Source organism: Arvicanthis niloticus, chromosome 5, assembly GCF_011762505.2.
Source record: "Arvicanthis niloticus isolate mArvNil1 chromosome 5, mArvNil1.pat.X, whole genome shotgun sequence".
NCBI lineage: Eukaryota > Metazoa > Chordata > Mammalia > Rodentia > Muridae > Arvicanthis > Arvicanthis niloticus.
Window position 1 is genome coordinate 18,848,894 of NC_047662.1, and position 60,948 is coordinate 18,909,841.

A 60,948-nucleotide genomic window follows, 5' to 3' on the forward strand; every position below is an offset into this window, starting at 1 on the left:
TCTTCAGACCCTGAGTCCTCTGACTATGGCCATGTTCAATCCCCTCCCCCTTCAAGTCCTCATCAAATATATACAGACCTCTCCAGGTCCCCAGAGGAGGATCAGGAACCCATCGTCTCACAGCAGAAGCCTGGAAAAGTTCACAGTAACACCTTTCAGGACAGACTAGGGGTTAGTCACCTGGGTGAACACCAAGGGAAAGGGGCTGTTAGCCAAAACAAGCAGCACAAGTCTTCCCACAAGGAGAAACGCCCTGTGGATGCCAGAGGGGATGAGAAGAGCTCTGCCGTGGGCAGAGAGAAGTCACACAAAGCCTCTTCCAAAGAGGAAAGCCGAAGGCTACTCTCGGGGGACAGTGCCAAGGAGAAGCTGCCCTCTAGTGTTGTTAAGAAAGAGAAGGACAGAGAAGGCAACAGTCTCAAGAAGAAGTTTTCACCTGCCTTAGATGTTGCTTCAGACAACCACTTTAAAAAGCCCAAACACAAGGACTCCGAGAAAACCAAGTCTGACAAAAACAAGCAGAGTGTAGATGGTGTGGACTCAGGACGTGGGACAGGAGACCCATTGCCCAAAGCCAAGGAGAAAGTTCCCAACAACCTGAAGGCTCAGGAGGGGAAAGTAAGAACTAACTCAGATCGAAAGTCACCAGGCTCACTCCCTAAAGTAGAGGAGACAGAAATGGATGATGAGTTTGAACAGCCCACCATGTCGTTTGAGTCATACCTCAGCTATGACCAGCCCCGGAAGAAAAAGAAAAAGGTTGTGAAAACTTCTGGTACAGCGCTTGGAGAAAAAGAACTTAAAAAAAAGGACTCTAAAAGCACTAGTAAAAACTTGAACTCGGCTCAGAAATTACCCAAGGTGAATGAGAACAAGTCAGAGAAATCGCAGCCAGCTGGAGCCGAACCTACCAGGCCTCGAAAGGTAACTCTGCTGCCTCCTGCCTGTCAAGTAGGGAAAGCCCACCGACTAGGCTGTGTGTCCTGCTGCCCTGCAACCAGTTGAGTTCTGATTGTTATTAATATTCTCTGGGCCTTGCTAGCAGCTAAGGTACACAGTGCCCAGGATAAGAATTATTCTGAACTAGGGAGGAAGCTCAGTAGTACAGTGTTCACTGAGAATGTGTGAGACCCTACATTTACTTCTTAGCACCTCAAAAATTCTTCAGACATTTTTGCCCTATCAGCATTTATTTTTTTACCTGAATTACCATTCGTGACTTGTAGCTCCCTCTGTCCTCGATCTCCCTGCCTGCAGTATACTTGGTTAGCTGATGGCAGGGAAGAAAGCTGTGTTTACAGGGTGGGCTCTGTACTCTCTCTCTTGCAGGTCCCCACTGATGTGCTGCCAGCATTACCAGACATCCCCTTACCTGCCATACAGGGCAACTACCGCCCCCTTCCTTCGCTCGAGTTGATTTCCTCCTTTCAGCCAAAGCGAAAAGGTAATTTTGGACATCTTTTTATTTATTTATTTATTTATTTTTAAACAGGGTCTCTTTGTGTAGCCTTGGCTAGCCTGGAACTCACTTTGTAGACCAGGCTGGCTTTAAGTTCAGATCCACCTATCTTTGCCCCCCAAGTGCTAGGATTAAAGATTATGTTTTAATTTTGCCTATATTAGTGTTTTGCCGGCATCTATATCTATTCACCAAGTGTGTGTGGTGCCCAAGGAGGCTAGAGGAGGATGCTGGCGCCCTTGGGGCTGGAGTTACAGGAAGTGGGGAGCTGCCATGTGGGAGTTCTTCACCACGTGGTGTAGACCTTCTGTGACTTGCTGGTTGTCTTCTTTCTACAGCTTTCTCTTCACCCCAGGAAGAAGAAGAAGCTGGGTTCACAGGACGAAGAATGAATTCTAAGATGCAGGTGTATTCGGGTTCCAAGTGTGCCTATCTTCCCAAAATGATGACCTTGCACCAGCAGTGTATCCGAGTGCTTAAGAATAATATCGACTGTGAGTCACCAGCCTCACAAGCATGTTGCTATACTGGGATTTTGTCACTGGGAGCTTGGCTGCCATTCAGCACTCACTGTCTCACCTCTGGTTTCTCTGTAGCTATCTTTGAAGTGGGAGGAGTCCCCTATTCTGTTCTTGAACCTGTCTTGGAGAGGTGCACACCTGATCAGCTCTACCGAATAGAGGAATGCAATCATGTGAGTGTCCTAAGTGGGAACAGCACACCTTCCTAGCGCTGTTTCCAAAGGTAGCTTTGTCTCTGGATCTGCTGTGGCCAAAGGGCAGGTCAGAGGGCAAATCACTGTTCTGGGCATGTTTGGTTTGCTTGTCTGGGCCTTTAAACAAGCATATTTTTGTGCCTGCTCCTGGGATTTTGTGCCTGCTTCTTTTTTTGTTTGTTTTGTTTTTGTTTTTTTTTGTTGTTGTTTTGGTTTTTCAAGACAGAGCCTGGCTCTCTTGGAACTGTGTAGACCAGGCTAGCCTCAAACTCAGAGACCCACTTGCCTCTGCCTCCCGGGTGCTGGGGCTAAAGGCATGAGCAAGTACCACCTTGCTACCTGCAATCTTTTTATCTTTTTTTTTTTTTTTAAATTTAGTGATTTGCCTTCTTCCTAGTATCGTGGTACTGTAACTACTGCTGCTACATCCACCTCTCTCCCCATACTATTAGGCATTGGGTCATATGTAGCTAAAAGGGAGGTATGTAGGAGAGTGTGTATAGAAGTGGTATCTTGGTCCTGGTTTCAGGTATTAATTGAGGAAACAGATCAGTTGTGGAAAGTTCACTGTCATCGAGACTTTAAGGAAGAAAGACCAGAAGAGTATGAGTCCTGGAGGGAGATGTACCTGAGGCTTCAGGATGCCAGAGAGCAGCGACTGCTCCTGCTCACAAACAACATCCGGTCTGCGCATGCCAATAAGCCAAAAGGTAAAGGAAGGGTGGAGTTGGGCAGGGGCAGCCAGGTGGGTAGGAGAGTCTTCTGCCCCAGGCTGCTCCCGGAGGGTGGCTTCACGGTGCCTGGTGAGCCCTAGTTTGGAGCTTTGGAAAGCTCCAGACCAGTGAGCTATGTGTTGTGACTCCTTTGGGGGGTTCAAAAAACCTTTCACAGGGGTTGCCTAGAACCATTGGAAAATGCACACCAATTTACCATTCCTAACAGTAGTGAAATTACAGTTATGAAATATCAATAAAAATAATTTTATGGTCGGGGATCACCACAACATTAGAAACTGTATTACAAGGTCACAGCATTAGGAAAGTTGAGGACACTGCTCTAGACTCTCAAATTGGCAGCAGTACCTTTGATTATGAAGGTAAATATTGACGTTTGTATTTCTACTCAGGACGACAAGCAAAGATGGCCTTTGTCAACTCTGTGGCCAAGCCACCGAGAGATGTCCGACGGAGGCAGGAGAAGTTTGGAACTGGGGGAGCGGCTGTTCCTGAGAAAGTCAGGCAAGCTGCATGTTCATCACCCTGAAGAAGCAGGGGGTGGGGGTGGGGTGGGGGGGTGCTGGACAAGCAGTGAAGAGTGTGTTCTTGAATGGTTACTGGATCTGCACTTTTCCTCTTTGCCTTTGTGTCCTGGCTTACTGCTTAGGTGGATTATTTCTGTTTCTTGCATGTGTTCTTCTTTGTAGAGAACAAAACCTGACTCAAGGATGGGCCCCTTCTGCTTTGATTTTCCTCGCTAAAACCCCCAAACTTTCTAGGGTTGAAGATATAGCTCTGTTAATAAAATACCTGAGGACCTAGTTTGATCCTCAGCGTCCATGTGAACAGGCAGATGGGTTGGTATGCACTTGGGATCCTAGTGCTAGGGAGTGAGTCTGTGCACTGAGCTCTAGGTCTCAGTAAGAGGCTCTGTCTCATAACTAGGTGGCTCCTGAGAAGTGACACTCAAGGTTGACTTGGCCTCTACATGATCATATGCCCATGGTCTCCACATCTGCATACACATTCATACATATGCCTGTGGTACCCACATCTGCATACACATACATACACCCATGTTCCCCACATCTGCACACACATGCATACATATGCCCGTGGTACCCACATCTGCATACACATACATACGCCCATGTTCCCCACATCTACATACACATTCACACATATGCCCATGGTCCCCACACCTGCACACACATTCACACATATGCCCGTGGTCCCCACACCTGCACACACATTCACACAGATGCCCATGGTCCCCACACCTGTACATACATTCATACCAAAACAAAACAGACTCCCAGAGTGACTAGAGTTCTTAGGACACATGAGCATTTCCAAATTACAGACTGGCATTCTAGAAGGAAATACTTAGTGTGACTGTCACTCTCAATAAAGGGCTAACAGCTGTATCTGAATCTTCACCAGGATTCAGTGTACCAGGCCCACTACACAGAGCCACAGTGGAGTCACCCAGCAACAGCTCTGCTTAGATTGTGTGCTCCCAACTAATGTCAGCTTTGTTCTGTATTACAGGATTAAGCCAGCACCATATACAACAGGAAGCAGCCATGTTCCTGCCAGCAACAGCAGCAGCAACTTCCACTCCAGCCCTGAGGAGCTGGCCTACGATGGGCCCAGTACCAGCAGTGCCCACTTAGCTCCTGTGGCCAGCAGTTCTGTTCCATATGATCCCAGGAAGCCAGCTGTGAAGAGTAAGCAACGTTGGTGGGAACAGGGCTGTGGGCTGATGGGGGTCCTGACACAGACGTTAACTGGGCAAAGGTCACCAGCCGAGGACAGGCTGCCCCTCAGGTGTTTCGTGCTTATTAGCTCATGGTGAAACCTGTTGCTGCTCTGGGAGGCTGGATGGTCTGGGTACTATTGAATATGTGTGTTGGGAAGTTAAATTGTTGGCATTATGGCCCCAAGATCAATTTGCCTGTTAAGTCATCCATGAGCACAGCAGCCTGTCTTCGAAAGCTGTGCTGTCAGAGATGCTGGTCGTTCTGCACCTATAGGGTCTGTCAGGGTCTGCCTCACGATGGGGTTCTCTGGCAGCTCTTTCAGCCAGTTCCTGCTAGTTAGTCCATTTGTGTGTGAGGTAAGGTACACAGCCAGGGAAAGCAAACTCAGCCTGGCTTTGCTATACACCATGGTGGCATGTGTCTGTGCTGCCACCCATCTGAAGCGACTGGCTCTGTTTTCTTCACAGAAATTGCCCCGATGATGGCCAAGACCATTAAAGCATTCAAGAACAGATTCTCTCGACGGTAAACAGGACTTGCCTTGGAGGTTGAGTCTGGAAGCAGGAGTACAGGGACAGTGGGGACAGGAGAAGAGGATGTCCACAGAAGACCCAGATCTTTTGCTTTGGGGGACTTTTGACCTCGACTCCTGCACAGTTCCAGGTGTCCCCCTGTGTGCCTCAGCCCTGCACCCTGCTTGTTTGTAGCACACTTCAGATTTCTGAAGACAGTATGAGCCTCAGTCCTACTGAGGACTTTAAGATCAGTTAGACTTTTGTTGCTAATTAGCATCTTTGTAAACTATAAGACATAGTTTTAATGAATAAATATTGCCCCAGATGTATTTATAATACCCCCAGGGGTTTTTTCTTTCTTTTTTCTTTTTCTTTTCTTTTTTCTTTTCTCTTTTTGGTGTGCTATATTTAGCCTTTTACTTTCCAGGTCCTTTATTAAAGTTAGATGAGCCTAGCAAAAGCCATTCTTGTCCTAGGTCAGCTCTTCTGAGTAGACACTGGTCAAAAGGGCACCTCCAGAGCCAGATAGAGGGCCAGGAGGGAATGAGTGCCAGATTGCCTGTCCTCCAGGGAGCCTCCCTGTTAACCCTCAGAGGCCGTGGCGGTCACCTTGCTTTCTTCAGTAGTATTCCTTACGGAAGGTTGTCTGCAAAGGCTAGAGCCTTTGTGTGTCATTTTCAAATCACTCCTATTCCCTGCTTTCAGGCTCACTGGAGGACAGAGCCTTAAGAGATGAATTTATGTAGGACCTCAGCAGTTTTATAATTTCTAGTTTCTGGTTCAGTATTTTACATATACACATACACACGTAACCTTATTTTGTCTTTCCCTGCACTCTGGGAAAACAGACATGGTGGGGCTTTTGTAGCTCTGAATGATTTAGGGGGTTGAAAAGCCAGCACTTTATTCTCTGTTCTCTATGAATTCCTACCAGGAGGGAATGATTTCAAGCGTTGTTGTGCTGTGAAACTTGCTTTTGTTTGAAAGGAAAGGTGCTGATGTGCCTGGAGGGGCAGTAGTGTGCTGCGGCCAGCAGAGAACTCTGGGAAGCCTCTGCTTTCTGAGTGTTGGCCAGAGTTAGGGATGGTCACCCTCGTCCCAGCCAACCAGTTCTGGAGGAAGACTTGCTGTTACTAGATGACATAGGGGCAAGGTCAGAGCTAGGAGGACAGGCCAGCTTCTTTGCTGTCAGAAAACATGGAGGAGGCCTCACTTGGTTTTGAGCCAAGTGACAGACGCTATGAACTTGAGGGGACAGACGGCCTGCTAAACTGGGCACTACACCTATCTACTGTTTTAGCACCCTTTAGACCTCAGGCTAATGAAGACTCCAAGATAGCACAGGAAACCTGCACAGCTAAAGCTAGGCCCGCCTGCCTTACTGTGTGTTGCTATGTTGGGTCCCTGTTGCCATGGGACCCAGGTATTGCTAAGTAAAACATTGTTTCTCTTGGTTGCTTGTTTCACCATACCACCTCTCAGCCTGACCTCAAAAACTCTAACATCAGCTGAAGTCAAAGGGACATTTGTACTAGGAGCCAGGCCCCTGCTGTCTAGAACAGCCCCCTCTCTAGGTGTTGACCACCTCAGATTTATGCCTTAGCTGTGTTTTGAGACTTCCCTTTGCCGTTTTTCCAGTTGTAGATTTGGTTGTGTGTGATTTAATTCCCCTTAGGAGTTTGTAGGCCTAGGGGAAGAAAGGACACACATTTGCCCATCCCAGTGTCAGCATCCGGTTTGGCACATAAAGATTTCTGAAGCACCCAGTTTACTTAGAGCCAGATTTTCTACCCCTTCAAGAGTGTCTGCGTCAGGGATATGACTGGTAAGAACAGTGAGGGCCCAGGGAGCAGCTGTCTCTAGGGCCCTTCACCCCGTGCACAATGGCCATAAAGCAGACACGGTCATGTTCAACTTTTGGTCACATTGTGAAGACTCGTGCAATTTTAATTTTTTCTGTGCTACACTACATACAGATCACACGTGTGGACTAGCCCTTTGCGATCCTTGGTATTACAAGGGCTCTCGGCCTTGCTTTCTCTGTTTTAGAGGCAGGAGGGGCAGGAGTGAGCACCATCCTGCCCTGCATTTGTATTTTGGTCCCAAAATGTAAATACAATTTTCTATGTTACTTTTTTGTGGTAACTACAAGATGAATATTTTAATTAGATAAGTTATACAAAAAGGAAAATCCCATGTCTAAATAAAAAGCAAAAAAATTGTACCCGCTGATCCTTTCCTCATTTTGTAAGGGAAGAGAGCTCAAGTCACAGGATGCTTGCTTCTTTAATCTTGGGGGCTGTGTTCACACTGATGGAGCTGCCGAAACACCCTGAAAGCTCAGCATGTTTATGGTGTATGCTGAATGTGGAGGCGAGGTTCAGCTGATCTCTGTGGGAGCAGTCTTCAGGTAGCAGACACTCCCGGGGGGGATGAGGGGAGCTATGGTGGACATTTTCTGTGTATGGTCAACACTCACACTGGGACCAAAGGAAGATTGCCATCCCTCAGAGCCTCACCTGGGAAGGCTTTGCCACTCCCATGATGCTGATGAGTGGGCATCCTTGACATTGTCTTGCTCGTGTCAAATGATACACATTCACTCAGGACTTGACTTGCTTCTTATAGGCCTAGCCTTACAGAATGGGGTTTCTACCTAGAGCATAGCAGGACCAGAGAGGAGTTTCAGAGACAATAACCAGGAAAAAAAACCCAAAAAACAAAACAAAACAAAACAAAAAAAACGAGGGGAATCACAGGTAAGGAGCAATTGTTGAGGACCTGCCTTGTCTCATCTCTTGTGATTCTTGGAAGGCCTGAGGCTGAGTTAGTAACCATTGTCTGTTAGGAGCTCTGACTCTGAGGTGGGGTAGTATAGCCATGTTGGGTCGCTTCCAGGGGCGGAAAGGAAAGATTTGAAATGCAGGTTCCTGGACTACTAAGATTTGCGCCTCCCTGCCTCTTAGTCTCTCCTCACAGGTGTGAAAGGTAAGTCTCACTCTTCCCTTGGCATCCTGAGAACATAAAGAATTTGGTAAGAATCTGCCATGTTGGCCTGGACTGAGCTGTACAAGTTTCAGCATTTGCTCAGCTTCAACCCTACATATATCTGCGGGGTCAGACTCTGCCTAAAACAATTATCTCATAGCTACCCAGTTCTGTTAGCCCTCCTCTTCTAAACGAGGGGATTCTAGGCATGTGGTCTAGATTCCTCTTTCCTCCCCTCTTTGCTTTAATGGTTCTAGTTGGCAGTGTTAGAAACAATTACATCAAAGCCAATTATGGAGCCGTGTATCTGGTCAGTTACTGTACCTGGAATTTGTAAGGCAGGTCTTTGGCTCTTACTTGTTGCTGAGTCAGCACTTGTGTTATGTCTTGCCTGTTATGCACCTGTTCCACGTCAGGCAGCTCTTGGTCCTGATGCACTCTTGGTTCTCACACAGATCTTCGGGAGTCAGCTATATTTGTTGGAGGATCAGACAATACTAATAGCTCAGATTGGTGAGCTATATATATAGTGAGATATATATGCTCACTTAAGCTTATAGTGGTCCTCCTGCCTTATCCTCACGAAGGCTGTGATTACAACCATGAACCACAGTAGCTTGTCTTTTGCTACTATGTTGGTTCTATCTTCTACACTTCACCCTTTTTCTTCCACACTTTCAACCCCTAACACTAGATAAGAAAGAAAAGAGGAGAGAGAGAAAAGGAGAGAGATTCCTGAATAATGGCAGGGTTCAGAAATGGGTGACATGGGCTGGGGAGATGGCTCGGTGGTTAAGAGTACTGACTGCTCTTTCAGAGGTCCTGAGTTCAGTTCCCAGCAACCACATGGAGGCTCACAACCATTTGTAAAGGGATCTGATGCCCTCTTCTGGTATCTCTCAAGACAGTGACAGTGTGCTCAAATAAATAAATAAATATGGGTGACATTAGACTACTTCCTGCTAACAAAGGGCTATGAGTTCCTTGGAGCAAGTTTGATCTTCATCAAGATATCTAATTTCTTGTTGTTTGTACACAACTACTTAACAAACTACAACCAACAGCACCCAACAACTCACAACCAACCAACAACCCAAATATTTTTAAGGTCAATTGCAAAAACTATCTGAAGCTGGCAAATTCAGCCCCTACCCGCCTTCCCCAGAGCATGAGTCAAACTATAGTCAGCTACTGTGGAAAATATGAAGCAGCCTCCATCCTACTCCTGGAATTAAAACAAAAACCAAAAATTCCCAAATTCCCACTACATTTCCCCCTTTCTGTTTTTAAATCATTAGTTGTTCTGTAGTAGGAAATTAGAAACAGAGACATTTTAAATAAGCACATTTTGGATCAATGGCTAAGGTTTTCAGGAGACTTCTGTTCCTAATCTTTAACAGTTTTGATGATATCCACAGATTTCATTTCCTGTAGAAATACAAACAAATCCACATCCCCAACAAAAAACTTTTGTGGGCTTCCATTCTGATGTTAACATGATTGAATTCCACAGTTTTTTTTTTCTATAACCCAGTGTCTCTTGGCTGCTATTGTTCCTTTCTCATTAACATTCAGAAAACTTAAAAGTTTTTTTTTTGTTTGTTTGTTTGTTTTGTTTTGTTTTGTTTTTCGAGACAGGGTTTCTCTGTGTAGCCCTGGCTGTCCTGGAACTCACTCTGTAGACCAGGCCGGCCTCGAACTCAGAAACCTGCCTGCCTCTGCCTCCCAAGTGCTGGGATTAAAGGCATGCGCCACCACAGCCCGGCAGAAAACTTAAAAGTTAACAGAGCACTATTTAGTATATTCCTGGGAATCTTTATATTTCTCTTGTTTTTAAGCATTTCTTTTAAGGTATGATTAGATCTTTATACAACTGGTTGTCCTGTAGGACTGTGTGGTATAGCCATAATGTGCTTTTTATTATAATATGCAAAGAATTGCTTCATCTTACTAGAGACATATGCAGAAGTATTATCAGTCTTAATTTGTACAGGTATCCCCATAATAGCGACTAATTTCAGTAAATATATAATTGCAGAATTAGCCTTTTCAGAACTCAAAACAGTTGTTCATTGAAAACCTAAGTATGAAACAATGATACAGTGTACAAACTTTAGTTTTCCAATTTCTGCAAATGGAAATATCCATCTGCCAGATTTCATTTCTTTTGGTACCCTTACAGTTTCTTTCAGTGGATAATAGAGTTTGATTATACAAAGAACAAGTAGGACATTTTCTTATAAAATCCTTGGCTTGTGGCCAAATGATAAAAAACTTTTTTTTTAAACCTTTACTGTTTGGTTTTTCGAGACAGGGTTTCTCTGTAGCCTTGGCTATCCTGGAACTCACTCTGTAGACCAGGCTGGCCTCGAACTCAGAAATCTGCCTGCCTCTGCCTCCCAAGTGCTGGGATTAAAGGCGTGCGCCACCACTGCCTGGCTAAACCTTTACTGTTAACATGATGTTTTTTCATGAAATTTTGAGGCTTCTAATACATTTCCTATTAATAATTGGTCAGTTTCTTAATTTTCTTGTGCTAATAGACCTGGCAAGCTTATATATGACCAAATATGGGTGATATATAATGAATATTTTCTATTTCTGATTGCCTGTTACAGTTGCATAAATAACAAAGTTAATTCTTTTTTTAAATTAATTTACTTATTTTATGTATGTGAGTACACCATTGCTTTCTTCAAACACACCAGAAGAGAGCATCACACCCCATTACAGATGGTTGTGAGCCACCAAGTAGTTGCTGGGAATTGAACTCAGGACCTCTCTAGAAGAGCAGTCAGTGCTCTTAACCGCTGAGCCACCTCTCCAGCCCATAAAATTAATTCTTAATTATCATCGATAAATTAAACAACTCTGCATATTGAGATTCAGTAATTACATTAAGAAATTCAGGAAAATCTAATAATACAACTCTGATTTTTGAACTGAATTATATCGACTTTAAATTACTTTGCTTTTTTTTTTTTTTTTGGTCTGATTTAGAGCCTATCATTTTTAACTTATTTGCATCACTATAGAATATAGGTGCTTTAGGAATTGGCATCCCTTTTAGAATACATGGGAGAATCCAATTAGTTGTTTTTATAAACTGAAGACATTTTCTTTTAGAATATCTGTTGTTAATTTCTCTCAAATAGTTGCCAGAAGCTCTTTGTCAATCTTCATTGATTACTCATAATGACATGATCTCAGCATTAGTATAAGGTACTACAATTTTTTAAAATTTATTTTATGTATGTGAATACACTGTCTCTCTCTTCAGACACACCAGAAGAGGGCATCGGATCCCATTACAGATGGTTGTGAGCCACCATGTGGTTGCTGGGAGTTGAATTCAGGACCTCTGGAAGAGCAGTCAGTGAGTGCTCTCAACCACTGAACCAGCTCTCCAGCCCAGTACTACGATTTCTTCTGGATCTGTTCCCAACAGTTGATGTAGTTTTATTTTAACTTTGATGATTACATCAGAAATCTTTCTATGTAAGTCATTTTTTACTTTGTTTTGTGCTAAAAAAAAAAAAATCCATTCTATAATACTAACTTCCCTTTGCATAATGAGCCCAGTAGGAGAATGATTTGAAAGCAGAATAACCAGAGTACAAGTGAGCTTGGGATCTAGAAAAACCATATATGCATTGCAGTCTCTGTTCTCCCAGACTGAACTCTCTGTCTGCCTCAGGTGGACATGTTGGACCGTTGAAGTTCAAAACTCTTTGTAAAGTTTGAAATAAGTTATTTAACCCTTGAGTAGTTTATCCAATTGTAGGCCACAGCCAATTAATATCTCCTATTAATTTTTGAAAGTTTTGCAACTGGGGACTGGAGAGATGGCTCAGTGGTTAAGAGCACTGACTGCTCTTCCAGAGGTCCTGAGTTCAATTCTCAGCAACCACATGGTGGCTCACAACCATCTGTAATGGGATCTGATGCCCTCTTCTGGTGTGTCTGAAGACAGTGACAGTGTACTCATATAAATAAAATAGATCATCAGAATGAGTCAACAGAATATTGCCCATGTAATTATAATGGATTGAGTCAGTTGCCTGTGAATTATTTCTAGCAGTTGTTGCACAAAATGTTGACATAAAGGTGGACTATTTAACATTCCCTGTGGAAGAGCTTTCCACTGATACCTTTTTACAGGTTGAACATTATTAAAAGTAGGTGCTGTGAAAGCAAACCTTTTCCTAACTTTCTCTTGCAAGGAGATAGTTTTTTGTTTTTTGTTTTTTTTAAAAAACATTTTCTTAAATCAATTGCTATCATAGGCCATGCCTTAGATAATAAAGAAGGTAAAGGAATTTTAGGTTGTAAAGGACCCATTGGTTGAATTACTCTATTTACCATTGTGTTAGGGTTTTATTGCTGTGAAGAGACACCAGGACCAAGGCAACACTTATAAACACGAACATTTAATTGGAGCTGGCTTGCGGTTTCAGAGGTTCCGTCCATTATCATTATGGTGGGAAGCATGGCAGACTTGGTGTTATAGGAACCTAGAGTTCTATATCTTGGTTTAAAGGCAGCCAGGAAGAGACTATCTTCCAAACTGAGTGAAGCCCGAGTATAGGAGACCTGAAAGCCTCCTACACAGTGACACACTTCCTCCAACAAGTCAACACCTCCTAATAGTGCCACTTCCTATGGCCAAGCACTCAAACACATGAATCTATGAGGGCCAAACCTATTCAGACCTCCACAACACTCTTAAATCTGTCAACACCCTCTATCTTCCTGATTGCATTTTTATAACAAATACAGGGGAATTCTGTGAGTTGGTAGACTCTTCTATATGTTGAGCCCCAGCTGCTCTTGCACCAGATGCTCAAATGCCTGTAGTTTTTCTTTAGTTAAGGGCCATTGCTCCAACCACACAGACTTCTTAGCCATTTTAAGGGTAGGGCTGTTGGTGTTACAGCAGTAGCTAGCTTCTCACACATTTAAAGACTCAATCCCAGTGATGTACTGTGTTTGGACAATTGGCACAGCCTGAGGTTATTTTTAATGACATATATCAATACTTTACTCTGGAGCATCTACCATTTCACCCCTTATTTCGTCATTGTCTGTGTCTGGGGTTTCAGGAATATTAATCTGAGCACCCCACTGTTGTAAAAGATCCCTTCCACATACATTCATAGATATGTCAGCCACCTAAAGTATTAACTTTCCTATTTGAGCTTTTGGTCCCACACATTTAACCTACCACACACTTTGTTTTATCTGAGATAACTTTCCAATTCCTATAAATGTTTGAAGTGGCCATTCTGAATTCTGACATTTCTGTTAAATGACAACAATTACATCAGCTCCTGCATCCGTCAAACTTCTGTTTCAATGCTGTTTACTTGCAATTTTAATCATTAACTACTGTTTGCCATAACACACACTTTCCAGTGCTTCCAAAGCGTCCTGTTCTTTCTACAGAAGCAGTGTTGCCTTCAATACAGGGAAACAGCAGCAGCCGAGCTACACTATCACCTGTGTTAAATCGCATCTCTCTTTTTACATAGCCTGTAATTTTAATTTTTCCTTTGCAATCATCATCTATAATTCGTGCACAGTGAGCTCTTGGGAAGTCAGTCCACTCTCAAGATCATCCCTACTGTCCCTGAGGGCAAACGACCATAAACTCTAGCTATTTTATAATATTGAAATTTGGGGGATAATGTAAGACGTTTTTCTATGGGAAAGTCTAGACCAGTACTGAATAGATCTGAGAATTTCTTTCTGCTGCATAAATCTGATACCTGACAGAATCATGTGGCTTGGTACCTTCTAGAGGTTTTTTTTTTTTTTTAAATGGTTTATTTTATTTATACTGTAGCTGTCTTCAGACTCTAGAAGAGGGTATCGGTTGTGAGCCACCATGTGGTTGGGGGGATTTGAACTAATGACCTCTGGAAGAGTTGTCAGTGGTCTTTAAAGACTATCAGACTTCAGGCATCCAACACTCGCACGCATGCTCTGCATCCAGAATGCACATTTTAAACAATAAGCAACAGCTGAGACTGAAGCAACAATCAGGCAGCCTGCATGGGTCTAACCTGGGCCTCTGTATATATATTATGGTTGCATAGCTTCATGTTTCTGTGGGACTCCTAAAAGAGAGAGAAGAGGGCAGAGCTGTCTCTAACTCCTCCTACTGGGTTGTCTTGTCTTGCCTTAATATGAGCTGAGGTATCTAATCTTATTGCAACTTGATATGTCATGTTTGGATGATATCCCTGGGAGGCCTGCCCTTTTCTGAAGGGAAACAGGAGGAGTGGGTGGGGAGGGAGGAGGTGAGGCATGGAGGAGGTGGGGTGAGGAGAAACTGTAGTCAGATGTAATATATGAGAGAATAAATTTTTTAAAAAAGCAATACAAGGCTGGGTGGTGGTGGCGCACGCCTTTAATCCCAGCACTTGGGAGGCAGAGACAGGCGGATTTCTGAGTTCGAGGCCAGCCTGGTCTACAGAGTGAGTTCCAGGACAGCCAGGACTAAACAGAGAAACCCTGTCTCGAAAAACAAAAAACAAAAAACAAAAACAAAAACAAACAAAAAAAAAGCAATACAAGGGATTTGACTTGAATGTATCCTCTCCCTTCCCCCACCAGTTCTGAAGGTGAAATCCTAAAAATCCAGCATGATGGTGTTAGTGGGCAGGGCCTTTGGAGGTAACTAGGTCATGGCAGCTTTAGCTTTGTGGAGAGGATATTCCTGTATAAGAAGAGAAATATAAGCCTGGCGTAGTGGCACACACTTATAATCCCAGCCCTCAGAAGGCTGAGGATTATGAGTTCAGACCAGCCTGGGTTATATGACACCATATCTAAAATTTTTAGAAATCAAAAATTTGAGAACTTCTGTACTGCATTGAGTTTGCAACAGATAGTGCTGTATAGCTCTTGCCTGCAGGGCCAACCGTCAGGGCCGGGAAGTTGCTCATCACATGCCTGTGGGGGCTACTGTCACTCCATCACTGTTTAAGGAGATATGGCCCTTGTCCTCAAGCCATGCAGTAGAGGCTGGAAAGATTGTACAGTGGTTAAAAGAATTGCTCTTGCTGAGAACTTTGGTTTGGTTTTCAGCACCCATGTGGTGGCTCACAACCATTGGTAACTCCAGTTCCAGGGGCTCTGATCCGGCCTCTGATGGCAACCAGGCACAGACGCTGTGCACATGCACCCACAAGGCAAACACTCATACACATAAAATTAATCTAAAGTAAAAAATAAGTAGAGCTATGTAGTAGAGAAAAATCAAATAGCTGCATAAATAATTGTTCAAAATATAATTTTCCAGGCTGAGGAGGTAGCTCAACTGAGGCAAGCCCTTGACACATGAACATGAGGACTGGGGTTTAGATCCCCAAAACTCACATAAGAAGCAGTACTGGGGCAGTCGCACCTCTAACTCCAGCACTGTGGGTATGAGATGGCCTAGCTCCCAATCCTAGAGAGACTCCATGTGGGAGGAATAAGGCAGAGAGCAGCAGAGCAGGGCACCCGAGGGCCTCCTCTGGCCTCCACAATCACCACTCAAACTGAAAACAAGAAAAGTTGGACAGCCCTGAGCCAGAGTGGAGGCTCAAACCAGCTCTTGAGAGTGAAGAACTTGCAGGAAGATTGCAAAGCCAGCCTGGGCAACAGAGTAAGTCCCTATCTCAAAAAGACAAAACAAAAATGAGAACCAATTAGCAGAACACCTGCAATTGTATCCTTGTTGAGTGTCAATTATTGCTATATCCTTATATGCCCTAAAAAGCATTAACAAGCAACAATATCTTAACAGTGCCTGTCTTCTCCTCTCCTTTTTTTGGTTTGGTTTTTGGGTAGTAGTAGTAGTTGTTTATTTTTGTTTTTTTGAGACAGGGTTTCTCTGTGTATCCCTGGCTGTTCTGGAACTCTTTCTGTAAACCAGGCTGGCCTAGAACTCAAGAGGTCTGTCTGCCTCTGCCTCCCCAGTGCTCAGATTAAAGATGTGCACCACCACATCCTGCAGTTCTTATCTTCAAGCTGCAGAGAAGCACTGTCTGCTCTTCTAGAAAACCAAGGTTCAATTCCCCACACCCACATGGTGGCTCCCAACTGCTTGAAACTCCAGTTCCAGGGGATCCAATGTCCTCTTCTGATGTCCATGAACTTCAGGATGTATGCACAGATATATAGTCAAGTAAAATACCCATACACATAGAAATAAAAGGTTAAAAACAGCTCTGTTACCCAGCCCCACTGAGAAGAAAGAGAAAAATGGATTCAGACTTGGCTCTTCCTGAAGGATGAAAATGTTCACAGAGGAGCCTGGGAATGGGAGAAAGAAGAAGCTTGCAAACATTTCCTATCCACCTCAGGGCAGTTCTAAGGTCCTTAAGAATTCCCATTTGGGGGCTGGAGAGATGGCTCAGTGGTTAAGAGCACTGACTGCTCTTCTAGAGGTCCTGAGTTCAATCCCCAGCAACCACATGGTGGCTCATAGCCATCTGCAATGGGATCTGATGCCCTCTTCTGGTGTGTCTGAAGAGAGCAATGGTATACTCATATACATAAAAATAAATAAATCTTAAAATAAATAAATAAATAATTCCCATTTGGTCTGGTGACATGACTCAGCAGATAAGTGCTTGCTGCCAAGCTGATAACTTGTTGATAACTTGAGTTCAATTTCTGAAACCCACGTAGTAGAAGGAGGACCCAAGTTCAGCCAGTTGTCCATTTTCTTCGGAATGCACATATACACAGTGCTATTTCCTCCATAAATCAATGTTTGTACTAGTCCTCCTACAGGACAAAAGTGAAGACAAGGGTCTCCCTTGCTTTTCCATTGTCATGAGAAGACACCATGACCAAGACAACTTACAGAAGGAATTGTTTATTTGGCGCTCACAGCTTCAGAGGGTCAGTCCATGACCACCATGGCAGGGAGCATGGCTTCAGTCAAGCATGGCACTGGAGCAGTAGCTAGGGCCTTCCATCCTGATCCATAGACACACAAGGCAGAGAGAGCTAACTAGGATTAGGCGTGGATTTTTGAAACCTCCAAGTCCAACCCCAGTGACACATCTCAAACAAGGCCACACCTCCTAATCCTTCCCAAACAGTTCCACCTACTTCAGACCAAACTATATGAGTCCATGGGGCCTTCTGGAGTGGAGTCATTCAGATCACCACATGAAGCCTCTCCTCCCTCATTTGTTTCTGTTCGTGGTTTTTATCACAGGATTAGGAAAATGAATAAGACCACTAAAATTGAATGACATCATGCTTCTTCAATATTCTGAATGAATTTACCCACAGCCAAATAACCAGCTCCACATCTTCAGTACCTTGCACCATGTGTGCCTGTGTGGCAGCCAGCCTTTGAGGTGGCCTCTGATGAGCTCTGCCACCTTTATGATGCAGTTTCCTCACTGATTGAACATGTCTGCTCCATGGAATCATGGGACACTTCAGACCTGACAGTGTGAGATGACTAAGCTTACCTCATAAAAGACACTGTGGCTTCTACCTTGCCTTGTCTTGGGTCACTTGCTCTGGTGACAGCCAGCTACTGTCAGATCATGGGTGCACTTGGAAAGGAAGCCAGGCCTGCACAAACTTTTTCACACCTGAGTCTTCTATCTTGAACCTTTAGGTGACTTCAGGCTCCTGAGAGACCCCAAGTCAGAAGCCACCCAAGGAAGCCACGCCCAAATTTTTGACTCGGAAACTGTGAGATAATAAATCTTAATTGTTTGAAGCCATTAAACCGGGAGGTATATATAGCCAAAGAGACCCAGTTTTAACAGAATGGAGGTGGGCAGAGCCCAGGTATGTTTATAGTCCAAGAAACAAAGTCTGTCTCTCCGTTTTTGAATTTGGACTCATCTACGAAACTGGTTTTGACTAGAGAATCATAAACCACAGAAGCCGAGGGTTAAAAAGCAGCTGTGCTCAGCCAGGTGTGGTAGGCTATCCCTGGGCCCCAGTACAGAGAAGGTAGAGGTAAGAGGATTGAGTCAAAGAGGCCAGCCTGGGCTGTCTAATGAGACTCATAAAGATACAAAATACCAAATAAATATCAACCAGACTACAAATCAGGCCAAAAAGGTGGTTCTGTTTCAGGAGTAGAAATGCTTGCCACCAAGTTTGATAACTACATTAGACGTTAGATTCCCTAGGACCTACATGGTGGAAAGAGAGAACAGCCTCCTGTGAGTTGTGTATATATATATATACACACACACACACACACACACACACACTTTATTTTTTTATTTTTTTTGGGTTTTCCAGACAGGGTTTCTCTGTGTAGCCCTGGCTGTCCTGGAACTCACTCTGTAGACCAGGCTGGCCTTGAACTCAGAAATCCACCTGCCTCTGCCTCCCAAGTGCTGGGATTAAGGCGTGCGCCACCACCGCCCAGCACAAACACACTTTAAAAAGTAAAAAATGTGATCCTGGAAGTTTGGTGACCCTCTTCTTGTATCTAAGTTTATGTCCCCTCTGCTAGTGCCATGGGTCCCAATCATCCCAGATGATAGCAGCGTAATTAGACTATGGAGGTAATCCCAGACTTTCAGCATATGAGGCTGTGGCCCAGGAGAGAGCTACCCAGCTACTCACCAACTTATACTGGAGACAATGATGTTAAAGCTCTGGTTTGGGCTGAGTGTTCATACCTCTAGCTAAGTGATTCAACACAATGACTTCTGTGTGTCTCCTTTCTCTCCTCTAGGGTGTTCTGGGAGGGTGTATTTCAGGATTACTATTGGATGAGCACAAAACTGGGTCACTTCCTAACCTTGTCTGGACTCAGACAGCTTAATTCACCTCTTACAGCCTCTGTTTTCATCATCTTCAAATTGGAGATTACCTTAGGTTAGAGCCTCTCTCTCTTAAAGTTCAGGGGAGCTGGCTGTGTGGGTTAAAGTGTTTGCTGTGCACAAGTAAGGTCCTTGTCCAAATCCCAGCACCCATGTAAAAGCTGGGCTTGAGGACGTGTCTGTGGCCCAGTGCTAGGGGCTGTGGGGTCAGGAGGATTCCCCAGGAAGTCATGGCCAGCCTGTCTAGCTGAAACTGTGTACTTCAAGTTCAATGAGAGACCCTGTCTATTTTTTTAAAAATATTTGTTTACTTTATATATGTGAGTGCACTGTAGCTGTCTTTAGACACACCAGAAGAGGGCATCGGATCTCATTAGAGATGGTTGTGAGCCACCATGTGGTTGCTGAGAATTGACTTCAGGACCTCTGGAAAAGCAATCAGTGCTCTTAACCCCTGAGCCGTTTCTCCAGCTCTGAGAACCTGTCTTTAAAAAAAAGCTAGAAAGATGGCCCAGTAGTTACACCACATGCTGCTCAGCTGGAGGACCCAAGTTTGGTTTCCAGCACCCACAGTAGGTAGTTCACAGCTCCAAGGGATCTAATGCTTTCTTCTGTCCTCTGCAGGTTCCTGCATTCATGTGACATATGCACCCACCAACCTCCCATACACAAACTTTTAAAAATCCACACAAAAGTGAGGCATAGTAGAGGTGCACTGTGCGCAAGCGCGTGTGCACACACACACACACACACACACACACACACACACACCATTGCCTACAGGAAGAATTGTGTAACATACTTCGGACAATGCCTGAGAGCACGATGGAAAAGCAGGAGTAACTCATGACCTTGAGCTGTTCTGAAGCAGAATGGTCCTGGCCCATTAATTGGAATAGCACATCAATATTTTTTTTTTTTTTTTGGTTTTTCGAGATCAAAATATTTCTGAAGGAACATGTTTGAGACCTGTTCTTCATCAACCTAGTTTGGGCATTCCCGAGCCAACTGTGAAGGGAAAGGAATCTTGAGAAATGTCTATAACTTCCTCAGCACTCTGGGATTCTCCCCTGGATGGAGGATGAAGTGGAATACTTTGAAGACAAGATCATTTCAGCCATAAAGAGTAACTTTCAGGTTTTTTTTTTTTTTTTAAGATTTATATATTTATGTATGTGAGTACACTGTAGCTGTCTTCAGACACACCAGAAGAGGGCATTGGGTCTCATTACAGATGGTTGTGAGTCACCATGTAGTGCTAGGAATTGAACTCAGGACCTCTGGAAGAGCAGCCATTGCTCTTAACCATTGAGCCATCTCTCCAGACCTGATTTTAAGTTCTTTTGACTTCTGTCCACGATATGAAAGTCATTCCATGTGAACACAAGACTCAAAATGGAAACCAAAGGTCACATGACATGCCAGCCTGAGGCTCAGGGGTTAAGTCACCTACCTCCCCAACACAACATTCCTAGTATATAGTGTTTGGACTGCATGAGGGGTAACTAGCAATTGGATTCTTACCCTGTGTTAGCCATTCACTGCAATGTGTTGTCTGTTTTGGTTTTGAGACAGGGTCCATGTGCCCAAGATGGCCTTGAATGTGAGATCTTCCTGCATCTGCCTCTCCAACACTGGCTTTCTAGCAAAAATCACCATACCCATGTGTTTTGTTTGTTTGTTTTTCAAGATAGGGTTTCTCTGTGTAGCCTTGGCTATCCTGGAACTCATTCTATAGACCAGGCTGGCTTCAAACTGTGATATCAGCCTGCCTCTGCATCTTGGGTGTTAAGACTAATGGTGTGTTGAGTTCTTGAATCACATTCTTCAGCTACTATTCAGTGTGACTACTAAACAGATACTGTCCTGCCCATGGAACAGAGGGGAAGGTCTCAGAATAGGAAAAAGTGATTTTTTTCCTAGTGTCACACTGTCAGGGGCAGACCCAGCATTTGCACCCCAGGTCTGGTGGTGATTATACCTTCTATCAAGAAAGTAGCTGTGGGCTATGGAGATGACTCAGTGGCTAAGAGCGCTTGCAGAGGAAGCACAAGGACAGAGTTCAAATCCTCAGCAGTCACATTAAAGCCAAGCACAGCCCCAGGTATGCAGCAAGCCCAGCTTTGGAGGGTGGAGCCCAGAAGTTCACTGACCAGTTAGCCTAGTCTAAGTGGTGAGCCTCAGGTCCAATGAGAGACAATAAAAAAATATGATGCTGACCAGGATAGCCCACACCTTTAATCCCAAGATCCCAGAGGCAGAAGGCAGCTGGATTTCTGTTTTTTATTTATTTATTTATTTAATGTATATGAGTACACTGTTATTGTCTTCAGACACACCAGAAGAGGGCATCAGATCCCATTACAGATGGTTGTGAGCCACCATGTGGCTGCTGGGAATTGAACTCAGGACCTCTGGAAGAGCAGTCAGTGCTCTTAACCACTGAGCCATCTCTCCAGCCCCATTTCTGTTTTTTTTTTTTTTTTTTTTTCTTTTTATATTTTTTATTGGATATTTTATTTACATTTCAGATGTTATCCCCTTACCCCATACCCCCCACCCAGGAACCCCCTATCACATCCCCCCTCCTCCTGCTTCTATGAGGATGTGCCCCCACCTACCCCCCCACTCCCACCTCCCCACCCTGGAATTCCCCAACACTGGAGCATCCAGCCTTCATGGGACCAAGGATCTCCTCTTCCACCTATGCCTGACAAGGCCATCCTCCCCTACATATACAGCTGGAGCCATGGGTCCATCCCTATGTGCTCCCAGGCTGGTGCCTTAGACCCTGGGGAGCTCTGGTTGGTTGGTATTGTTGCTCTCCTCATGGGGCCACAAACCCTTTCAGCTCCTTCAGTCTTCTAACTCCTCCATTGGGAACCCAGTGATCAGTTCAGTGGTTAGCTATGAGCCTCTGCCTCTAAATATGTCAGACTCTGGCAGACCTCTAAGGAGACAGCTATATCAGGTTCCTGTGAGCATGCTCTTCCTGACATCCACATGATCTACACAGTGAGATGATCCAGGCTCACTAAATAGTGAGACACTGTTTATTGAAGGGGGGGAGGGAGGAAGGGAGGGAGGGAAGGATGGACGGACCATAGAAAACATCAAATGTCATTTATTTTCTGGCCTCCTCAGCCACTTACACACAATAATAACATAGATAGATAGATAGATAGATAGATAGATAGATAGATAATGAATGTAAATAACGGAGTAACTAAATCTTAACACCAGACTTAGTGGTGCATGCCTTTAATCCCTGAATTTGAGGTTTGGAGGAAGAAGGATTAGGAGTTGAAGGTACATAGATCATCTGAGGTCAGCCTGGGGTTCATGAGCTAAGGGGTACAGCCTAGCTCTAAAAAAAATATGTAAGGAAATAGGGAGAAAGAGAGAGAAGGAAAAGAGGCGGGAGAGAGTAGGGGGTAGATAGAGGAGGTAAGAGGGGGCGGGGCAGAGAGGAGGCAAGCTTTACTGTGCTGTCGGCCCCACCTTATCAACCACTCCAGAGAAACGTGGCCGCTAGGGAAGAAAGCGCACGCTTTGGCCTGGGAGGGAAGGATTCGCGTCCCTGCCCCGCGTCCCCAGGCCTACAGTTTGCAAGCTTGAATGGTACTACTCATGGCCACAGCCAAGCGTCCAGCTCTGCTGGCGCAGGTCCCATGTCAATCCCTCCCGGCCCCTCCCTCTGGGCCGCGTGCGCATGCGCCGCGCAGGGGCGCCTTTTACGACGCTTCAGTCGCGGCGCTTGGCGGCTGGCGCGGAGCGAAGTGAGCTCCGGCTGAACGGCGGTACCGAGGCAGTCGCGGGCGAGCCGGCGGGAGGCGTCGCCATGTCGCACGGCCACAGCCACGGCGGGGGCGGCTGTCGCTGCGCCGCCGAACGCGAGGAGCCGCCCGAGCAGCGCGGCCTGGCCTACGGGCTGTACCTGCGCATCGACCTGGAGCGACTGCAGTGCCTCAACGAGAGCCGCGAGGGCAGCGGCCGCGGCGTCTTCAAGCCGTGGGAGGAGCGGACCGATCGCTCCAAGGTGGGCGGCCCGGGCGGGCCCGAAGCCGCGGGGCCTCGCAGGGTAGACAGACAGGGAAACTGAGGCTCAGAGGAGCAAGATGGGCGCTTTGCCTCCATTCCAAGGCGGCGAGGGAATGTGAGGGAGGAGAGCAGAGAGGAATGCTGCTTCTCTCTCTGACCATTCGTCCAAATGGCTATCCGATGGCCTCACCTGGCCTGGGGTCGCGATCCGTATTTCTAACCTGGAACCCAGACTCCTTTGAGAGCCATTTGAAGGTCCCCCAGAAGGACACACATAAGCACTGGTCTTTAGGTTCGCAGCCCCGAAAACCCTCATTAGAATCCCTCTAGAGGGGCCGTGGTGATTAGAACACTGAGACTCAGCAGCTCCAAGCTCTTAGGACCTGGGCGCGGGTTGGTGGTACAAGTCCATTCGCATCGCAACCCAGCTTGTAGAACAGGGAGGCAAGATGCCTGAAATGGAAGGTTCTCAGCAGATATTTGTTGCTTTCTTCCCCTGCATCCCAGTTTGTTGAAAGTGATGCGGACGAAGAGCTTCTGTTTAATATTCCGTAAGTATCTCCTTGGTGCTTGCCTCGGGCAGACTAGGCTGTTCCCAGTTATCTCTTCAGATGGCTTCCTTTATTGTCTATGTCAAGAGTGCACAGCTGTTTCTAGAAAGGATAGATTCCTTTGGTGGGTTTGAGGCAGAAAGTACCGTAGCTTTCTTGTGTGTGACTGGAAACAGATGCATTTGTGGAATTCATAACTGAGATAAATTTCTTAGAGGTGTGGAATGACAGAGTCTTTGAAAGGACTACAGGTGGCAGACAAACAACTGAGCTAAGAGAGGTATGGGTCTTATCAGGGCCACACAGCTGCTCCGGGTTCAATCCCAGGTAGACAATCTTCTCTTTCGCATTCTGGCAGATTTACGGGCAATGTCAAGCTCAAAGGCATCATCATAATGGGCGAGGACGATGACTCACACCCCTCGGAGATGAGACTGTGAGTAGCAAGGGCTGAGGCCCTCAGAAAACTCCCACTTGGCTTTTTTTCTGATATATTTTATTCCAGGGAGAGGGAGATGGCTCAGTGGGTTCGAGGGCTTGCTGCATTAAGCATGAGGATCAGAGTTCAAATCCCCAACACCCAAGTTAAAAACTGGTATGGCCACCCTGCTGTGGACAGTAGAGAGAGTGGGATTACTAGGGATCTGTCTGTTTGTCTGTCTGTCTGTCTATCTATCTATCTATCTATCTGTCTATCTCTATATCTAGCTTTATTTTTGAGACAGGATCTTGTGTCTTCTGAACTCCTACCTTTAAGTTACAGATGAGTGCCATCTATTTCTTTTGAGACAGGTTCTCACTGTGTAGCCCTGGCTGACCTGGAACTTGTTATGTAGACCAGGCTGGCCTGGAAGTCACAGAGATCTGGCTTTCTCTGTATTCTGAGTGCTACCCTACCCAGCTCTGTGTGTGTGTGTGTGTATTTTGTGGTGCCGCAGATAGACCACTGGGCCTTGTGAGCGTACCTGCCCTACCACTGAGCTTCATTCCCCAGCCCAGTTCCTGTCATAGAGTAAATATCCTTGGGGCTAGCTGCGTACCTCTTTTCCAGGTGCCGATGGTGGCGCCCTCACACGGGACATAGCTGTTAATTGATGGCTTTGCAGTTCCCTTAACCTGCTGCAGGCCCGAGCGTTGTTTCTGGCTCCTCTCACTGTGTAGTTACTGTCTTCACGGTGTTGTGCTAATGTGGAAGTGCTCCATCCGCATCTGTGTGGCCTCAGCAAAGTTCCAGAGCTGCTGTTGCTTCCGTTGTAGTCTGCAGCTGGAGCATTTGCCTTTCTGAAAGAAGAGGAATCTACCTTGTGAGTTCTGAGAAGACATTGAAAATTGTCAAGGCAGGGCTAGGAGCATAGCTCAGTCATTAACGTGCTTGCCTGGCAATCACAAGGACCCGAGTTGCACCTCAGCCTCCAGGTGAAACTGGTGATAGAGTGCTTGTAATCCCAGTCCTGGAGACAGGACTCCCTGGAGCTCAGTGGCCGGCCCTCAACTGATTGCTGAGCTCCAGGCCAGTAAGAGACCCTGTTCAAAAGAAGGAGGATGGCATTCAACCCAAGGTTGTCCTGTAGCTGCCACACAAGCAAACAGACTTAAATTCACACACACACTAAAAGAGTGGAGAGATAGCTCAGTGGTTAAGGACCCTGGCTGCTTTTCCAGAGGACTCAGGTTCGATTCCTAGCACCACATGATGGCCACATCCATCTCTTGATTCCATTTTCAGGGAATCTGACACCCTCTTGTTCTCTGAGGGCACTGGATGCACAGATGAGGTGCACAGACATGCATGCAAGCACTCAGATACATATTAAGTGAAGGGACCAGAGTGAGATGGTTCAGTGACTAAGAGCACTTAATGCTCTTGCAGAGGACCAGGATTTGATTCCTAGCACACAGTCAAGTGACTCACAGCTACCTGTACCTCCAGGGGATCCTTCTTCCTCTTCTGGTGTCCTTAGTCACCTGCATGCATGTGACACAGACTCATAGGCCTCCACAGGCACACACATATACACATAAATACTAAATCTTAAGGAGAACACTGAGCTAGGTACCGTGTTTCATGCCTACAGTCCTAGCACTTGGAAGGCTACTATAGGGTTGCTGAGAATTGAAGGCTAGTTGGGGCTATATAGTGAGCTCCAGGCCAGTTTGAGCTATGGAATGATACCCTGTTATAAGAAAACATTAGTAAAAAGCTTTGAAATAATAAAAATTTCACTTTGGGGCTAAGGTTGTGTAGCTCAGTAGTAGGGGATTTAGTGCCTGAGAGCTCTCAGGGCCAGTCCCCATCACTGTTGGAGACGACCAGAGTTTATTCCCAGGACCCAGGACTCACAATCATCTGTAACTCCAGCTCCGAGGTCTCAGACCCCTTCTGCTGGATTCCTTGGTTACACACACCTGTGTGGTGTTCACTCGCACAGAAACACACATAAATAAAAGTAATAAAAATAAATCTTGAAAAGCATTATCTCTGTGTTGAATCATTTGAAAGAAAGTGGCTGTTTGATAATTTTGGTACTTCTTGGATACTTAGTTACTGGGGGCAGGCTGACTAGCCTGGGTCAAGCTGCTGTCCCTCTGGTTCTCTGGTTAAGAGTATGGTCTGTGGAACAAATCGAGGTCATTTTCACTTGCTAGCTGCTCCGTGACTTCCAGACATTTTATCCTTTTTTTTTTTTTTTTTTTTTTAGATTTATTTATTTTATGTATATGAGGACACTAGCTATCTTGAGACACACCAGAGGAGGGCATTGGATTCCATTACAGATGGTTGTGAGCCACCATGTGGTTGCTGGGAATTGAACTCAGGACCTCTGGAAGAGCAGTCGGTGCTCTTAACCGCTGAGCCATCTCTTCAGCCTTGACACTGTTTATCTTTATGCTTTGTTTTATGGAATGTGTGTAAGCCTGAGACTAAATATGCATGTGCACTACATATGTGCAATGCCCTATAGAGGTCAGAAGAGGATTCTGGATCCCTTGGAACCTGAGTTACAGGTAGTTGTGAGCCACCACGTGGGCCTGGGAACCCAAACTGTTGTTCTTAACCTCTGAGACACATCTCCAGTCCCTAGGCCTGCCTGGAACTCAGAGATCCATCCACCTGGATCTGCCTCCTCAGTACTGGGATTGAAAGTGTGTGTCACCAAGCCTGGCAGGGTTTTTTGTTTGTTTTTGGTTTTGTATTTTTTTTTTTTTTCCAAGACAGGGTTTCTCTGTGTAGCCCTGGCTGTCCTGGAACTCACTCTGTAGACCAGGCTGGCCTGAAGCTCAGAAATCCACCTACCTCGGCCCCCAAGTGCTGGGACAAAGGCATGCGCCACCACTGCCCGGCTGTTTTGTTTGTTTGTTTGAGACTAGGCGTCACTAGCTCGAGCTCCTGCTTCCATTGCTTAGCTGTACTACCATGCCTGAGACGCTTGTCTCTTTTTTAAAATATGTAACTTAAAAAAAAAAAGATTTATTTTATGTATGTGAGTACACTGTAGCTGTCTTCAGACACACCAGAAGAGGGCGTTGGATCCCATTACAGATGGTTGTGAGCCACCATGTGGTTGCTGGGAATTGAACTCAGGACCTCTGGAAGAGCAGTCAGTGCTCTTAACCGCTGAGCCATCACTCCAGCCTCTGAGAAGCTTTTCTTAAGGGTTTGTTTGTTTTGTTTTGTTTTGTTTTTCCCCAGAGGTGATCTTATTCTGTAGCGCACACTGGTCTCGGACTCATGGTTGTCTTCCTGTGCCTGCCTTCCACACGCTGACATTGGGTCACTCTGCTGGGTAATCAGTTGTTAAGCACAGTGTTCTCCCGTATTACATATTACAGGGTACCTACTGGAGGATGTCCCTTCTACCTGGCTGCATATTATACTAGTTAGTGTCTTCCTCTGCTTCAGCTCTCAGGCTCTGGTAGTCTTCTCTGCTCTTGTGTCCATGAGGTCAACCCGTTTGGCTTCTGGGTATGAGAGCATGCAGCATTTGTCTTGTGTTTAGTTTATTTCACTTAACGTAGTATCCTCTAATCGTCTACATTGCATCAAATGACAGATTTTATTCTTTTTATAACTGAATAGCGTCCCATAGTGTACTTACGTCACATTTTCTTTATCCATTCATCTGTTGATAGCACTGAGGTTGAGTCTGTGGGACATCATGAATAGTGCCATGATAAGCAACAGATGGCAGTTGGCGTGCAGATGTCTCTTCCGACGTTTCCTTTCCGTGGGGTAGTCACTCAGTAAGGGAATTGTTAGCTCGTGGTATTTCTATTTCCGGTTTGTTTGGTTTTGTTTGCTTGTTTGTTTTGTTTTTTAAGAACTTTCCAAAACAACACCCCTAGTTTGCACTCCTGCCTACAATGTTGTGAGTCCCTCTCTCCGCTTCCTTATTAGTATTTCTTTCCTGTCTTTTTGGTGGTAACCATTCTGAGAGGTTAAGTCCATGGCTTAGGTTTGCATTTTCTTGATTAGTGACTGAACATTTTTCATATTCCTGTTGGCTTCTTGAATAGTTTCTTTGTGGGGTTTTGAGACAGGGTCTTACGTATAACCCAGATTGACCTTAAACTTGGAATTTTTCTGGTTCTGCCTCGGTGCTAGGATTACAAGCATATGTCATCACAGTCAGCTTGCATGTCTTCTGACAAGAGGATTCAGATCCTTTGCCCGCTCTTTAATCAGATCATGTGCTCTTGTGTGCTTCAGTTGACTTCCCTGTGTGCTGTGGACACGATTTACCCGTGTCGGAGTAGCTTGCATGCACTTCCTGTCATTCCGAGCCTGGGTTTTTAACTACAGTGCTGCCCCGCCTCATGATGCTTCTCGTGAATGCTCACTGTCATTACCCTGCTGTGGACGGCTCTCAGAAACACTTTGAAGCAAACACTTCCTTCGTAAGTGACACACATTCTGCCACAGTGAAAATGCAACCCCCTTCCTTTGTGGGTGTGTTAATAGACTATACCCTGAAGTGACATGGAGCTGAGTGCTTCAGATTTCTCAGTTGTGTTTTTTTCTTAGTGGTGTTTTTTGTTGTTGTTTTTTTTTTTCCTTCCCCTTTTTAATATTTTTTTACTGGCAGGTTTTTTGTTTGTTTGTTTGTTTTGTGGGTTTTTTTTGTTGTTGGTTTTTGGTTTTTGGTTTTTTGAGACAGGGCTTCTCTGTGTAGCCCTGGCTGTTGTCCTGGAACTCACTCTGTAGACCAGGCTGGCCTCAAATTCAGAAATCTGCCTGCCTCTGCCTCCCAAGTGCTGGGACTAAAGGCGTGCACCACCACTGCCCAGCTTGTGTACTCTTTCTGAAATAGAAACATTGTTTTAAATGTTTTAAAACATTGCTGAGCATGGCGGCAAGGCCTTTAATCTCAGCACTTGAAGGCAGAGGCAGAGAGAGAGAGAGAGAAGAGAGAGAGAAGAGAGAGAGAGAGAGAGAGAAAGAGAGAGAGAGAGAGAGAGAGAGAGAGAGAGAGAGAGAGAGAGAGAGAGAAAACAAAGAAAAAAGGGACAGAAGGAAAGAAATCTAATACGATGCTGTTCTGGTGGTTTTTGGACACAAAGCCGGCTTGAGTGTTGAGCTGCCTGCTCTTATCTCTTACTGTGTCGAATGTGTTTCTGCTGACGTGCGCGTTTTCCACGAGTAAGCTGTTTATTGCTTCACATCTCCGTGTGGGCTGAATGTGCTGAGTTCATCTCTGTGCGGCCCCTGTACATGACTCGGGATCGCAGGCCACTCGAAGATGCCCCTGGGTTGGGCTGTGGTTCCCAGGTTTCTTCTTGCTTCTCCCTCCCAGTCTCCCTTTCTTTGTCTTCTTTCTTTCAAGGTGGGATCTTGCTCTGTTGCCCGCAGCGCTTGAATGAACTCTGCCCAAGCAGGCCTCCTGCTTCTGTCTCCCTCATAGCCAGGGCTGCCGGCAAGCTTTCAGCTTTGTAGTTGGCCTAAGGATGTATGTAAATGCCAGGAGAATGCTATTCTGATCCTAGCTTTGATCTTTTGATGGAACTGAGGCTAGTTGAGCAGTCAGCCGGGAGTTTTAAAACACTGAAAATTTCAATAATGCATATTCCTTTGTCATTTTTTTCTTTTTTCCCACCCCCCCCTCAGGTACAAGAACATTCCACAGATGTCATTTGATGATACAGAAAGGGAGCCAGACCAGACCTTTAGTCTGAACCGAGACACTACAGGAGAATTAGAGTATGCTACAAAGTAAGCACGGCACCCCTCCTCCACTGTTTCCTTCATTTCTTTCTGGAGATGGTCTTGATCTATAGCCCAGCCAGCTTTGAGCTCAGTCCTCCTGTATCTGTCTCCCCAGAGGACATGCTGCCTGCCCCATGGCTTTTCTTCGCTTGCAGTGAGCGTGCAGCCTGTGAGCTTGCCTCTATGTTTTGGCCAGGGTCCTGCTCTCTGATCATTGGAGCTAAAAGAGCAGAGAAAGCTTGATCCTTGGCGTGGCTGCTCTTGCAGAGATCAGTTCACACCATAGACTTGTTGACTTGGAAGTATTGGGCAGTCCTGGGTGAGCAGCAAGTATAGCTTAAGAGAGATGTTTGCAGAACTCCTCTGCAAATTAGGCTTAGGCAGAGTCAGTCACCTGGTCTACCTGGTCCCTTCTTTAATGAAGTCAACACAATAAATGGGCTTAGAACCCTGTTTGGTCATACACCATTCCTGTTGCTTGACATTAGGAGCACTGGGTAGCGCTCCCCCCCCCTTTTTTTTTCTTTTTTTAGATTTATTTATTTTGTGTATGTGAGCACACTGTTGCCGTCTTCAGACACACCAGAAGAGGGCATTGGACCCCATTACAGATGTTTATGAGCCATGTGGTTGCTGGGAATTGAGCTCAGGACCTCTGGAAGAGCAGCCAGTGCTCTTGACCTCTGAGCCATCTCTCCAGTCAGCCTGCCTTTCTTTCTTCCTTTTTTTTTTTTTTTCCTCCAGACAATCTTGCCATATATTCCTGGCTGAGCTGGAATTCACTTGTAGACCAGACTGACATTAAACTTGTATCCTCCTGCCCCTGCCTTCTGCATATAGTGATGGCATATGTCACATGCCAGGTTTGTGGCTTCTTCATCTCTCTGTCTCTTTGCCTCAGACAAGGTCTAACAGGTGCTTAGTACGTGTTTACCTTGTTAAGTGCTGCTCTGAAGCAAACTGGTGATGAGTGTTCTGATATTTGCCTACAAGTTGGGATTGAACTGCCGTCCTCCCTGGTGGTGAGATGCAGACCACATGGTGACCCGTGTCTTCTCTCCCTTCCTTTTCCATCCTCTAGAATTTCCCGATTTTCAAATGTCTATCATCTTTCCATTCATATTTCAAAAAACTTTGGAGCAGATACCACGAAGATCTTTTATATTGGCCTGAGGGGAGAGTGGACTGAGGTAAGAGAGATTGGTAAATGTGCGTCTGCACCATGGCGCAGGCACGCCAAGGGCAGGGAGCTGGCCGCTCCATCTGTTCTAATGTCCCTTTGGGTTTTGTTTGTTTTGCGACAGGCTGTCATTATATGGCCATAGGTGGCCCAGCAGTCGTTATGTAGACCAGTCTTGTCTGCCTCTGCTTCCTCAGTGCCTGGCTTCTTTAGATTTCTTCATAACTGTCTTCAGTGGATAGACTATAATAAGTTTTCTTTTATTTTTATTATTCCTGTGTTTTCTCTGTGTGTGTACATGGTTATATGTGTGTGGTGGTATGTGTATTTTGCTACAGGGCTCTTGCTTAGCACACAGGAGGCCATGTTCCACCTGTCACGTTCTTGACAGTCTCTTGTTCTGGGCACCAGATAAGATGATAAGTTTCTTAGACAAGTTCCTGTTCTCGCCTGGATTTTCTCAGCTGCTGAGAAGCCTTGAGAGCGGACAGAGATCTTTACTGGCTTCTCTAGCTCAAAGGTGTCAGCAGAGGGCACTTCAGACAGGACACAGGCGGGAGCCTGATGAAGGACTGCTGCAGGGCGTGTGTTCTTTCGTAGCCACTGACCTCGTCTCTACCTTTTCATGTAGCTTCGCCGGCATGAGGTGACCATCTGCAGCTATGAAGCGTCAGCCAACCCAGCAGACCACCGGGTGCATCAGGTCACCCCTCAGACACATTTCATTTCGTAAGGGCCAGCCGGGGCTCCCTCAGATGCGCTGTGAGTGAAGATGTGTGACCGCCTGCTGGGAAGGACAGAGGGTGCTCCAGCAAGAGCTGCCTGCCACAGCTTTGGCCAGGCTTTGTCTTGGGGTTGCTGCAGGAACCTGGCCTGTGAAAACCGCCTCACCACCAGGAGCGGTGTGGGTGCCAAGGGACAGTCTTTCTCTAAGGCACTGCAGAAACTGGGTCTTAGGCTGGGTGGCATCTGACAGTCAGGAATGCTGCTCACTTTTCCAGTCTGTGGCCACGGGATCCCACGTGTCTTCTTGCTTGTGGCAGATTTCTTGTGTGGTTTGTCCTTCAAAAAGGAAGCTTCCTCAGCTGTAGGAATCCTTCTGAAACCCAAATTTTGTGTTTGAATTAGCCATCAGGAGGGTCTCCAACTAGAAACACACGTCCCTGCTTGCTCCTTCTCCTGTCATTGCTCAGCATTTGTGTCAGGGTGCCCAGCTGGTGTCATATGTCACACACAAGTGTCCCACGATGGGGGTTGGAAAGGAAGGAGTTTCCTGGTACATGACTGCTTGGGGAAGGTCTTTCACACTGTCTAGCCAAATAGTTGGGAGAACATGGAGTCCTTTCTCTGTGTGGGTGACTGGGTTGGGGTATGACTGAAACTTAGTAAAGATTCCCCTCGGGACCTCCTTGGTGTTTACCTGCTTCTAACTTGTGTTGTAAACCCAGTGCTGGGGTCTGGAGACCCTGCTCCTTCTGTTCATGGCTTTTACTCATGGTGACTAGTGAGCTTCCTAATAAATCCTTAGAGACTTATGGTCTGTCTTTTCTTCTGTGCTTTTGTTAGTACTGTGAAACTTATATTTCACTAGGAACTGGATTGAACTTGAATCTTGTTCTCTTTTGATCTAGGGAGATCATGCATGTCACAATTAAAGACTACATCAGTTCCTCCAGGAAAGGTTCAGCCTCATTCTGTACAGGATGGTAGAAATATTCCTGCTTCTGTATTTTGTAAAGAGGATGCTGGGGTTAGAAACCTAGGTTCCATTTCTCATGAGGAGGAAGTAACTTGTGGAGTAACAGATATAAAAACAAGGGAGGCTGTGGGCTGGAGAGACGGCTTACTCGTTAAGAGTGCTTGCTGCTCTTCCAGAGGGCCTGAGTTTGCTTCTCAACACCTGCATGGTGACTCAGTAACTAGCTTGAATTCTAGGGAGTTAGATGCTCTCTCCTGGCCTCCGCTGACATTCACATGGTGCACAGACAACATGCAGGTTAAACAACCATACGTAGAAACACAGGAGAGCTGCTGGAGGCACCACAAGAAGTGGGGTGTGGATAGTGAGCTATTACTTTGTGGTGAACACAGTGCACTTGGCAAGAATCCCAGTGGCTGAAAGCATCCAAGACCCCACTTTTTTCAGAAAGTAGCAGGAGTTTGTAAGTGCTGAATCTGGCCCTGGAGAATTCTCTGACGAATACTCCATCCTTGTCAGGAGGATATTGCCACTTTCTCCCAATGTTGAAAAATGGTTCGGCTTTTAAGCTTTGTTAGGAATCAAGGTTCCGAAACAAACTAGAATGTGAACAATGCTCGGTGCACACAGACTCTCTCCAACCTGCTTTTCATAAAATTCTCAAGACTAGAAGGGCTGGTGGTCAGGGTGTAGCTCTGTGGGACAGCACTTGCCTACCTTGTGTGTGGCCTGGGATAGGTTCTTAGCATCAAGATAAAGGCCATTTAAAATTTTTGGATTAGCCGGGCAGTGGTGGCATACACCTTTAGTACCAGCACTTAGGAGACAGAGGCAGGCGGATCTCTGAGTTTGAGGCCAGCCTGGTCTACAGAGTGAGTTCCAGGACAGCCAGGACTACACAGAAAAGCCCTGTCTCAAAAAAACAAAAACAAAAACAAAAACAAACAAACAAAAAAAAAAAACCAACCAACCAAACAAAACCCCCAAAAACTGGATTAAGAGGAAAAGTGAAGTTAGCCTCAAACCAGTCATGGAGATGGCTCTGTGGATAAGCATTTGCTGTTTAAGCCTGACAGTCGGAGTTGAGATTCCCAGAATCTGGCTGAGAAGCCACAGGGCATGTGCATGTCTGTAATCCCAGTGAGCTAGGCAGAAACAGGACATTCCCCTCGAAGCACTTGGGCCAGCTTGGCTGGAGTACACAATACAACAGCAAACCAGAGACTGTCTCAATAACAAAGTGCTGGGCACAGTGGTCCATGCCTTTATTCCCAGTCCTCGAGGGGCAGAGGCAGGTACATGTCTGTAAGCTGAAGGCCAGTCTGGTCTACGTAGCAAGTTCTGAGGACTGATGTCTTGAGTTTGTTCTCTGACATGTGATCAAAACATGGATGCATATCATTCACACGAGACACCCAATACATCAAAATCCTAGCCTGTTTGTTCCACTAACAGATGCCCACAGGTAGCTCCTGGAACTGAGCCTGTAGGTTTGAAGCTTCACTTGCAAAAGTGCTACAGTGGTTTATGTGAAAATACAGGAGCTGTATTCCATCCACAAACCAATCCAGCAGGGTTCTGCGAGCACTGGGGCTAGCTGTATTGCTTTCTTCTTGTTTTATCCCCTTCCTTTTGTGACATCCACTTCTAGGTCTTTGGCTTGCCGTGATCATGATCCCTTGATCTCTATATTTTAAGCACCATCCCTATGGCCTGAATACAAGAACAAGCTGCTTCCTGGTCTGGAGGGAAGTGTTTTTGTTGATCAAGCTTGTATTGCTTTGGGTTTACAGGGGAGAAAAAAAAGCAAAACAAAAAAACTAGTGTAGGTTAATTTGGAAGAATGAGTCCTCTGCAGCTGAGGGACCCCTGTGACTCATTTCCTGTTTTCTGATCCCTAAAGGTTCTCTCAGATTCAGTTCTTCAGTTCAGCTTGTCTCTCAGCCTGGACTCCAAGCCCAATTTCCACTTTACCAGTATGACTCAGTGGTGACCAGATGAAAGCCTTTTGTTCTCAGCTCACAGCTGGTGGCATTTTGTGCAACCTGCAAGGCATCACTTGTCAAGGACAGTGTCAAGTCAACCCTGCCAGTGCCAGTGTATCAGTATCCTGATTCGGCCTACGTACTTTCCCAGGGTCCTTCTTCAAGTGGGTAAGGCCTCACACTGTGATTTAACAGTGTTCAAAGCAAGTTTACGTGGCCCCATTGAGGCTTAATAGCGAAGTTATGAAATACGAGGTGGTTATTATCATTTTATAGCTGAGGAAGCCGGTCAGGAAAAACAGATTACAGTGTAATCTCGAGGTTTACTTCCTTTCCCTAAGCCTTAGTTTCCTCATCTTTAAAGATAAGAGTGGAGGACGGGGTGATCTCAGGTCTTTTCAGGTCAGGGTGTATAATGCCATCCATGATCCCGTGAAACTGGGATCAGCTTGAAAAATAGTATGAAGGGCGAACAAGAAGAAAGATGAACAAGGAGAAAGATCTACAGTACAACAGGAGGCGTGTAGCTAAAAGCATTCACCGGTTTTGTGAGGGAAGCCAATTTCTGGGACGTTTATAGTGTTCCACTAAAGTAACCACTTCACTACATAAGCATACGATATTGCGGACTGGAGACATAACAATAAAACGTATCTTAATAAAACAAGACAGCGTGAACATCCAAGACCACACCTGCAAGTGTGCCCTGCCCCATGGGGATGGGAAGACGGCCAATTTTATGCTAAAGAATTCCCGTGAGGAATGCCTCTCCTCCAGGACGCAGGTCCACCAGGAGGGCTTGGCTGGTAAGGGCATCTGAGAATCCCATGCCATGTCCAGACGCTGTAGGTGGCAGCGTCGCATCACAGGGAGTGGTCCCACTGTGGGCAACATGGCAGCTTCTACCCTGGAAAGCTGGCCTCGCTTCCGGGTTCCGTACTGCTGGCCCGGCTACTTCCGGCAGCAGGATGGCTAGGTTCCCGGGACTCGAACGGAAGTTCCGGCGGGGGCGGCCGAGGGGGAAGAGTGTGTGTCTGTGCGGGAGAAAGGGAGAATCGCCCGAACGGTCTCGGAAGCCCCTGGGAGTGAGGTATCCAGGAGATCGCGCAGCGAGGCTGTGAGGGTCCCGGGGTGGCGGCGAGGAGTGGCCGGAGGGCGCTGTCCAGTCCTGGGACAGCCGGGCCAGGGGCTGCGCGCGTGGCGGGAGAGCGGCTGCGCGCTGGGCAGTGTGAGACCCCATTGTGGGGCGGAGGCTTCCCAGGGTCAATGCCCCTTTGTGGGCAGGTGCGAGCCGTGGGGCAGGGCAGCAAATGCCACTGTAGGGATGTAATGACCCTGGGTCAGAACCCAAGTTCTCACTGTGGAGAATGGGAGACGCGGGTCATCCTTTGGAGAGTGGGAGCCGGGTGGAGGTGGGAATCTCCAGAGCCTAGGAGGAAGGGGATCCTAGCCTAGGGTGTCAGGTGCATTCTCCGTGGGAAGAGGAACCCCACAGTCAGAGGTGTGGAAAGGAGCTGTGTGATCATCCTACCGTGAGGAGGGGCAGTCGGGGTCAGAGCTGGAAGGTGGGAGCCTGCGGGAGGGCGGGGCGCCCTTAAGACACTTCAGAGGCAGGTAGCGGAAGCTTCCGGAGTTTGGAGGATGCTAAGGATGGGGAGGGGCCAGGCAGCCTGATATTCTTTTGTGTTGGGAGTCCCAACACCTGTTCATTTGGGGACCCGTTTGGAGTCAGCGACAGCAGCAACAGCAGGTAGCCCTGTGGAGCTGGGAAAGCTTGGAGCACCACTTTGTGGGGGAAGATGGCAGAAGGGAGTTAGGCTCTCGTGGGACATGGGTGGCTTCCAGAGGCCCTGGGAATTTCTTACTGAACCAGACTGCTGAGAAGACTGGATAGGGGTTGGATAGGAGGGGAGGAGAGGGAAGATGGAGAAGATGGGTTGTGGGTGGGACTGAAAGCCTGTTTTCAGCGTGTTTCTTCCATCTCTCCCTAAGGATAGGACTCAGGGAAGAGGGGTTCCACAGAAGGGGTATCTGGGACCTTGGAAGGATGCAGTTAACATAGGAGACTTATAGACGGAAGGTTGCAGGAAACACCCTGCCTTCTCTCGCTCCCTACTTCTACACTTCCAACCCCTAAACCCTGTGCCAGCCCATGTACCATGCTTAGGCTTTGAGGTTGGGTCAGAAACCAGGTATGCCAAGAGGACCAAGAGGATTGCTGGCCTGCTTCTCAACCTTGGGATGGAGCCAACGTTTTCTTTCTTTCTTTCTTTCTTTTTTAAAAAAATTTATTTAGTTTTATGTGCATTGGTGTTGTGTCTGCATTATATATTTTTATGAGCGTGGCAGATCCCCTGGAACAGGAGTTGCATATGGTTGTGAGCTGCTGTGGTACTGGGAATTGAATCCAGGACCTCTGGAAGAGCGCCAGTGCTCTTAACCACGGCTGAGTTATCTCTCCAGTTCCCTGGGGCCAACTTTCTACCCCTCTGCCTGAGATTTTTTACTGCTTTTATCTTCTCTCTGCTTAGACTTGAACCCCTGGTACTGCACAAGGCTGATGGCCTGGGTGGGCTTCTCTCGCCTGCCTTTGCTTTTGACCCACTACCTTCTCTTGTTCAGGCCCAGCCTGCAGGAAGCCCTGCAGTGTATGTGTGGTAACACCATGTCTGTGCCCCTGCTCACCGACGCAGCCACCGTGTCTGGAGCTGAGCGGGAAACGGCCGCGGTAAGGCCCCAGCAAGCGGTGGGTGGGGCAGTGTGGGAAACATGGAGGAGGCAGTATGAGAAGGACTTAGCCTGAAGCTAGGAGGGGTGAATAATCTGTTGGCTCCCACCTAGGGTTCCCCTGGGGCTGAGGGACTGGGGGAGAGGTGAGCTGGAGTTGGAGGACTGAAGGGGACCTTCCCATCCCATTTCTGACTTTTTCCCCCCAGGTTATTTTTTTACATGGACTTGGAGACACAGGGTGAGTGAGCTGAGGGGCTGTGTTCCTTCATCGGGTAGGGCTGGAGGGCCTTTGTCCTACACTGTCGTCTCTTCTTCCTTCCCACAGGCACAGCTGGGCTGACGCCCTCTCCACCATCCGGCTTCCTCATGTCAAGTACATCTGTCCCCATGCGTGAGTGTTGCCCCAGCTAAAAGGGGTGTGTGTATGTGGGGGGGTGTCCTCTGGTCCTAGGCCTGTTCTCTTCATCAGCTGCCTCCTGGAGCTTGGGCTCAAAGCAGTCTGGCCGTGTCAGTCTTAGCTCTAGAAGCCCTAGGAATGGGCTCCAGTTTTGCTTTTCACCCCTGAGCTTCCTAGACCCAAGACCTCCTAAAAGGAGTCTTCCTTCCCACAAGTACTCACCCTGAGCTGGACCCCGTCACTGGGCCTTGGTCTCTGCTTCTGCATCCTTACCGCTGATGCCCCAACCACAGCCTCCAGCCCCACGTGGCAGGTTGCCCGGCAACACTTGAAACACAGGGCCTGCCTGCTGGGAGGGGCCCCCAAGGGCAGCTCTGCCCATTCCCAGGCTCTCTACTGATGCTCCCTTCCTCCTGAGACCTTTCGGCCCTCCTTCCCCAGGCCCAGGATCCCTGTGACACTCAACATGAAGATGGTGATGCCCTCCTGGTGAGTTTGGGGATGAGAGGGAAACTAGGGGAGCTGAAGGGGCGGGCGAGAGCGAGAGCTTTCCAACAACTGCTGCCTCCACTTGCCCAGGTTTGACCTGATGGGGCTGAGTCCAGATGCCCCAGAGGATGAAGCTGGCATCAAGAAGGCCGCAGAGAACAGTAAGGCCCCAGCCCACCCACATCAATCCCTCCCCCTCCCCCTTCCCAAAGCACCAGGCAGTGCCCACCTGCTCCCTTCAAGCCTCCAGCCAGCAGTCTCCTTCACCCGGTCATACCCTCCCCCCCAGTCAAGGCTTTGATTGAACATGAGATGAAGAACGGGATCCCTGCCAACCGAATCGTCCTGGGTGGCTTTTCGCAGGTGAGGAGCCTGTGAGGGGGAGGGGAGGTGTGCCTGTGTCCTTCTTTCCTGACCTGTCATTCTCTTCTCCCAGGGTGGGGCCCTGTCCCTCTATACAGCGCTTACCTGCCCCCACCCTCTGGCTGGCATTGTGGCATTGAGCTGCTGGCTGCCTCTGCACCGGAACTTCCCCCAGGTGAGCATCCCCCCCAGGCCCCTCCGCTCTCTCTCCAGGGTTCCTGTGGCTTGGGTGCCTTGCTGCATATAGCACTGACCTTGCCCTGGAAATCCTGTCTGGCCCACAGGCAGCCAATGGCAGTGCCAAGGACCTGGCCATCCTTCAGTGCCATGGGGAGATGGACCCCATGGTGCCTGTTCGGTTTGGGGCCCTGACAGCTGAGAAGCTCCGGACTGTTGTCACACCTGCCAGGGTCCAGTTTAAGACGTACCCAGGTGTCATGCACAGCTCCTGCCCTCAGGTCAGTGGGGATATCCTACTTCCGTGTCCCCTCCTCCTTCCATCAGGGAACCTCACAATGTCCCCTCATCCCAGGAGATGGCAGCCGTAAAGGAATTTCTAGAGAAGCTTCTGCCTCCGGTCTAACTAGCTGCTGGCTCCCATCATGGTCCCCCAGCTCACAGGGGACCCAGCAAGCAAGCACCGCATCATCTTGGATCTGAGCCGGTCGAGCCCCTGTCCCTTCTCTTCCCACCCTATCCTCTTCCCACAGGCCTCTGGGGCAGGTCACCGAGGCTGGCCAGGCCTTCCTGCTGGCCTCGGCCATCTGGAAGTCAGCAGCAGGGGTGGGCTGCTCTCTTAACCCTCTTCCCCAGAGGCGGGCCCCAGCAGCAGTATTGGAGGGGCTGTAGGCAGCGGGAGAAAGGGGCCCAGCTGCTGACCCGCTCACTCAGGACCTCACCCACTAGCCCCGCTTTGGGCCCCCTCCTGTGACCTCAGGGTTTGGCCCATGGGGCCCTCATGGGCCCCTCCCCAGTGATTCTGCCCGGATAATCGTCTCCTGCCTCTCTGCAGCTGCTTCCCTCACGAATGTGTCCACGGCTGGGGGCCCTTGCTGCTGTGGGCTGCCTGCTCCAGGGCAGGCTGGTCAGTGAGGAGGTAGAGTCCCTCAGGGGCCTCCCCTCTGCCCCTTCCCCCTAGAGGGGCTGGGCCCTGCCTCCCCATGGCCCTTCCTTGCAGGCCTGGAGCCTGCAGGGCTGGATTGAGGTTCAAGGGCCCTCAACTCCCTGCTGTCTCCCCCCCACCTATGTCCCCCCTTAGGGCCAGGGAGGTGGTGGGGGAGGAGTTGTGTCTTGTCTTCTGTCTTCATGTGGTTTTGGGTGTTTTTCTTGTTTTGTCCTGGATTCCGATAAAATTAAAGAAATTGCTTCAACTCTCAGGGCTGCCTTATGTGGTACAGTTACCATCTGTGAGATCTGCCTCACGATAAGAAACCAGTTTTATTTTAAATACTTTGGAAAGCTCAATCATAGCAGTATAAGTTAGTGCCTGGGGGAGGCTATGGTCCCAGACCCCCTGGCCTCCCCAAGGCTCTGGGGATCACATGAGTTGCTAGACTCTGGGGGAGATAGGCTGGAAAACCCCAGACTCCTTTCTGGTCAGGGGAGCCAGAGGTCTCTCTCCTGCCTGGAGGGCTGAGTAGACAGCTGGCATTTGAGGTAGGGTGGCCTCAGCTTGGCCCCAGAGTACGAGGGTACAGGGTCCTGTGGAGACTGGAAAGCAGGCAGCTGCTCTTTTCTTTTCTGGTCCATGGCAAGGAGGTCCTCAGGCCTGTGCCCCAAAGCCTGAAGGGTTCTGCTTCTGCCAGCGCCACAGATCCTCACCTGTGCAGACACGGATGGTCAGGACTTGACTAAAAACAGCTCATCAGTTCCCTTATAACCAGCTCCGCCCTCTTCTGGGTTGGTCAGACACTCACACATCCTGTCCAGCCCTAAGGCTGCTGTCCAGCCCAGCTCCTCATGGGCCAGGCTGGGGTTGGCATAACAGGCCGCCACGTCACCTTCCCGCCGTGCTACCACCTTGTACGGGATCTGCAAGGGAAGTAGTGCGTACTTAGCCCCAGCAGGCTCTGGGCCCCAGGAACCACAGATGAGCTGTGTCACAGGTACCTAGCACTGAGGAGATGGCTATATTGGGGCGCCTACTGCTTGGGTGGGGCCTACCTTCTTCCCTGAGGCCTTCTCCATGGCTTGGACCATCTGCAGGACAGAGTAGCCTGTGCCCGTGCCCAGGTTGTAGGTCTGCCCAAGAGAATGGATGTTGAACGGAATCTATCATTCACCCCGTGCACTACCTTCACCCTGGTAGTGCAACCACCAACCACTTCCTCCCTGCCTCCCCTCTTAGCTCCCTACCCGGCAACCACATCTCTCCTTCAGCTTCTTCAAGGCTGCTATGTGGCCCTTCGCCAGATCCACCACATGAATGTAATCCCGCACGCCTGCAGAGGAAGTGCTTCCATGGGAAGGTTGTCTCCCCTCCCCAACTCCCATCTCCCTCCTTGCCCTGACGCCTAGACTCACCTGTCCCATCCTCTGTAGCATAGTCGTCACCAAAGACATTCAGGGCCTCTCGTCGCCCGATTGCCACCTGCGGCAGAAGTCAGGTCAACTTCTTCAAGGGCCTGGCACCAGTGGTAATCTGAGCCGCTCCCACCCCTGGGTTAGTCCCCCTACCTGGGAGACATAGGGCATGAGGTTGTTGGGGATACCCTGAGGATCTTCGCCGATGCGGCCAGAGGCGTGGGCGCCTATGGGATTGAAGTACCTAAGCAGCACAGCATTCCAGGCCTGTGTGGTACAGGTCAGACTGTGGGGCTGCGGCACACGGGGTGATCCTGACCCAGTCCACAGCCTCGCCTGTCTGTGTTCCCTACCAATGAGCAAGGGATGGCACCTGCATACCAGCTGCTGAGACCTCCTCGGGCAGAATCCTGCCGCTTCTCAGCCTGTGTCTCATTGTGAGAGAACCCAGGATCCTAATCCTGGGCTCAAGGGGGCCAGTAAACGGAGCAAAGGGTAGAGAGAGGGGTCCTCACCGTGTCTGCCCGGCACAGGTCCCGGATCATCTCCTCAATGAAGAACTTAGACTTGCCATAGGGGTTGGTACAGCCCCCGGTGGGGTGGGCCTCATCCAGAGGCAGGTACTGGGGGTTCCCGTACACGGTGGCTGAGCTGCTGAACACCAGATTCTTCACCCCATGGGCCCTCATGATCTGGCCGTGGAGGGGAGGGTCAGTGGCCTGTGCCTCACGGGTAAGTCCCACTTGTTACCCCATCCTAGGAGGGTGGGGCTGAGGCGACGGGCATCAGTTATAGAGAGAGAAACAGGCTGGGGGGGTAAAGAAAGGCATGTGTCCGAGATAGTACAGCTTGGGTCCTCTCTGATTCTCCCACGCAGGCCCTTACTGTGGCCAGCATGCCAGACAGCCTGGGGCCCAGCTGGGGTCTGTGTCCCCTTCCTCTTACCTCCAGAAGCTGGATGGTCCCTGTTAAGTTAACTCTATAGTAATCCAGAGGCTTCTGCACCGACTCGCCCACAGCCTTGAGCCCAGCAAAGTGAATGACGGCCTTAAAGCTGTGCTGCAGGGTAAAGCTGGGGTCAGGGTGCTGTGCAGGACCCGCCGATGCTCCTCCTACCCGATGAGCAGCTCCACCTGCTCTGTAGACTATGCTGGCCCCAAACTCACAAAGATCTGCCTACCTCTGCCTCCCAAGTGCTGGGTTTAAAGGCGTGCTCTAAATGCCCAGCTAGCACCTACCTTCTTTTTTATTTTTAAAGATTTATTTTATGTATGTGAGTGCACTGTAGCTGTCTTCAGACACACCAGAAGAGGGCATAAGATCCCATTATAGATGGTTGTGAGCCACCATGTGGTTGCTGGGAATTGAACTCAGGACCTCTGGAAGAGCATCTGACTGAGCCATCTCTCTAGCCCAGCACCTACCTTCTTAAAGAGGTGCTGTAGGGCTGCCTGGTCCAAGATGTCCATCTCTTCAAACTCCACAGAGCGGCCTGTCAGCTCCTGGACTCGGCGCAGGCTCTCAGGCATGGAGTCTTCTCCTGGTGGGGCACGTAGAGGCGTTCAACATTAGAAAATGGGGTCCTGTATCCAACCCCTCCAGAAACCGCTCACTTACCACGAATGGCATTATGGAAGTTGTCGATGACCACAGGCGAGTAGCCTGCCTCCAGCAGCTCCAGTACTGTGTGGCTGCCGATGTAGCCAGCCCCACCTGTGACCAGCACCTTCTCCTCCATGGCGCCTGCTTAGAAGACAGAGTTTCAGAGGTGGCTGAGGCTGTCTGCTCAGGTCCTCACTTCAACTGGATGCTTGTCCCCTAACTTCATCTTGGAGGATGCAGTGGTGGGCCCAAGTTTAAGAAGAGGCTCCAGAATCCGCCCTGGGAACTAGATCACTATCAGTTTCTTGCCGCAGGGGGCTGACGTTTTTGAATCCTACCTATGGCACAGTTTTCATCTCTATGACTAATTACTGTACACACACTATGTATGAGGAGGGCCCAATGAATCGATTTAAAGGTCTGCCACCTGTACACATAGGAATCAGACACACCATGTTGTCTAGTTCCTGTTGACATAGGGTAGGAAGATGGGCCTTTTGAAGACCCACCCTTCCTGTCTTCATGTCTGGAGGATGGACAGTCTCAGGCATGGAAGGCTAGGATATGTCCCTGTAAACTGAGGCCTTTTCCCAGGAGCAAAAGTTTCCTGGGCTTGCTGAGTAACACCTCGTGCTCCAACAACCTTTCCCCTGGAAGGTCAGTCGGGAGGAAGCGGTAAAAACAGCAAATAGCTTCAAGGGTGGGGTCCTTAGCCAGGGAAGCTATGCCTCGCTCTGAGGCTGCAGTACCAGCAGCCCTGGAGTGGGTAGAGCTTCACTCCACCCTGGGGCAGCCAATAGCTCAGCTTTGGCCCTGCTGGCTTGGAGCGACAGATCCCGCCCAACTAGGGCCGCGCCAAGTGAGCCGGTGTCGACGTGGATTTGGCCCGCGTTCCGCCGCCAGGTGTGCATCCCCACCCTGAGCAAACTGCTGGGCGGACAGAAAGGAAATCCACACACTGAGGCCTTTCATTCTCACGACCTGGCTTGCTGCCTTCTTTCTCCAAGCTGCCTCAAGTTTCTGCTGGAGTTAGTCTGCTGTAACCCATTGGACTGGGCGTCCAGTGTGTACCAGGATCACTACCCCGCACTTTGGGCGTTATTCTCCCAACATCTGGATGAGGCAGTTGTTTCTACTAGCGCTTGGTACTAGGGTCAGAGTCTGGAGGCAGTTGGCCTCGGGTCACACAGCAGTAAGAACTGCCTGAGTGGGATCCCCGAGACTAGTCCCCGCTACTCCCTGCAGCTCCCGCATTGCGCGAAGACGCGGTGAAGCGGTCGCTGAGGGGGCTCTGGAGGCAGAAAGGCTGCTCTGAGGTCGCTCCGCTCCGGACCTAGGGAGTGACCTTGATCAGAGGTCCCCTCCTCAGTTTTCCTGGTCTGTACAAGGGAGGAGAGCGGATGCTGGGTCTCAACAGCCCGGGCGAGGCGGAGCTTAGCTCTGGACTTCGGTTCTGGGCTGGGAGCCGGAGCGGAGAGTCGGGCCCCGAATGAATGAGCCTCGGTGGCCCCCGCTACGGCTGCGGAAAATGCGAGCAGAACGAGTGAGCCTGGCCCTGTTCCGAACACGAACCGACCCTCTTGGAACTCCCTCGCTCCCCACCAACCACTGGCCCTTCCGAGCTCACTAAGCCCTTCATTCTACCAGGCGAACCTGCAGAAGATCCAGCGCTGACTCCAGGCGCCGCCTCCCGCTACCAGCGCAGCGGCCCCTTTAAAACCTGACAGCCCAGCCTGACCCCGCCCCCTTCACGCCCTCCAGGAAACGTGTGTCCTGGGTTACCGAGTGGACGGCGGCCCTGGAGGGACAAATGGCTTGTACAGGCTTTAGGCGACTGCGCAGTGCGTTTCCGTCCAGGGCGGAAATGAGGGGTGCGGACGCTGTCCGGTGACCGGAGGGCTGTGGAGGAGAAACAGGGTCAGGACCTGGGCCTTTCTAGTCCCCAGCTCTGGGCCACTGTTTCCCTTTATGTGTCAAACCCTTCGTCGGGCTGCTCCAGTTGGAAGGCATGGCTGGCCCGGGCTGCGACCTGGATTCAAGTCCTGGGACGTAACCCACGAGGGAAGGAACCTTTAAATTCACAGTAACAATTGCTATGCCCATCGCCGAGCCGCCGCCTCCCTCCCCTAACGGTGTATCTGCGCGTCTAACACCGTTAGCAACTCAAGACAGTTTTGTCTCGGTTTCAAATACAAAGCAGGGAGAGCGGTTAAGAGCACTGACTGCTCTTCCAGAGGTCCTGAGTTCAATTCCCAGCAACCACACGGTGGCTCGTAACCATCTGTAATGGGATCCGATGCCCTCCCTCTGGTGTGTCTGAAGACAGTGACGGTGTACTCATATAAAATCAATAAATTAATCCTAAGGGGGAAAAAAACAAAAACAAAGCGGGTCTGAATGCTCCTGCAGAGAACCTGAGTCCTGTTTCTAGCACCCACATACCACATTCTATGGGATGCCATGCCCCGCGCCCCTCCCCCCAACATCTATGGTACATACCTTACATACCGGGCATTCTCTCACAAAGACATAATAAAATAAAAATCAATCGTTCCTGGTAGCACAGGCCTTCAATCTCAGCACTTGGGAGGCAGAAAAGCAGGCAGATTTCAGTGACTTTCAAGGGCAGCCTTCTCTACTCAGTGGGTTCCAGGTCAGCGACAAAAGCTAGCCATCAGTTAAGGGCACTCTTCACAGTCATCCACACATTTGTTGGTTTGGTTTAGTTTTGTTTCCTTTCTTTCTTTTTTTTTTTTTTTTTTTTTTTTTTTTTTTTGGTTTTTCCGAGACAAGGTTTCTCTGTATAGCCCGGGCTGTCCTGGAACTCAATCTGTAGCCCAGGCTGGCTTCGAACTCAGAAATCCACCTGCCTCTGCCTCCCAAGTGCTGGGATTAAAGGCCTGCGCCACCACAGCCCGACTTAGTTTTGTTTTCTTAAGACAGAGTTTCTCTGTGAAGCCCTGGCTGTTCAGGAACTCCTCTGTAGACCAGGCTGGCCTTAAACTGAGATCCACTTGTCTCTTGAGATCCACTTGTCTCTGCCTCCTGAGTGCTGGGATTAAAGGTGAGTGCCTCCCCCATCATCTTCCCACCCTCCCCACCTCCAGCATATAATTTTTTCTAAGTGTGTGTGGGAAGGCTGAACAGTTAAAGAGCTGGTGCAGATCCTCCTTTTGCTAAGGACCAGAGCGACATTCTCAGCCAGTAGTCTGCATGACTCACAACTGTATAGACAGCTCTGGGTGATCCCACACCCTCTGGACCCCTCAGCTCCTGTATTTGCATATGCACACAGACATATATACATACGCACGTGTATACATAATTTTTAAAAATTCTTAATTTCTAAAGCCAGGTATAGTGGCACACACCTTTAATTCCAGCACTCAGGAGCCAGAGACAGGTAGATCTCCGAGTTCGAGGGCAGCCTGGATTTCAGAGTTTCCAGGACAGCCAGGGCTACACAGAGAAACTCTCAAAGTAAAAATAAAAATAATGTCAAGCTGACCATTGTCTAAGTTTGTTATCTTAGTACTCTGGAAGCAGAGACAGATGGATTCCTGGGGCTCACTGGCCAGCCAGCCCAGCCTCCTTAGCTAGTTCCAGACCAATAAGAGACCATAAGGGATCCATCTTACTACTCTGGGAACAGAGACACAGTCCTAGAAGCAACTCCTTTGGTGTCCTGACCAGCCACCAATGCTGGTCTCAGGAACAGCGCGACAGTAATGATTTCCAGTCACTGGCCTGGGGGCTCAGTTGTGGAGATGGAAGAAACCCAGAGATAAACCAGTCAAAGCCTTCACTCTTCCCTCAGAATGATTTTACTCCTTCACTCATAAACAAACACATGTTTGCATGGTTAGATATTAGAAAATTAAACCTTTAATTATATAAGCTTTTTTTTTTTTTTAATTATGTACAACATGGAGATTTCCCAGAGATGCTGGAGTTGGCAGGTGGCCACCGCAGCAGATCAACCCCTACCATCTCAGCAAATGCTCTGCTGGCTTAAGGGAAAACTTCTCTGTCCTCAGAGGTAGAACACAGTAGCACGGTGGTCATCAGCGCTGTTGGCTAGCAGACTCACCCAGGGCCATCCCAAGCAATGGTCAGGCACACAGCTCTGGGGAGCTGCTCTGGGCCTGGTGGTGCCAGACCTTTCCATCAAGGAGAGGGACCTCTGTGATGCTGGCTCATTTGCTCTCATTCCATTTTCCTCATCCAAGAATCATTGTGTGCACCCAACTCCCATAGTCCCGGTCTTCAGGTGAACAAGGGGATCAGAGTTTGCAGGTGGCCTGTGCCACTTTGGAACTGGTTTTTCTGTTCAGGGCTTGACAGATGAAGTCCCCGGCTTCGAGGAGCTTCTGAAGGTTCACACCCTTGAAGAAAGTAAGTTAAAGTAGGTCAGTGCAAGCCCTCAACACCCAGGCAAACAGACTAGCCCAGCTGTGACATGGAAAGGGGAAGGTGACAGCAAACAGGCCCCTCCTGCAACAGTGGCGTGGCGACCACTGTCTGAGGTGGTCTCTAGCTGGCACCAGCAGGCAGTTTGTGGGAGGGCTGGTGTCCCATCACCATGTTCAGGGCCTAGCACCGGGCCAGCCCCACAGGAACTGTGATTTCTCTTGTTTGCTTTTGTGTCTCTTTCCCTGTGTTGAGACTGTCCCCAGACCATTGCTACTGCTAGACACAGGCTATCCCTATTAGACCAATCCCTTACCCAACTCCACTGCCTTTAACCATAACTCCTATCTGCTGGCTGGCCCGTACTCAGTGCCAAGCACACTTAGTTTCCTCTGATGCTACAGATGAATTAGTCCAGGATCTCCACTGACCTATGCTTCTGGCCATGTACTTTCTTAATCCTGTAACAATGGAGAACACCACTCACTGTTGTTATTCGGGTTTAGAGAGATGAAAGACTTTGAGGTCGAACACCCTGTGAGGAAGACCTCTGGGTTTTCCACCATCGGATCTCAAAGCAGAGATGCAGTGTGACCTCTGTGTCACCACCGAGGTCCTACAGAATCTGGTGGAGCCCTGGGTGGCTAATTTCAGTGAGCCCTCATTTCATAGAGAAAACAGTCTCGGGGAGGTGACTCACTGCAGGTCACAAAGCTGGCCCCTCTTAGGGCTCCTTCCATAGACACTTTCTGGGGGGCCTCCTAGAACTGAAGTGTGGATGTTACTTTGTGATCTTGGTCTCCTGTGTGCATGATCATATTCAAGCAGACCAACGTCTCTTCTGTCATGCTGCTTCCTCTGCCAGAGACCTCTGTCCTCATTCCCTTTTTGGTTGGCTCCTCCTCACCCTTGGGGTCTTGGTCTACTCTTTCTAGACCACCAACCACCAACTGAGCCTCTCCTGCTCAGGCCCTCGTCGACTGGCTATTAATACACACACTCCAGGCTGCTCTGTCAGGACCTCAAGCCCCATGAGGGCTTGCACTACAGATCGGCCACTTTCAACTCTCCTAGATAACTCTCAGAAATAGAAAGCTTCCACAATCCCTGCTGAAGCTCCACCAACCCGACGCATGCCTGTCACATCTGGCCTCGGGGCCCCAGGCAAAGCCCTGATTAGTACAGGGGTGTCACCACCAGGGGGGCAGGCTGGCTTACCGTGTGAATCCCTAAGCCAGTCAGCATGTAGACCAGGTCCTCCGTAGCCAGGTTCCCTGATGCCCCCTTTGCATAGGGACAGCCTCCAAGTCCCGCCACAGAGGAGTCCACAACACTCACGCCCATCTGGAAACATAAAGACAGTGAACCATGGTTGTTGCCGGGGCCTGGAGTCTATATGGGGCTGCTCCTCATGAATCTCCTGCCCCGATGTCACAAGGAATCCACTGAAGGACAGACAGAGCTTCTCTCCCTGGGACAGCGAGTCTCCCTTGTTGCACTGCTCTCTCTGCAACAGGACTTCCCCTATCCCTTTATGGTTGGCTCCTGGCTCCATTTCACCCTTTGGGGCTCTCCTCAGAGAGGCCCCTCTGGGCCACCAGTCTAACCCCTCAGTCCCAGAGTAGAAGATACTAGGTACAGCTTTTTTGAGGTGTTCTGTTTTGAATAGCGCCAAAGAAATGGGAGGTTGAAGAATTCCCAAAAGGATTTGTAATGGGCCAGCAAAATGGCTCAGAGTATAAAGAGGCTTGCCACCAAACCTAACAACTTTAATCCCCAAGCCTCACATGGTGGAAGGAAAGAACCAACTCTCTCAGTTACCTTCTGTGGGAAGCCATTCCCTTAATCTATGTGTGCTGCCATCTGTGGCCTTAGACATCCGCCTCAATGCTTTATTAATAAATACAATGAAACCGCACTGCCCTGCCCCATGCCCTCTGGGAGAATAATAAAAGCCACACGACTTTCATTACCTGCAGGGCCACCAAGGTGTTGGCCAGAGCCTGACCATAGGTATCATGGCAGTGGACAGCCAATGCGGTCACAGGCACCTCATGCATGACGGCAGTCAGCATGTCTTTCATAAGTCCTGGGGTGCCTACGCCGATGGTGTCCCCAAGGGAGATCTCATAGCAGCCCATTGAGTACAGCTTCTTGGCGACCTGGAGAAGTGAACAGATACTTAGAGGACCCCAGAGCCACCAGCATGTGGCACTGGAGCTCTGCAGCAGGACTCTGCCCAGGCAGTTCACCTACCCATCGGAGGTGCTGTGTTCCTATGGGCCTATAGCTCCCAACAATTTCAGTGGAAAGGACCAGTATTCCCTAGTGGCTGGGAGACTGCGCCCCAGAACCAGCCAGCACTCCAGAAGCCCCTTCCCCATGCCCATCCCACTTCCTTCCTCCACCATGCTGACTAGAATCAGGAGAAGACCTCCTTCTGGAGGAGGATCTGTGGACTGTGGGTCTAAGATACTACCTGGATACTTGAGGAAGCACAGAAACTACGTAACCTTTTGGCTGACTCACTACAAAGCCTAAACTGCCAATCACTCCCTCATCCCCATGCCTGAACGGGAGTGATGACCATCCTGATAAATGACATGGTGATGTACCACCCTCCACCCCTGTCCATGTGCCCATCAGGTGACAGTAATGGCAGGCCCCTGATCAGGTGACAGTAATGGCAGGCCTCTGGGACCATGTTCAAGTCTGCTCTTTGCTGCTCACTGGCTACCTGCTTTGGGGGTTGGGGGGCATAACTTCTGTGAGCTTCAATTTTTGCTTCTAGAAACTGGTGATGGGCTATAGGGTGGTGGCCATGAGGGCACAGCAGCCAGGGGCCATTCCTCTGACTGGATGCCACATGGCATTGGAAAGAAAGAAAAAAGGGGCCTATGGGACACAATGGGTGCGACCCAATCTGCCATCTGTCCCCAGGGTGGCTGGCTTTCTCAACCGTAAATGGAAGAACAGCACCAAACTGGCAGCGGGGGTTTTCTGGATGAAATGGCTCAAGTTCCTGGGTTACTCACACTCAGTTCCTATGGTTACTAGCTAAGAGGATGTGTGTGCTCTCTTACCTACTCCAGGGAAACTGGGGGTTCCTGGGGGATACCCCACTGGTGATCATACCTTAGCTGATGAGCCTGGACCCTGGACTGGGGATTTCGGGTGGGGTAGAGACCTGTCAAGGAGGTGACCGTGGGGCAGGTGGGCCGTGCTCTCTGTATATGAGTGAGTCTGTGTCCTGGGAAAGGGAGCTGAGCTGCACATGTGCGTGCAGGCTGGCAAGGAAGTCAACCCTCACAGGACCTGGCCCCACTGCACACACCTCAGCAACTTTAGCCGGGGACACCTTCCCCTCGTAGGGGCATCCGACGACACAGGAGACGTATCTGTGGAGAGGGGGAGGAACAGAGTCAGTGCCCCAGGTTGCCTGCCAACAGACCGACTGGTGACCTTCTGACACACATCCCTGGTGAGCCCACAGCAAACACGAAGCGGAGCAGGAGGCCCAGTGCGGGGTGAAAGGTCAGCTCTGAGTGGATGAGAGGCTCTCTGCCCTACTTCTGGGCAGAAGCAGAGAGAACCTGCAGGGAAGGCGGGCTCAGAGGCCACAGTTCCCGAAGCAGGGTTACAGGTGGCTGAGAATTCACAAGAGGTCCAAGGAAGTAGACCAGAGCTGAGTGTCTGGAGGGGTGGCCCCGTGTGCCGGGGGAGCTGGGTGGGCCAGTATTCAGGTCAGTAATGCCAGCGTGAACACACAGGTTAGTAAAAGAGCGGCAAGAACGGACAGGCTCGAGGGCCTGATGTCTCTCCCACTCGTTTATTCAGCTGATATTTACTGAGGTGAAGAGGACGTGCCAGGCACTGGGCACGGAGCAATGAGAGGACCCAAGAATGGGCCCCTAGCCTCCAGAAGCTCCTTCAAGTCAGGAATATGGTAAATATGACCATAGTCACATTAAGAGGGGGAGATAATTCCTAAAAGAGATGAACTGTGAAGGAAACAGAAAGAGGAGGCAGAGGCAGCCAGTGTGCCAAGGGTTAGTCAGGCAGACCTCCCTGAGGGCACGCTGGAGTTCAGAGGGGAAGATCTTCCGAAGGCGGCTCAGTCAGGGCCAGGGTCTAGCATGCTCAGGACAGCCCAAAGGACAGACTAAGGCATGGGGACAGTTGTGGGCAAGGAAGTATGACATGAGACAGGCGGGGCGCCCAGGCTGTGACTGTGAGAGTCTTGCTGAGGACTCTGGGAGTTACATGAAGTGTCTGCTGTCGCCACCTGCTGGCACTGGGGCATCTGAGGGTGGCAGCTCAAGCCTGTAATCCTAGCACTTAGGAGGCTGAGGCAAGAGGATTGCCAGCCTCTGTTATAAAATGAGATCCTGGTCAACAAGAACTTAAGGAGTGAAACGGTACTCAGGCAGCGGGACCCGACACACACCTCTGATCCCAGCCCTCGGGAGGCAGAGGCAGGCGGATCTCTGAGTTCCAGGCCAGCCTGGTCTACAGAGTGAGTTCTAGAACAGCCAGAGGTACACAGAGAAACCCTGTCTCAAAAAACAAACAACAAAATACCCAAACAAAAACTCTAAATAGAACAACAAACAAATAAACAAAAAACCAAAACCAAACCCTTCATGGTGAAGCAAAATATTTTATATATTAAAAAATGGAAGGCTGGAGAGATGGCTCAGTGGTTAAGAGCACTGACTGCTCTTCCAGAGGTCCTGAGTTCAATTCCCAGCAACCACATGGTGGCTCACAACCCTCTGTAATGGGATCTGATGCCCTCTTCTGGTGTGTCTGAAGACAGCTACAGTGTGCTCATATACATAAAATAAATAAATAAATATTTTTTAAAAATGGAGCTAGGTGTGGTGGCACATACCTTTAGGGCCAACACCTGGGAGGCAAATGCAGAGGCAGGTGGATCTCGGTGAGTTCCAGGATAGCCAGGGCTACATAGCCACATAGTGATACCTGGAGAGAGGGTGTGTGTGTGTGGGGGGGGGGGTTTACCAAGACAGAGCACAGGCCTGGGAGTTGGGGGCACAGGATAGGAGAGCCAGCTTCCCCATCCTCCACCTGCTTCTCAGGTCTGTGTTGTCCTGTGATGAGAGAGAGCACCGCAGCCAGGGATTGTGGGAAGTGGGTCTTCTGGAGGACAGAACACAGCCAGAGAGGTGAGGGTGGCTCAGAAGCTAGACAGCTAAATGTTTCAGGGCATCAGTTTTGGTCCCTAAAGAAGGGTGCTGTCTCCTGCTGAGGGACAAAGAAAACCAAGAGGGGCTGATGTCCAAGGAGGAACCTGCAGGAGCTGAGAAGCAGAACAGAGGAGAGGAATTGTGCCTGCAAAGAGTGAGTGCAAAGACCCTGAGGCAAAAGGCAGAGGGAGAGAATCCTGCAAAGGGTAGGGGTGCCATGTACAAGGTCCTGAAAATCACAGTAAAACCGGTCACTCAGCGTGGACATAGCTCAGTGGTGGCGGACTCTCATGGTACAAAGCTTCAGGGGTGCTGGGTTTCATGCCCAGCACTGTATTCTGTTGTTTGTTTGTGTTAGTTTGTTTCGAGACATGTTTAAAGCCATGTGCTACCGGTTCCCTTGCTGCCAGGCCTGGCTTCCCAGCACTGTAAGAATCAAATTGCAGAGCTGGGCATGGTGGCACACGTCATCCAGCACTTACGGCAGAGTCACCTGGATGTCCGTAAATTCCAGGCTAGCCTGACCTACACTTGGTCAGTCAACAATTTATGTCTGAGAGAAACCCTGGCTAAACTGACCACATTCACTTGGAGAGAGGTTCCTGGGAGCAGAGCTTGGGGCTCCCAGAAGGAGCCTGAGAGGGAGAATTGTCTCCACTCTACAAGGGTGCTGACAAAGGAGCCTCACGAGGCTTGACTTACCCTCTCACAAGGATGCCGGCGGCCCGCGCAGCTTGCATGACTCCATCAAAGCGCTGGAAACTCTCCTCTATAGAGCAGTTCACATTCTTCCGGGTGAAGAGTTCAGATGCAGCCCCGAAGATACTCACTTCCTTGGCACCTGCGGCTACCTGCCAACAGCCAGGGAAGACCGTCAGCACTTTGCTCCTGGAGAAACTCGTCCAGCGGCAAAAATCTTTTTTTGCGGCAAGTTTTATGGTAGGGTGACATGAACAGGAGGGACGGCTCAACAGACGGCTTTTCAGTGAGGAGCACTCACTGCTCTGACCTGGGATCTGGGTTTCATCCCCAGCATCCCACACGGCTGCTAACTACTGTCTGCAATTCCAGTTCCAAGGATCTTATGCCCTCTTGTGGTCTCTGCAGACACTGCATGTACATGGTGCAAAACACTACAGTACACATAAAGTAAAACCTTTAAAAAAAAAGGAAAAAAAAAAGTAGATGACCCCAGGCCATAGCCGCTTTAGCAGGCCCGTGTCTCTCAGCTCTGATTGAGCATTAATTATGGAAGCATCAACTCAGTGGTAAGTGCTGTTATCATTCCTGGTTCATAGGCAGAACAGACTGAGGTTAAGCAATTTATCAAGACAACAGAGCAGTGAGTGACAGGGCTGGACTCCACCCCCCACCCCCAGCCCCAGTCCGATGCTACTCATCCCCACTGGAGACAAGCTGTTCAGAGGGACATCCCAGGACAAGGCAGGGATTGATAACCATGCTCTCAGCCTCACAAGTCAACCTCTTACCGCTTCCTCAAAGCCTTTCATGTTTGGAGTCAGGACTGGGTAGTTGACGCCAGGAAACTTCTGAATGCCCTTCAATACGTCAGAGTGGTCAGCCATCTGGGAACCAAAGAAGCCCAGAGCTCAGTGGTAGAGAAAATGTCATTACTACTGAATCTTTTGTCTCCAATACTTTTCTTATCTGTCTGACCAGGGAGGGAGGGGTCAGGAGACAGCCTGGACAGCATGATCTTGGCAGCTCCTATGCCGATACTGGCAGCTCTGAGGTACCTGCAGTCACAAGCCACTTACAAAGAACCTTCTCTGGTGGGGCCTTGGGCACCACTCCCTCTGCATTGCCTGGTGCTATCATGGGATTGTTTGCCCATCACTATGAAGCAGCAATTCTGTAATGGTTTGTATATGCTCGACCTAGGGAGTGGCACTATTAGGAGGTGTGGTCTTGTTGGAGTAGGTGTGTCACTGTGAGCATGGGCTTAAGACCGTCATCCTAGCTGCCTGGAAGCCAGTATTCTGCTAGCAGCCTTCAGATGAAGATGTAGAACTCTCAGCTCTGCCTGCACCATGCCTGCCTGGATGCTGCTATGTTCCCGCCTTGATGATAACGGACTGACCCTCTAAACCTGTGAGCCAGCCCTAATCAAATGTTGTCCTTCTAAGAGCTGCCTTGGTCATGGTGTTTGCTCACTAAGACAAATTCTTGCTCGCCCGTTTCTCGCAGATCACAGGGACCCTATATTCTTGGAGCTGGGAGAAACCTAAGAGACCACCTCTAACTGAAGAGGGCAAAGGCCTTACTCAGCAAGGGCTCCAGTAAGCCAGGGCAGAGCCCAGACTGAATCAGAGCCTTTGGCTCCCAGGTCGAGTTCTTCCCACGCTACACAGTGCTGAGACCCCGTCAAGCCAGGGCCCTGGAAACCTACGCTTCTGGAGGGCTACAAGAGGAAATAGGAGACTTCCCTCCCTCCCAACTGGGACAGGCTTCTTCTGGAGGCTGGGCTCACCTGGGGCACCCACTTGGGAGAGACAAAGCTGGTGGCCTCAATAACAGGGAGCCCTGCTTCGGAGAGCATGTCTATCAGCTTGATTTTCACTGGGGTTGGTACAATAGTCTGTAGTGGATAGAAACCCAGAAAACAAAGTCAGAAACATCCGTAAGGAAAGCTGGCTGGCCATGGTCGCCAGCCAGCGCCTCAGCCCAAGCTTTGGCTACAACAGCCCCTCAACTGACTTTAGATACTAACATGAGCTCGCACATGATCTCCAAGTTCTACCACCCGTGTCTCCTGGCACAGATGGCTGCTCACCTGAGGTGTTCATATTCACGTGGAAGCACCCTTGTCTTCCTATGCAGACTCTTCGGTTAGTTCAGTGTGTTAGTTTATGACCCCATCATAAACTGAGAGCAATGTGCCTTGGCTGCAGTGGGTGAAGATGAATCACCACGGCTCTCTGGGTGCTGTGGGATGGACCCCCAATGTCACCCTCCCCTTTTATCCTCATAGCTTCTTTTCATTCCTTCCCCACATCTGGTCACCCACCAGAGCTTCTGGGTTCCTTTCTAATCTCCCCGAAAGTCCCAGGTGTACTAGGGCATGGTTTCCCTCTGTCAACTCATCCTACACTGGAAACTTCCTGAATCACAGGCTCCACTGTCTTACTTTCCTGCCCTAAAGCCTTCCATGAGGGGCTGGAGCAGCAGGACGGGCTCGGCACTAAAGAGCCCTTGCTGTTTTTCCAGAGAATCCTTTCTCAGTTCCCAGTACTCAATGCTGGACAACTCACAAATGCCCATTAACTCCAACAGCTCCAGGGGATCTGATGCCCCCTACTGGCCTCTGTGGGTACTGCATGCATGTGGCAGATATACACAGGTACACACACAGAGACACAAAAATAAAAATAAACCTTAAGGTGGTGGGTGGTACATGTCTTTAATCCCAGCACTCAGAAGTCAGGGGCAAGTGAATCTCTGTGAATTTGAGGCCAGCCTGGTCTACTGAGAAAGTTCCAGGACAGGCAGAGCTATACAGAGAATCCTGTCTCAAAACAACAAAACCACTAATTAATAATAATAATAATAATAATAATAATAATAATAATAATAATAGTAATAATAATAATAATAATGCCTTTTATGGTTCCTTGGTGCCAGTCAGTTAGATTATGTTACAAGTCTTATTGATTTCAGGCCTTCTTCATGAGGCCTTCCCATCATGCTCCCTGGGACTGGAGTTACAGACAGCTGTAAGTCACCATATAGGTACTGGGAATTGAACTCCGGTCCTCTGCTCTTAACCACTGAGATGTCTCCAGCCCCATCGCTAGCCACATTCAAGTGCTCGAAAGCCACCTATGTTGCTACCACATTAATGCTGTGTGAGCCACATCAAAGTTATCCTTGGTCACATGAACCCTGTGCCCACAGGGTTAGAACACTTAAAACAAAAGATTGATTTATTTTATGTATGTGAGTACACTGTCACTGTCTTCAGACACACCAGCAGAGGACATCAGATCCCATTACAGATGGTTGTGAGCCACCATGTGGTTGCTGGGAATTGAACTCAGGACCTCTGGAAGAACAGTCAGTGCTCTTAACTGCTGAGCCATCACTCCAGCCCCACTTTCTTTTTTTAAAGAAAGTTTTATATTCCTTTCTAAGTAAATACTTCCACATATACATAGGCCTTTTATTTTCTTCTACATAGGAGTAAAATTGCATATATATATTCTTAAGCCACTTAATATACTTACTATTATAATATTATATTATACAATATTATATAATATTATATTATACAATATTATATAATATTAGCATTTATATAATATTCCAGGTTATCAAAGTCCATAATGTATCTGACCCAACTTCCCTGAAATACTAAAAACAGAGGCACGAATCATCCATTCTGAACACATTTCCCTCTTTACCTTTTCATTCTGCAGACCGTCTCGGGGACCAACTTCCACGATCTTCACCCGCTTTGGCAATGCGCCCATGGAGGAGGTGCTCATCTTTGGTTTAAATGAGGAAACCCAAGTGTCAGGAGTTAGCGCAGGACCACACAGAGAGCAAGGGTCTTCCTTCGCTGCCATAGACAGCCATTATTCCCACAGGCAACCATATTCCGCCCTGTTTAACCCTAGGGATTTAACACATCTAGGCTCTTTCAAGATTAAGATAAAAAAGCAAACTGCTTTGGGTAGGAATAAGCAAGGATGCCATGCTCCCAGACGGGTCCTCCTCTGGTTCAGACCCACCTTCCCTGCCCCCCCCCCCCCCCCCCCCCGTTAGGCTCCGTTTGTACATCTGTCATTCAGCAGTTCCCAAACTCCACACCATCCATTCACTCACTTGACCCCCACCCTCCCCACCTCTGCAAACAGTAGCAAAACACTCACTGCTGCTCAGGCGGAACCTGCCTCACCCCTCCCTTCCCCTACTCATCCTGCCTGAGAGGCTCTGCAGAGTTTAGCTCTGGCTGACCTCATCACTCACCCCTACTGGTCCACCCCCCTCCACCCTCTGCCCACGCTTGCAGGGCTGCCCTCTGCCTGGAACGCTCAACTTGTCTTAGACACCCTCAGTCATTCAGTCAGTCAGAGAGCCTTCCTCTGGCCAATCTCAGAAGAGTTCGTAACCCACCATCTTAGGTACTTTGTATTTCCAAGACTGCAAACTATTTTCTGCAATATAAGCTCGGAGAGAGAAATTCTCTCCACCCCATCTCATTCCAACTGGCACCGTGTCTGGCAACACACTCAGTAACTTTACAGGAACAACAAATAATGAACAAAGGGCACAGCTGTCCAGAGAGCAGTCACTGAGACGCAGAAGTGAGCCTCAGATTCCGCACCGGCCACAGGAGATGCAGAGTCTTTGCTATGTTAACGCTTTTGTAAGGCCTGATTTGAGGCGAATGGCTCACAGGAGGGACAGTGGGTCTGAGAGGACACCCCCAGCAGCTGAAAAAAGTATTTTCCCCTTCCAAATTTTAAAGCTTTTAGTCTACTGTTGAGTCTCTCTCAAATCTTCCCCTTCTACCTAAGGAAATTTGCTTAATCACTTATTTATTCATGTGTATGGGTATTTTGCCTGCATGTTACAACACATGTGTGCAGTACCCTCGTAAGTCAGAAGAGAACAGCACGTCCCTTAAGACTGGAGGTATCGACGGTTGTGAGCCACCAGGTAGGTTGTAGGAGCCAAGACCAGGGCCTCTGGAAGAGCAGCAATCACTTTAAACCAGTGAGCCATCTCTCCAGCCCTTCCCCCAACCCCAAGTAAACTACTGCAATGGGTCAAAGAGAAAGATGTAAGGGATACCAAGATCTCCAAGCCCCCGAGGGCCTTGAGGCAACCGGCTGGAGCGTGTCAACACCTGAAGTGGCTTTGGTTTTAGCTGGAACATTTTCTGACAAACCAAGGGGACAAGCCCCCTGAATTACAAAAAGCCAGAAGGGGACCGGAGAGATGGCTCAGCAGTTAAGAGCACTGGCTGCTCTTCAGAGGACCTGGCTTCAGTTACCAGCACCCACATGGTGGTTCATCGTTGTCTGTAACCCCAGCTCAAGGATCCAACGGCCTCACACAGATATACATGCAGGCAAACACCAATGTGCATAAAAGTAAAAATTAATAAAGAGATTAATAGTAACAATAATAACAACCCAAGAAGTCCTCGTGCTGAAAGGTCCTTGTAATGGAGTCTCCCTCCAATAGACTATCAGACTAAAAAGACCTAAAACTCCCAGCGGGGTGTGAGTGTCACAGATCAGGGACTGGCTTTATGCACTACTCTTCTTCCCAAGGCCCTGGGACACAGCAGAGGCTCAGTAACTAACCGCTGAAGCAAAACCTGCTTCCAACTTCCTTTTTAGGAACACGTTGACCTTAGCCCCACTGCACAACAGCTCTTCATATAATAACTCGGGCCAGGTGTGGCGGCACATACCCCTCCGCCCAGCACTTGGGAGTTGGAAGCAGGAGGATCAGAATCTCACAGCCGCTTTCAGCTACACAGCAAACTTGAGGCCAGCCTAAAATATGTGAGAGACTGTGTTTTTTAAAAAATCCCAGCCAGGCAGTGGTGGCACATGCCTTTAATCCCAGCACTTGGGAGGCAGAGGCAGGCGGATTTTTGAGTTCCAGGCCAGCCTGGTCTACAGAGTGAGTTCCAGGACAGCCTGGGCTATACAGAGAAACCCTGTCTCGGAAAAACAAAACAAAAGCCAGGAGGTGGTGTGGCACACCTTTAATCCCAGCACTAGGGAGGCAGAGGCAGGTGGATCTCTGTGAGTTCAAGGCCAGCCTGGTCTATTAATTTAGTCCAGGACAGCTAGGGCTTGTTACACTGCGAAACCTTGCTTTGAAAAATCAAAACAAAACAAAACAAAATGAAAGTGCCAGCTTGAACTTGTGTTATAAACTCACGAGTGATCATTTCATTACACTGTTTGTAAAAATTATCATCTAGCTGGGCATGGTGGTCCTTGCCTGTAATGCCAGTCAGAGGCAGGGTGAACTCTGAGTTTGAAGCCAGTCTGGTCTATGTAGTGAGTACCAAAGTTACATAGAAAGAAACTCTGTCTTAAATAAATAAATTATTATTATTATTCACCATGTTGCTTAATATTCCCCCCGCCCCTGTTCCCGTCCAGAGGGTTTCTCTGTGTAGCCCTGGTTGGCCTCGAGCTCAGAGATCCTGCCTCTGCCTCCTAAGGGCTGGGATGGAGGGCATTGCACCACCACTGGCAGGTGTACACCAAGATTTTTGAAATGTTAAATTTCCTTAATTTCTTTCTTTCTTTTTTCTTTTCTTTCTTTTTTTGGTTTTTCGAGACAAGGTTTCTCTGTGTAGCCCTGGCTGTCCTCGAACTCAGAAATCCGCCTGCCTCTGCCTCCCAAGCGCTGGGATTAAAGGCGTGCGCCACCACTGCCCGGCCAAGGTTTGCATTTTCATTTGATCCCTGAGCAATCGGTGGAAGTGGGTAAACTAAAGATACAAAAGTGGCTTTCTGAGAGACACCCACGAGTTGCAGAGAAAGTAGTCTTTTCGAGTACGGATACAATGCGTAAACTCCCCAACATAAAATCATAATAGCGCCATCACTGAGCTGAGGGTGTAGCAGTGACTCTGGAGCTGATCGCCCCTAAGTCCAACTCTTACAAAGCACCACCACTGACTGACTGGTCACTCACCAAATCAGCCTGCGATAAGACTATCCGTTTTATGTATAAGCAAGCTGAGTAAACACCTCTGTCACCCAGCCTAGAAAGTGGCAGGGTCATCCGCACACCAGTTTGCGGTTTAACCAGCACAACTCTTATGCCCCTTCCCTCAAATAACGTGGGACAGGACAGAACCAAACAGTTCTGAGGGAATGAACTGAATCCCTGCCTGGCCCAAGCGATCTAAGTTCTCCCCTGGCGTCCATAAAAGCAACAAGAGCTGAGGAAGGCGGCAGACAGGGATGCTTGCGCTTTTTTCACAGCGAACATTGTTTTCCATTAAAGAAGGGCTGGAGAGATCCGAAGCTCAATTAGGGGAAGGAGTCAGGGTCACCGTAAGGGAGTTAGGACGCCCAGGATCATGTCCCAGGTCTCCACCGTGACATGTTCCCCTCCCGCCTCAGTTTCCCTATTTTTTGCAAGGGATCTGACCCAGACCAGCTGAGTCCGGAACTCTCAAACCCTCCTAAGCAACAGCCGCTTCGCCCGCCACAGCAGCTGACGAGGCCCGCCCGATTCCAGGACTGTCACCCGTCTGGGGCACTTACAGCTCGGAGGGATGCCAAGCCCACCAGTCTCCGCGGGAAAGCCTTCCTCACTGTCGCCATCTTCGCCCAAAGTCTCTGGTGACCGCCCCCGCTGCGTAACACGTGACCGCCGATACCTTTGTGGGCGTGGCCCGAGCCTGGGGCGGAGTTTCGCTCGTGACGTGAGGCTCCCAGTTTGGTTCCACCCCCACAGCCTGTCTGTTTTTCTTTCCTACTCCACAAAGCTCTACCCTCAGATCATGCCCACACCATGATTTTCTGAACACATGACCCATGAAGAGCCATGACATTTAACAGCCCGTGTGCAGACCCCGAGATCTTCATCTCCTCCTGCT

General features: G+C 48.8%; 5 protein-coding genes across 10 annotated transcripts in view; 3 read left to right on the forward strand and 2 right to left on the reverse strand.

Annotated features, from left to right (window-relative positions):
- The window catches only part of Eloa (elongin A), a 17,352-nt gene extending 9,960 nt beyond the window's left edge, over positions 1-7,392 (forward strand). The window contains exons 4-11 of the mRNA XM_034502486.2: positions 1-924; positions 1,330-1,444; positions 1,798-1,953; positions 2,056-2,153; positions 2,704-2,884; positions 3,301-3,412; positions 4,442-4,620; positions 5,121-7,392. The exon at positions 1-924 is cut by the window's left edge and continues 256 nt beyond it. Coding sequence (XP_034358377.1) covers positions 1-924; positions 1,330-1,444; positions 1,798-1,953; positions 2,056-2,153; positions 2,704-2,884; positions 3,301-3,412; positions 4,442-4,620; positions 5,121-5,182 — 1,827 coding nt within the window. The 3' untranslated portion in view covers positions 5,183-7,392. The remainder of the gene's footprint in view (positions 925-1,329; positions 1,445-1,797; positions 1,954-2,055; positions 2,154-2,703; positions 2,885-3,300; positions 3,413-4,441; positions 4,621-5,120) is intronic.
- Positions 7,393-22,696: 15,304 nt separating this feature from the next.
- On the forward strand, positions 22,697-32,470 carry Pithd1 (PITH domain containing 1). Its single transcript, XM_034503912.2, has 6 exons — positions 22,697-23,000; positions 23,510-23,553; positions 23,912-23,989; positions 29,657-29,761; positions 30,837-30,945; positions 31,567-32,470. The coding sequence occupies exons 1-6, from the start codon at positions 22,803-22,805 to the stop codon at positions 31,666-31,668; spliced, it is 636 nt and encodes a 211-aa protein (XP_034359803.1). The 5' UTR covers positions 22,697-22,802; the 3' UTR covers positions 31,669-32,470.
- Positions 32,471-35,567: 3,097 nt separating this feature from the next.
- Lypla2 (lysophospholipase 2) lies at positions 35,568-39,974 on the forward strand. Its single transcript, XM_034502442.2, has 10 exons — positions 35,568-35,709; positions 37,242-37,347; positions 37,556-37,587; positions 37,675-37,740; positions 38,188-38,235; positions 38,326-38,396; positions 38,525-38,598; positions 38,672-38,773; positions 38,883-39,056; positions 39,131-39,974. Exons 1-10 carry the CDS (start codon positions 35,588-35,590, stop codon positions 39,179-39,181), a joined length of 846 nt encoding a protein of 281 aa, XP_034358333.2. The 5' UTR covers positions 35,568-35,587; the 3' UTR covers positions 39,182-39,974.
- A 42-nt stretch (positions 39,975-40,016) lies between these two features.
- Gale (UDP-galactose-4-epimerase) lies at positions 40,017-44,475 on the reverse strand. 5 transcript variants are annotated; one of them, XM_034502443.1, is made up of 11 exons: positions 44,377-44,475; positions 42,739-42,864; positions 42,546-42,661; positions 42,067-42,180; positions 41,637-41,813; positions 41,275-41,388; positions 41,122-41,188; positions 40,954-41,039; positions 40,762-40,839; positions 40,515-40,629; positions 40,017-40,419 (listed from the first exon to the last, which is right to left on the reverse strand). In XM_034502443.1, the coding sequence occupies exons 2-11, from the start codon at positions 42,857-42,859 to the stop codon at positions 40,361-40,363; spliced, it is 1,047 nt and encodes a 348-aa protein (XP_034358334.1). In that variant the 5' UTR covers positions 42,860-42,864; positions 44,377-44,475; the 3' UTR covers positions 40,017-40,360. The 5 variants fall into 5 exon arrangements, with proteins under 5 accessions (XP_034358334.1, XP_076790075.1, XP_034358335.1 ...); XM_076933960.1 differs by having other exon boundaries at positions 42,739-44,242; positions 44,377-44,438; XM_034502444.2 differs by having other exon boundaries at positions 42,739-42,867; positions 44,377-44,433.
- A 2,110-nt stretch (positions 44,476-46,585) lies between these two features.
- Positions 46,586-60,737, reverse strand: Hmgcl (3-hydroxy-3-methylglutaryl-CoA lyase). 2 transcript variants are annotated; one of them, XM_034504117.2, is made up of 9 exons: positions 60,614-60,737; positions 56,765-56,848; positions 54,835-54,942; positions 53,834-53,929; positions 53,046-53,194; positions 50,468-50,531; positions 49,107-49,295; positions 48,352-48,477; positions 46,586-47,108 (listed from the first exon to the last, which is right to left on the reverse strand). In XM_034504117.2, exons 1-9 carry the CDS (start codon positions 60,671-60,673, stop codon positions 47,007-47,009), a joined length of 978 nt encoding a protein of 325 aa, XP_034360008.1. In that variant the 5' UTR covers positions 60,674-60,737; the 3' UTR covers positions 46,586-47,006. The 2 variants fall into 2 exon arrangements, with proteins under 2 accessions (XP_034360008.1, XP_076790077.1); XM_076933962.1 differs by lacking the exon at positions 60,614-60,737 and adding an exon at positions 57,531-57,549.
- Positions 60,738-60,948: the final 211 nt, after the last annotated feature.

What these genes read in the sequence shown, in the direction of transcription:
- Hmgcl (XM_034504117.2), bottom strand. Translation starts at nt 60,673, where the DNA reads ATGGCGACAGTGAGGAAGGCTTTCCCGCGGAGACTGGTGGGCTTGGCA. An exon ending in ACGGTCTGCAGAATGAAAAG is followed by an intron (nt 54,943 to 56,764) that starts GTAAAGAGGGAA and finishes TATCCACTACAG; the next exon opens with ACTATTGTACCAACCCCAGT. An exon ending in GCCGGCATCCTTGTGAGAGG is followed by an intron (nt 50,532 to 53,045) that starts GTAAGTCAAGCC and finishes CCCTCTCCACAG; the next exon opens with ATACGTCTCCTGTGTCGTCG.
- Gale (XM_034502443.1), bottom strand. Translation starts at nt 42,859, where the DNA reads ATGGAGGAGAAGGTGCTGGTCACAGGTGGGGCTGGCTACATCGGCAGC. An exon ending in CTTCCATAATGCCATTCGTG is followed by an intron (nt 42,662 to 42,738) that starts GTAAGTGAGCGG and finishes GTGCCCCACCAG; the next exon opens with GAGAAGACTCCATGCCTGAG. An exon ending in TGCTACAGAGGATGGGACAG is followed by an intron (nt 41,040 to 41,121) that starts GTGAGTCTAGGC and finishes CTTCCTCTGCAG; the next exon opens with GCGTGCGGGATTACATTCAT.
- Pithd1 (XM_034503912.2), top strand. Translation starts at nt 22,803, where the DNA reads ATGTCGCACGGCCACAGCCACGGCGGGGGCGGCTGTCGCTGCGCCGCC. An exon ending in AGCGGACCGATCGCTCCAAG is followed by an intron (nt 23,001 to 23,509) that starts GTGGGCGGCCCG and finishes CCTGCATCCCAG; the next exon opens with TTTGTTGAAAGTGATGCGGA. An exon ending in GAATTAGAGTATGCTACAAA is followed by an intron (nt 29,762 to 30,836) that starts GTAAGCACGGCA and finishes TCCATCCTCTAG; the next exon opens with AATTTCCCGATTTTCAAATG.
- Lypla2 (XM_034502442.2), top strand. Translation starts at nt 35,588, where the DNA reads ATGGCTAGGTTCCCGGGACTCGAACGGAAGTTCCGGCGGGGGCGGCCG. An exon ending in CGGAAGCCCCTGGGAGTGAG is followed by an intron (nt 35,710 to 37,241) that starts GTATCCAGGAGA and finishes TCTCTTGTTCAG; the next exon opens with GCCCAGCCTGCAGGAAGCCC. An exon ending in CTGAGCGGGAAACGGCCGCG is followed by an intron (nt 37,348 to 37,555) that starts GTAAGGCCCCAG and finishes TTTTCCCCCCAG; the next exon opens with GTTATTTTTTTACATGGACT.